The sequence below is a fragment of the Mytilus trossulus genome, chromosome 4 (assembly GCF_036588685.1).
Source record: "Mytilus trossulus isolate FHL-02 chromosome 4, PNRI_Mtr1.1.1.hap1, whole genome shotgun sequence".
Classification (NCBI taxonomy): Eukaryota; Metazoa; Mollusca; class Bivalvia; order Mytilida; family Mytilidae; genus Mytilus; species Mytilus trossulus.
This window is the reverse complement of record NC_086376.1, coordinates 22,405,326-22,477,414: the sequence shown is the minus strand read 5'-3', so window position 1 is coordinate 22,477,414 and position 72,089 is coordinate 22,405,326. Positions and strand designations below refer to the sequence as shown.

General features: G+C 32.0%; 4 protein-coding genes across 7 annotated transcripts; 3 read left to right on the top strand and 1 right to left on the bottom strand.

Annotated features, from left to right (window-relative positions):
- The first annotated feature begins 16,666 nt into the window (after nt 1-16,666).
- LOC134716495 (forkhead box protein I1-like) lies at nt 16,667-18,118 on the top strand. The gene is made up of 2 exons (XM_063579501.1): nt 16,667-16,822; nt 17,165-18,118. The coding sequence occupies exons 1-2, from the start codon at nt 16,667-16,669 to the stop codon at nt 17,852-17,854; spliced, it is 846 nt and encodes a 281-aa protein (XP_063435571.1). The 3' UTR covers nt 17,855-18,118.
- A 15,171-nt stretch (nt 18,119-33,289) lies between these two features.
- On the top strand, nt 33,290-34,445 carry LOC134716494 (forkhead box protein I1-like). The gene is made up of 2 exons (XM_063579500.1): nt 33,290-33,445; nt 33,774-34,445. The coding sequence occupies exons 1-2, from the start codon at nt 33,290-33,292 to the stop codon at nt 34,443-34,445; spliced, it is 828 nt and encodes a 275-aa protein (XP_063435570.1).
- Nucleotides 34,446-39,342: 4,897 nt separating this feature from the next.
- On the bottom strand, nt 39,343-41,948 carry LOC134714894 (large ribosomal subunit protein mL54-like). Its single transcript, XM_063576589.1, has 2 exons — nt 41,770-41,948; nt 39,343-39,742 (listed from the first exon to the last, which is right to left on the bottom strand). Exons 1-2 carry the CDS (start codon nt 41,876-41,878, stop codon nt 39,441-39,443), a joined length of 411 nt encoding a protein of 136 aa, XP_063432659.1. The 5' UTR covers nt 41,879-41,948; the 3' UTR covers nt 39,343-39,440.
- LOC134714893 (ATPase family gene 2 protein homolog B-like) lies at nt 41,518-67,093 on the top strand. Of its 4 annotated transcripts, XM_063576588.1 has the most exons (10): nt 42,097-42,257; nt 45,775-46,011; nt 46,763-46,950; nt 49,345-49,530; nt 50,354-50,503; nt 56,406-56,615; nt 60,306-60,527; nt 60,906-61,043; nt 61,923-62,045; nt 65,640-67,093. In XM_063576588.1, the coding sequence occupies exons 2-10, from the start codon at nt 45,918-45,920 to the stop codon at nt 65,781-65,783; spliced, it is 1,455 nt and encodes a 484-aa protein (XP_063432658.1). In that variant the 5' UTR covers nt 42,097-42,257; nt 45,775-45,917; the 3' UTR covers nt 65,784-67,093. The 4 variants fall into 4 exon arrangements, with proteins under 4 accessions (XP_063432657.1, XP_063432655.1, XP_063432658.1 ...); XM_063576587.1 differs by lacking the exon at nt 42,097-42,257 and adding an exon at nt 41,518-41,632 and having other exon boundaries at nt 45,775-46,950; XM_063576585.1 differs by having other exon boundaries at nt 42,096-42,257; nt 45,775-46,950.
- Nucleotides 67,094-72,089: the final 4,996 nt, after the last annotated feature.

Below are 72,089 nucleotides of genomic sequence, written 5' to 3'. Positions count from 1 at the left end.
ATTTCCTTGATAGAGGATTAATATCCAACTGAAGCTATTAAACAAAAGTTGCAAATGGTGGAGTCGAAATTATTCATATGTTAATTTTACGGACCCCATCACGAGTTGGTTGACTGTTATGGAATATTCGTTTCACAGATGACATTGGATATGTTTCTGATATCGTAATTGCAATCTCGTTCCCTTTTCACGAATCTGACTTGCAGAATAAGACTATAAACCGGTTTTGAAATAACATGAGCAACACGACGGGTGTCACAAGTGGAGCAGGATCTGGTTACCCTTCCGTAGCACCTTAGATCACCCTTAGCCTTTGGTGGGGTTTGTGTTGCTTAGTCTTTAGTTTTCTATGTTGTGTCTTTTTGTCATTTTCCTTTTTAGCCATGGCGTTGTAAGTCCTAATTTATCCCGTCATACTTTGTTCCACACAATTATTTTATTTATCATTATTAATTTTACTGTTAAGTCTGTTTTTGTTATATCTACCTGATTCTGTATTTATGTATGACGTCATACTTTGAACGACAAAATTATTTCATACAAAAAAGAAGATGTGGTATTATTGCGCCATTTTACACCAGTGTGAGTTCGTGGTGTAGTGGTATAGAGCGATGGCTACAGTGCTGAAGGTCCCGAGTTCGATTCTCACTCGGGGTGCTAAAAATATCAGTACATCAGAAGGGTAATTTTCACCCTCTCCCACACATCTCTGGTACCCAGACCGGAGTTTAAACTAGAATGGGTACTTTTGGGGCCTCGGTTGGTCAAAGTTGACCCCTACTTTGACCTTGAGATCAATCTTCTGATATCTCTCTAGTTTGTCTGTTTCCACCGAGTGACCCGGTGGTTCTCTCCGAGTACTTCGGCTTCCTCCACCATAATAACAGACTTCCCGGTGTCCTAGCACTTCCTTTGTGTTGGGTGGGGATTGAATTGTCCTTGTAAAAATAATTGTCGCAGAAACATACGTTAGTGACACATCTCCATTAATCCCGACAGGGAGTGTATATGGATGCTACTGTACCCTCGCAGCATTCGTGGGGTTCTTCGGATATCGGAGGCATTTACACGTACATACATACATACTGAAAACCTTCCATCCTTTATGGGTGGATTTTACATAGATAAATAAAATCGTATAATATAAGCAAAATGAGGATGATAAATTTGATTAATGCTTTTTTGTTCTTCTTCGTTACATTTGTTATTTTTATAGTGATTAAGATGATAACACAATGATGACTGTTGTACCCCTAATTTTGACATTTTTGCCTATTGTGTCTATTTGTTTTGTTCACACATCGTTGTCAATATGATGGAATTGTATGCGACTGTCATACAAGTGAGCGGTTTAGCTAGATTTCAAACCAGGTTCAATCCACCATTTTCTACATTTGATAATACCTGTACCAAATCAGGAATATGACAGTTGTTATCCATTCTTTTGATGCGTTTGAACTTTTGAACTTGCCATTTGATTTGGGACTTTCCTTTTTGAATTTCTTCAAAGTTCAGTATTTTTGTGTTTTTACTTTTCAGATGAATACTTAACAGGATATCATTACATTTGTGTTAGGTTTATAACTGAGTGAACGTATCCAAACCCCTACTATGGCCCCCTGATCAACAAGTTAGCAGCACAATCGTTGAACAAAAAGAATAAAAGTGAAGTATAATTTGATTATTTTCTTGTCAAAACACAAGGTAATGAAATGCCGGTTTTATTATTTTATCTTAAAATACCCACGTGTTAGTTGATTTCGTAAACAGAATTATTTGCAGGCTTGTCGAGATTACCGCAGGATTACGACGTTCCTAAGTTTGTAGATCTTTGTACATTACCATTGGCGACTTCAGTGACGTCGCCGTTTTCTCTTGGAGTTGTTATTAAAAGTTATTGCTGAACAGACGTCTTTGTTATATTAGCGAAAATATACTACTTTTAACCTCCACATTTATGGTGCCGTGACCAGGATTTAAGCAAGCTCAAATCGATAAGATCCGGGAACAGAAGTGCTGTTACAAAACTTATTCGGAAAATAGATGCAGTGAAGCAAGATACAGATTTCGATCGAGAAGAATTGACAGCAATATTTGAAAACCTTCTTCAGAAGCAAAATATACTGAACAACTTGAACGATCAGATATTCAACCTAGCGGAAGCAGAAGATATTGAAAGTGAAATTCTAGATTCAGATGAGTATTGTATTACGTTAGAAACCAAAATCAGACACATAAGAAATTTTGTTCAAGATACTCATACCACATCAAAGACACGTCAGAGTGAAACTTCATCCCAGATATTAAATGTTGATTCTCAACCGTTCGTCTCAGCAAACCTGACAGAAAACTCATGCACGCAGTCGTCAAAAAATCCGTTCTCTCAAGCTAGCAACTCAGTGAGTACTAATTTAAATCCGTATACATCCGCAAGCAGTCAGAATCACTACTTACCCAAACTATCACTTCCGATATTCACAGGGAATATATTAGAGTGGCAAACTTTCTGGGATTCGTTTGAATGCGCCATACATTTAAACCCTTTATTGACCGATGTCCAGAAATTTAATTACCTTGAAGCCCAATTACAGATTGAAGCTTTACGCATCATAGCTGGTTTTGCGCTCACTAATGCAAACTATGCGGACGCCATTATTTTATTGAAGGAAAGATTCGGACAAACACACAAAATCACGCAAGCATACATTCAAGCATTATTAGAAATTCCATCACCACGAAACCATCTTATCAGTTTGAGACAATTCTATGATCAAATGGAAACTTACGTCAGAGGGCCCCTGATCAACCAATAAGTTAGCAGCACAATCGTTGAACAAAAAGGATAAAGTGAAGTATAATTTCATTATTTTCTTGTCAAAACACAAGGTAATGAAATGCCGGTTTTATTATTTTATCTTAAAATACTTACGTGTTAGTTGATTTCGTAAACAGAATTATTTGCAGGCTGTTGGTGTTTATATATCTGTATATCAAATGTCAATACATTAAAATTATAATGGACAATAAAATCTAAAACAACACTGTAATTATTTTCCCTGAGGAATTCCGAATTTTGATTTGTAGGATAACTTTGTGGGAAATAGTGCATGTAAATTTTTTAAACTAATCTCGATATAAATCATTAGTGTATCGAGTTGTAAATTTAGCGTGTTGATGTTTTTGACATATTCTTGTTCTGTATACAAACAAAATGTGTAATTTCTTTACAAAGTTTTTAAATAGTGACGACAAAATAAAATGCATTGCTCTGATACTAATATGTTACATAATTCACATGCTTGGTTGTATATACTAAATATTTTTACGGTGAGATGGGGTGTGATGGCAAAACGAGAAAAGACAACTATCCAACAGATACAAAAGAACGGGGTTGTAAACAACAACAGGTCATTGCATGATTTTTAACTACGTTTCAAACACATACCATGTAGCTAGTTGCAAATGGCGTAGAAATAATGAAAATACTCAAGATTTAAAAAAGGAAACAAATGTTGAAAACACTAGGAAATGTTACGGGATTAAACGAGTTCCAATATTCGTAAAAGGTATCAATTTTCTCAATACAAAACTAATTAAATGTTAATATCAGATAAAGAAACACATGCAATTTGTCCTACAAAATCACATATAAAATGATCATGAATGATACAATGTATGTAAGATTTTGTAATGACGCACGGTATGAACATCAACGAAAAGTAGTATATTTTGCAGTTTATCTCTAAATGATTTCTGGAAAGTTGGCTGCTTAATAATTGTAGATGTATTTTTGGTGAAAGAGGTTAATTTCAGGTACGATAATGTTATTTATGATTGCTTAATTATTTGTGGATTACTTGCTGCTAAATTGTTGAATAAGTTTTATTAAGTGAAAGATTGAATTATCAGATACTTAAAGATAACTTGATTTGTAGCTGCTAAATGATTTGTGGGTTACTATTTTGTACAAGATATATGGATTGTTGCGTGCATTATGGTTGGTGTGTAGATATATTATAATGATTACCAGTAGCAAATTGCTGGTACTAAATATTTACTGGGTTGTTAAGTTGCTGAGTGATTTGTAGGTTGTTGGTTACCACAATGAAGTAAAATCACAAAAATACCGAACTCCGAGGAAAGATCAAAATTAAAAGTCCCTTATCAATTGACAAAATAGAGGCTGATACACATGGAACGATTGGATAACAATTTGCATTTTCTCATGAATAAAATGGGGGATTAAAACTGGTTTTATAGCTACCTAAACCTCTCACTTGTATGACAGTCGCATAAAATTCCATTATACTGACAAGTTTGTTTGAAAAAAAAACAAGCATTATAGGTAAAAATGTAATATAGTGATGAACAGTCAACAGTCTGTTATAATCTTAATCACTACTAAAACGAAGAAACACAAAAAGGCAATTAGACAAGAGCACATAAGCAACAATGAAAAACAAAAAAAACAATTTTTTACCATTGCACAATTACAGAATGATGGGATGTACAAGTACCGAACCACGTTAAATCGATATTTCAACAAAAACACCATAAACAGTCAAATCAATATTCAAAAAGGCAATTAAAGAATACTATAAAACGATGATAAAGAATTGATGAATTCATAGTTCCAAAATGTGTTATACCAAGGAGTGGAGTTCGGAAAATATGTTACGAATTCAATCAAAATAATCCTTTCGGTGTGCGTCTCAAACAGACTCAGACAATCAAAGTATAACTCCAACATACACGAGTGATTTATCATCTGAAAACCAGGTGGAAATATTTCAACCGACTAAAAAAGGGCGAAGACGAGCCACTGGCACCTCAAAACAAGATTGCATCGAGCAGATGGAGCTCGTCAACCTTCGAGGATGGCAATCTGAGAGAAGGAAACTATGAAGACGGTGGTGTTAGATCGCACAGCGCACTTTAACGGACTACCACACCAAGCACAAAAATGCATGGTTGCCGACAGAATAAGCGACTTGACGGTTTCTTATTTATAAGTGGATGGTTAATTGCTTTATGATCAGATATTTGTAGTGTATAAATATACAATTAAGAAATAATACTAAAACCAACTTTCGTAATATTTATTAACCATTCTATGCTCAAATGCTATGACCTTGATCTTTAAGTTTCAGTAGGTAACTGTGATATAATTTGTTTTTTTAAGTTTGTTCTTTCTTGAACATAATGTTCTGAAAATAATAACATGTTATTGAATCTTCAAACGTGTGAAATACAGACGGTTATTGCGACAAACACATATACTCGTTTCCTGTTACAACGATGATATATATAGTATGTTCCTCCTACAAAATTGCTATTTAAAGCTTGTTCCTGCTTAAGCATGCTATATATAGTTCTTTTCCCGCTACAAACAGATATTTTTAGTTTGCTTCCCGCGATAAACATGCTATATATAGTTTGTATATGTTCTAAACAGGTGTTTTATAGTTTGTTTCAACTACAAACTTTATAAAATTAATTCTCAAAGTTAGTCAAAATTTTTGAATCTTGGTAAATATACAATGTTTTTTATACATGGGTCAACACATTCATTCTCTTTTTCAAGCAGTTTTTTGAACTATTACTTTTTTCAACTAAGTCTAATTTAATTTGGAACTTTTTGTAATTGATATGACCATGTGGATACACAAACGGGTACATCCGTAAAAGATTAGTGTATCCAATTGTATATCGTTGTTTCTCAAATATTGTTGTTTTGTATAGAGAGAAAACGGTTTTTTTAAGTTTCAAAATGGTAACCGAAAACTGATAAGATATCTCTGATACAGTTATGTTGCATAATTTTCATTCTGCGTTGCATATACTTAATACGCTTCTTTTAAGATGGGTATGATTACAAAATGAGAAGAAAAAAAACTGTCTGTCAAAATAAAGGAACGAGGTAGTAACAAACTACAGGTCACTGCATGATTTTCAAGAACGTACGAAAAACATATCACATTGCTAGTCTTTTGTGGCCTATAGATAATGAAAATATCAAAGATTTGAAAAAGGAAACAAATAATGATCACACTCGGAATGAATGTCAAAGGTACCAGGATTATAATTTAGTACGGCAGACGAACGTTTCATCTTCATAAGACTCATCAGTGACGCTCATATCAAAATATTTATAAAGCCAAATAAGTACAAAGTTTGAGAGCATTGAGGTCAAAATAAAATGCCAAAACGTTGTGCCAAATAACTGTGGAAGTGTAACCATGCAACGGGATTACAAGAGTTTCAAAATTCGTAGAAGGTATCGGCTGTATCAATGTCAAAACTCATCAGATATTTATAACAGATAAAAGAAACACGTGGAACTTGTTCTACGAAAGTGACATATCTAACGGTCATTAATGATATATAACATTTTTGTAAGGATTTACGGTATAAACATGAACGCAGACTAGCATTTTTTTTAGTTTATTTCTTAATGATTTGTGGACATGTGGTTACAAAATAGTTAATGGTTTGAATTTGATGAAAGATAATAATACCGGATATTTAACGATAAGTTGATTTGTAATTGCTAAAATAATTGTGAATTAATTGATGCTAAATAGTTCAAGTATAGCTGTTTAGTTAAAGATTATATAATAGGGTACATAACGATAAGTTGATTTATGGTTGCTAAATGATTTGTTGATAACGTGTTGCTAATAAATTGATGGATTGTTGCGTGCATAAAGATTGTTAAATTGATAACGTAGAATGACTACTTGTAGTATATAGATTGCTGGTATCTAAATGATTGGTGAATCATTGGGTGCTACATGATTTGTTGGTTTTATAGCTAGGTAAAATAGGATAAATAATTAATGAATTCATGGTTCAAAACAATTATTAAGCCAAGGGGTGAAGGTTAGAAAAAGGTTCCCAATTCAATGAAATAGTCCTTTCGGCATGCGTCTCAAACAGCCTATCACAACCAAAGTATAACATGAACGAGTGGTTAATCATCTGCAAACCAGGTAAAACTGTTTAAATTGACTCAAAAGGGACAGAGGCGAGCCACTAGCACCACAAAACAAGATATAGATATAGGAAGATGTGGTATGAGTACCAATGGGAAATCTTTCCATCAAAGTTTCAATTTTTATGAGCAAAATACATTATAGGTCAAAGTACGGTCTTCAACAGGGAGACTTGACTTACATGCACCGCCCGGTATGCTAAAGAGGAGCCTAAAACTAGTAAGGTACAACCATTCAAATTTATCTATATAACTGAGAAACACTAATGATTGACTCTAACAAACGACAACTACTGAACATCAGGTTCCTAACTTATACAGATGTAAGAAAAGGCAGTTGGCTTACACGTTTTAATAGGTACCAACCTTTTTTCTTACCTAAACAATAGTGTAATATCACAACTTAGAAATACACACAATAAGATATCAACCGACGTGGCATAACTCAATCAAAAGAAATATTTTGATCTATGACACAATGTAAATACAGCCTCGAACAGATTAGAGTCGTCTACCTCTAAGATTAGCCAATCTAAGAGAAGGAACGCAATGACTCAAAACTTATGCTGCCTTGATGCGACAATAGTATGCAAGAAAAATGCTAAAGGTGACAACCTTGAAGAAAATCAAGATTCTGAATCTGTAACAACCACCATGTACTTCCAGAATCACACTATCTGTTCCGTACAGATGAGGTAACCTCGACAGAAAACCTAGAGTACTGCAAACGGTGGTTTTAGGTCAAAGAGCACACTCTAACAGACTACAACATCACGCACAAACAGCTATTCATACACAACTTCCTAGTTGCCGAAAGAATTGGCGGATTGAAAGTTCCGCGGTATAAGGTATAACTTTCCTTATACCAAAAGGCTTCAGGTGACAACATCAGAGAAACTTGAAATTGTGAATCTGCAAAATTCATTCTGTACTTCCAGAATATGACCATTTGCTCAAAAGTTAAGTGTAAAGTAAATCTGACAAAAACACATAGAGTGTGAAGACGGTTGTGTTGGGCCATACAGTGCACTCACTCAAATCACAACATCTCGCACACATAGTCATTACTATCTTAATTCTTGATTGCCAAAACAATTCGTGGATAGAGAGTGTCTGATTTTTTGTTTACTTGTGTTATATTCATTAACCATTCCATGTTAGAATGCAATGACCTTGGTCTTTAAAACTGTAATAGGTAATGTGATATGATCTAATTTAAAATCGTGGTATTTAAAATTTGTTTATTCTTTTTTATATACTAGTAATGTTCAGACAATAACAACATGTTATTGAATACCTGAATGTGTGAAATACAGTATGTCACTGCTACAAGCACATATACTCGTTTACAGTTACTACCATGATATATATAGTTCATTCCTCTTTCAAAACTGCTATTAATAGTTTGTTCTTGCTACAAACATGCTTTATATAGATCGCTTCCGGCTACAAACATGTTATTTTTAGTTTGCCTCCCGCTATAAACATGCTTTATATAGAACGCTTCCCGCTACAAACTTGCTTTATATAGATCGCTTGCCGCTACAAACATGTTTATTTTTAGTTTGCCTCCCACTACAAACATTCTAGATTATAGTTTGCGTATGTTGCAAACGAGTAATTTATAGTTTATTTGATTACATACTTTATTCAGCATAACCGATGAGAAACTAATTGTCGAAATACGCATCTGGTGTATACCGCTGATGATATTATTACCACTGGTGTACCTGTTCACATCGCTATAGCCAGTACTTCGGTATTGCCTTGGAAATGTGGATTTTCGTGTTATAAGCCTTTGTTGTTACAAAATGTCTGAAATAATTTAAAATCAAGGAATGCATTTCCCGTATGCAAAACTCTGATTCCTTACCCGGCTTTGGCTATACTTTTTGTCCTTTTTTGTTTATATCTTTTCGTCCTTTTGATATGCTTTTGATTTTTCAAATATTTTGGCCTGAAGCATCACTGAAGAGACATTGACTGTGTAAATGCGCGCCTGGTGCATAAAAATTTGTACTGTTAATGTTATTACTACCACTCGGTCGATGCGTCTCCTGGTCGGTTGATAGTCGCCAAGAGTATCACCATCTCAGTATCCCGTACGTCGGTACTAGTTACTGGGATCAGGATTTTGTGTTATAAATTTCCTGTTGCAAAATTTCTGAAATTTTTGAAATTAAGGAATGTGTCTCCCTCATGCAAAGCTAATTAAAGCTAATACAAAATAGGATTTATCCCTTCCCAAGACAAGATACTTGTATCTTCATTGGCCATTCTTTTAAGTGAAATAAAGCAATACTAACTCTTTCAATTTGTCTTATAATTTGGAATGTGGAATACTTGTATAAAGTGAAGAAAAGTCAAATGTTTTAATACTATTACAAGATGAAAGAGAGTTAGATTGTATGTACTCTAAAAGATCTTTGAAATTTTTTAGTATCCACATCTGATTCACGCCACCTCTAGAATAGGCAGTTTCAGACTGATTTTGACATCCTTCTTTAATTCCTAATAAAATAGATGTTAATAATTTAAAAAGAGGTTTCGTGGAGCACTTGGAAGACACAGCAATATACCTTTGTTTGTAAGGACACTTATGCAGTTCAGGTATCCATTACAGTGATGGAAGATCCAGTCCATCATCTTTGGTTGAAATTCTAAAGTTTCCAAGTGAATTGTCAATACCCAATTCGTTTATCAAGCAGTTTTACACTCAAAAAATTAAAACGATGTTGTTTGGGGCTTTATCTGCAGGGACAACAACATATTTGTCATGAAGTTAGGATCAAGTGTTTAGCAACAACGTCTTTAAAGATTATCGTAGCATGGGCATTAATAAATCCATTCAGTTTCTTAATTCTGATTTGTATCAACGACCTCACTGCAAACAAGAATCAAACAACCCGACCATAGAGCGATGACAAGCGAAGGCCATCAATGGGTCCAACGACCACTAATGGGTAACCATGGAATAACTATAAGAAACATGTTAAATGATATCTTGTAAAACATGTCCAGTTCTATCCGACGATCTTCGAATTCGCAAACAATATTTTGTAAATGTTAAATGTCTCTACGTATTCGTGGATAGATAAGTCACGCTGCAAGCGATGATCTTTTGGTTTCAGAAGGAGAATAGATCCATCTGCCTCTATTTGCTGAGCATAACTTTGATTTTCATAAACAGGAAATAGCACATAAACTAAATTAATGTACTTGCCTTCTTTTATATTTTGTTGCTGGGTTTGTGACACTGTTTGTATGTGCGCGAACATACCAGCAGACACTTTCTCGGAAGCACTTTATCCCATTAACAATGTTGAGGTCACCGGTAGGATACGAAGGGGAAACCTAAATTCTAAAGTCGAAGACAACTGACGATAAAACTGAGATAAGGAATATATATTGATAGATAGGTAGTAAAACAGTATAATTAATGGAATAGAAGGGACAAGGTTATAGAAATTCACTTTACCTTCTTGTCGCAACATATGATAAAGGAATACCATTTTTGATTTTGCTTATTGCCTAAATCAATAGGACACTTTCAACTCACGTTTTAAATGATTCATCGAGTAAAATTATTTGCTGAATGTTTGTTATGCTTTATTTAATGAAATGTTGCTATCAATTGGTGGATTGATGGTTGATTAACGATGCGTTGAGTATTCATACTTAACGATTGGTTTGATTGTTTGATTTTAAATTGTTGGATTGTTTGTTGCTAATCTAACCGGTGGAATGGCGTGCACTTTAGTAATTACGGAATATATGTTTTTAAATGATTGGTGGATTGATGGTTGTGGAAACATTGGCCAATTGTTGGTTTCTGACTAATTTTCTTTTATCCTGAGTGATGAATTGTATATAATTGTAATATAGATATGTACAATTAGGAAATGGAATTTTAATTATCTCTATATATCCAAACTAAGTTTTTTGTACCTTGATCTTAATAAGTTGAAGTTGGTTACCGGAATTATACTTGTTGACACATATTGTTATTCATTATACCCTTTAAAGAAATGTTTATGATTATGGACTTTACGTTTTGTATTTTCCTTGAAGTTCAGTACCTTTGTTACATAACGTTTTTAGATAATAACAACATGTTGTTGAATCCCCAAATGTGACAAAAACAGTTCCTGCTACAAACAAATTATAATCATCATTTCCTGATGAAAAACACTATAAATAGTTTCGTCCTGTTACACACATGCTAAATTTAATATGTTCCTGCTATAAACATACTATATTTAGGGTTGCTTTTTATTTTGCGCAAACAAGATATATATGGCTTTTTAAATCTAATATTCTAAATATAGTTTTTTTGCAAAACTAGCTTAATTTAGTTTGTTCCTACAATAGTGTTTGATGTAATAAAATTGAAATTGAAAATTGGGAATATGTCAAAGAGCAAACAACCCGACCAACGAACAAGTAACAAGCGAAGGCCACCAATGGGTACCCATGGTGTTACTATAAGAAACATGTTAAACTAATAAATATAAGAAGATGTGGTATGAATGCCAATGAGACAACTTTACATCCGAGTCACAATTTGTAAAAGTTAAGATCAGAAGACAAAGAACCGTTTTCGTTTACGTATTTTTTTCTGTTACACATATGGTCAAAATGTCATTTTAAGAAAATATGGTAAGGTTGCAATGCAACAACATAACATGGATCAATAGCGGCTGATTGTGGTTTAGAAAAAGGTGTTGTAGGATTGCGCTTTTGTTGGAAATTGTTGTTTTTGTCCTGTGAGGTATCAGATAAGTAACACATTGCAGTGCTATGCAATGAACTTCCACATACGCCACATGCATTGATAGCTCTTCCTAAACAAACCGAAGAATACAGTTTCTCATCTCTAATTGACCAGTCAACGGTCAAACCTTTTGTTGATTTAATTGCAGCAACTTACTAGGCGAAGTCCGTATGATATTCATAGAAAATGTTACCTTTAACCTACGTCGCCATTTCTATGATATCTTGTAAAAACATGTCAAGTTCTACTCGACGATCTCCGAATTCGCAAACAATATTTTTGTAAATGTTAAATACCTCTTTGTATTCGTTGATAGATAAGTCACGCTGCAGGCGATGATCTTTTGGTTTCAGAAGGAGAATAGATCCATCTGTCTCTATTTGCTGAGTATCACTTTTTTTCAATTACAGGAATTAGAAAAGCAACTAAATTAATGTACTTGCCTTATTTTATACTTTGTCGCTGGTTCTGTGACACTGTTTGTATGTGCGGGAACATACCAGCAGACACTTTCGCGGAAGCACTATATCCCTGTGTTTCGATTAATTGAGATGACGATTGAATTTGAGTATCAGTATGCGGTATATATCACTCCCGGTAGCATTATTTTGAAGATCCACTATTGTTTTAAGAATTTCTCCTTTACTTTTAACTGTTTCGGTCAACGATTTAACATTGGCCGATAGTTCACGAATAGTGTTCTTTGATATGATATCAATGACTACTGTGTCATTAGTTGTTTGCATGTTAACAGCAGGCATAGCTTGTCGATTAGCGTTTAACAAAGCTTGTAATTGTTTTGACTAAATGATGCGGGAGCATTAACTCCAATCACAATAAAAATCATTTGAATCGACAACGGTAGCTGATTTTCGTTTTTAAGAAACCATTTTCAATAATTACAAATAAAATGATTACATAAAATAAACATTTGCATCTTATCTGTATTAAAATTACAACTGCAACTTAACTAAATTTCTATGTACCCTAGACAAGTAAGGGAAGAGTTACTTAAGATTTACATGCCTTTTATCAAACAAGATAGACTATCCACATTGCGGTCAGACAATTCCCAGACTTCCATAAATAAGTCAAGAATAATTAATAAAGTAAACAAATGGAATTTGCAAGGAAGGAAACACTTACATAAACTTTAATTAATGAACATTTTATACACAATAACAAAATGTGCTACTATTCATTACTGAGGATGAGGGTAACTTCAACATAGGATGGTTCAGTTGGTCGGTTCTTGTCCGGCATTGAAATTCCTCTTAATTGCATGTCTGAAACTTACAAAGACTAGCACTTACAACTACATACAGTACAAAACTAGACTTCATGAGTAAGTTAAAGGACTCTATTAAAATATATTTAATGTAATTTTATGAAAGTTGTCTCTAAATTTAGCTCTATCACAAGCTTGTTTTTTGTAGTTGTATATTAAAGTTCTGTTAAATTCTACTGACAAACTTGTCATTTTTTTGTTATAGATATAGAGAAAAGGCGACAAGATGGTAGATACCACAGGGATATTAAAAATTATTTCGTTTGGGCAAAGTAACAACGAGACTGTTTTGATATACACACCAATACGTAAGTAACACAAAGTAAAAGAACACGGGTTTTTTTTATTTTTATTCTAAAAACAGTGAGACGTTCAACATAAAACAATGTTCTAATAAAAAGTAAAATCACAAAAATAATGAACTCAGAGGAAAATCAATTTGGAAAGTCCATAATCACATGGCAAAATCAAAAAACAAAACGCATCAAAAACGAATGGACAAGAACTGTCATATTCCTGACTTGGTACAGGCATTTTCAAATGTAGAAAATGGTGGATTAAACCTGGTTCTATAGCGCTAACCCTCTCACTTTAATAACTCTAATATGTACGCCTTATGTTATTCATTTAGCAGCAGAATTCCTGTTGGAATTTTAATTAATGTTTAACTGTATATAAAAGCAAACAGATGTATTGTTTTATCGACAATTTGTATATTTGTCAATTGATATGACTGCCTAGTATTTGTTTAGATCGCAAACAGGACTTGATACTCGAATAAAAAAAGGCAATGACAGCACATATCAGTACATGAACGGCGGGTGTTTTTGTGCATCCATATCAATTCATCTTACAACCGAATAATTATCTCAATTGTTTGTATGCGAGTAATTAATGCAGTTTATTTGTCCAGTTTCTTTATCACAATAAACAATGATAAAAGAGAAACCTTTTATAAATAATTTTGGGCATACCTCTATGCGTTTAGTTATGTGTTGGCCTAGTAATTTGGGCCCAGTTATGAATTGAAGGGAAAAAAAAAGATCTCGTCATTTAAAAAAGGTTGGTAATTTTGATATTATAAAAAGAGAGCTCAGGAAGACGACATCCTTGTTGAAAATATTTGTTAAAATTAATGTTTGTTTTATTAGAAAATGATGCAAACAAAATGTGAAATTAAAATAGAAGAGCATTATTTTGCACGTTTAGCCCTGAACAGTTACTGACAAATCCGTCCGGTTCTAAAGATGCATGCAACGCGACAGTGTCCTTCAGTATTCTCTAGTATCTGCACATTTTTACATCCTGTACTACCAAACAGACGATTGAAGCATGGGTTAATCCTATGCCTTCCAGAAGGAAGAAGTTAAGTTGAAATTTCCAAAGCAAACCTCGAGATTCAAACTTTCAAAAGCAACAATGTCGTTCACTAGCTGTAACACTAGGATCCGTTTTTAAACCATTGTAAACATTTTTCTAGTTTATAGTCATGAAACTGGACTTCGTTAGCTACTTTGAGTTCAAAACTTGTTGCATGTTAAAATTTTGTTTTACTTGAGTTATGCTCATGCAATGCATACTGTTACAATCTCTCAATATATAAGTGTGTTTAGTCTTCCCTTACATAATGACTTTAGCACGTTTATTTAATTACGAGGCCGTCGTTACATTCTTTTTATTCGAAATAAAGTATATGTTGTTGCTAAAACCGGAAATGAATGCTGTGTTGTATACTGTAAACATGATACGTATAAAACATTGTAGAAAAGAGGCGAAAGAGGAACAGTCAAACTCATAGATCAAAATCAATATAAACTGACAACGCAATGGCTAACAAAGATATATAGATTGCCCTTGCTATTTTAAGTTTGTTCCTACTATAAAAACCAACTATGTATAGCTTACTTCTATTGCAAGCATGTTATATATAGTTTCTTCTCGCTACAAACATATTATGTCATGTATGTATAGGTTGCTATATATAGTTAGCTCCTCTTTCAAACGTGTTACTAATAGTTTTTTGTCATTAAAAACATTGCAAAATTGATCTTTAAAGAAAGTCAAGGCCTCTGAATCCTGAAAATATTTCATGACATTAGTTGCTTCTTTTACCAACAAGTTAGATATGGCGTTTTTCTAATTTTTTATGTCATATGTTTTGTTTCTACAACAAGGATTCTCATTTAACATTACTATAACTCCATAGTTTCGTAGTTAACACAAAAATCTAAGTTTTGTATTAGAACTCATTCCTATGGTTCAGTTAAGTAATGATCAAGCATACCTACGAAAAAATTTGTGTCGGAGGCAATACTACGGAATAACTTACAGACAGACAATACTGTTGAAAGCTTGTTAAACATGTTTTATCAGAAAATGATACAAAAAAAATGAAGTTAAAAGAAAAGAGCATATTTTTCATGTTTCTCAAATCAAAGGTTTCTGTTTTAAACATCAAGTTTGCAAAATTAAATCCTGAACAGTTTCTTACAAACTCCTCCAAAGAGTTTTTATAGGAATTTGAATGGTGCAAAAAACGCGACAGTATCATTCAGTGTCTGCAAAAATCTACATCTCGTACAACCAAACAGGCAATTTAAGCATTGGTTAACCCTTCCAGATATTGCCAGATGGAGGAAGTTTGGTGACATATCTATAAGCAAGGCAAACTTGAAGTTCAAACATTTAAAAGCAACAAGTCGTTAAAATACTATAAAACAAGCTTCCTTATTCAAACTTACAAAAGTGTATAGTCACGATACAGCCCCAAATCTGAAAACTGTCATGATCTTCATCTTATAGACTGTGGAATGTTACTGTTGCTGCACTTAATTTTTGTTCACACCATGCATACTATTTCAATGTTCCGATCTCTAGATATTAAAGTTTGTTTTTAAACTAAAATTATGTTATACTAGTATATAGTTTGTCCTTGCTTCAAACATTCTATTTAAGTTTGTTTCTGCTAAAAACAAGCTATTTATGGCTTTCTCCTACAATAACTATGTTAAATATAGTTTCTTCCCACTACAAACAACTATATATTATTAATGCTCTTAGGAGGCATTAACAAGGTAATGAGTGTTAGGGATGAGCCGCTTGAATATGTCACTATTTCATGCTCCATGAAATATCAAAACTAACATAAAAAACATTTATCATGTAGATTGGTTATCACATATGTATTTGAAACTAATCATTGAGTTTGCTCTTTCTTTACACGTACTAATAATGTTTATTATTACTTTTCAAATGAAACCATCATAAGCCAGTGCATTGCAGTGACATATTCAAAATATTTTTTATATTTTGTTAAAATAAGATGCATGCAATTGCTAGCTTTCTTTAATTCTGCTTTTAAAGTTTTGATATTCAACTGATCTGCTCAAATATTTTTGGAATAAAAAAAAAAATGACATTTAAAAATATTGACCTTTAACGTACAAATGATGCTATTAAAATCAAATCACGTGATTAGGAACTGTGAAAAAGAACAGTTTGTGGCTTACACTGTCAACAAATGTATCAGCTATATAAACTGATTCGCAAAATGTTTATATTATCCTTTATTCTTCTCTCACTAACATTAAGTCTTAGTATTCTAGAAACCATGATCAATTCACAGATCACTATCGATTATACTGTAGCGGGTATTGAAGCAGTAGAAGGAGAATCTGTTTCGAGCGATGATGATAGAGTCGAAACACCTTCTAAATGGACAAATGAACGTAAAAGTATTTGCATTAACGGCGAATCTATTGCAAAGGTATGTTTAATTATCTGTACGAGCATGGACAAACTCCATGGACAAAAAAAACACATCTTAACTTCCTATATCTATGGACAAAATTGAAGACTGTTTTATAAATATTGACATGATATGAAGTAAAAACAATCGTAACACGTAATAAAGGTTGAACTTTGTTTATGCTAAACACCAAGCTCGTTAATTATTGACTCGTATCAACTGTGCTGATAACTTGTACAAATGAAAATATGTACAAAATAACATCCTGTACAGAGCTTATTTAATATTATATATATACATCTGAATATGTTTGTACTTATTTTCTTTGTAATGCTTATGTTCTGTTTTGTTTTGTTTCAGAAACGATTATGTTCTAATGATTCAAAAAAGAAGCCACCACACTCTTATATCGCTATGATTTCCATGGCAATATTGAGTAAACCGGACAAGAAAATCTTACTCAACGATATATATCAATATATAATGGAACATTTTCCGTTCTACAATAACGAAGAAAAGGCATGGAAAAACAGCATACGGCATAATCTTTCACTGAACGAGTGCTTCTGGAAACATAGCAGGTCTAATAGCGGAAAGGGCAACTATTGGTCTATCCATCCATCATGCATCGAAGAGTTTGCAAAAGGAGATTTCAGGCGTCGAAAAGCACGGCGGAGAGCACGGACGAATTCTGTAAAATCTGTCAATGGTTTTTCTTATGAAAATGACTTCCGATACAATTTTGGATATGTACCTATGACATCCTCGTTAATTGGGTTCAACTCAATGAACGGAACACCGATGCATCCAACCCTTCACAGTCCCTTCAACATTTTTCAGTCTCCAGTATCTGAATTCGGAACGAATGCAAACCCTTGTACTGCCATCATTCAGTCTCTTGGAACCAACTCACTATTTCAAGTTACACCATCAACGCCATTCGTACGATCTTTAAATGCACAATCTGCGCTTAATATGAAGTCATCGTTCAGCTCAAATACGAATCCAGTATTTTTCCCATCCTGTCAAATACAAAGAGGGTTTTTCTGATTGGTGAAAAAGAACATATCCCTCATTTCCCATGGTGTGGGTTTAATTTACTTCCTTTACAGAAGGAAAAACTTCAGTATAGTGATATCAGAGGTTAGTGAAGATGCCGAACAGTTTTGTTTACGCGTACAGGTCAGAGATACACAATTGTTTTAAGCAAATAAATGCAAATAGTTTTGATAAAGCTACACTATAGATTGTCTCAATTGTAATTCAAAGATTGGACTAACATGACATATTTATGTATAGGGTAATTGCATTTTGAAATCGATGGGTATTCTGAGTTTTCCTCAGGAAATTAAGACAGACAAATGTTGGACGTTGGATGTGCATTGATTGGTATTTGAGTTTAAGATATATGAATTTTTTTTAAAGCTTTTAGTAGCTGCGAGTACACTAAGATATGCTCTTTGTGTTTTCTTGTTTTATTTAGTGTTTTATGCGCTTTATATCGATCGTGTAAGGTATGCCTTTTTACATGACTATCATTGTTTGTTCTTATGTTGTGGTGTTTGCGAATGTCCATGGTTAGTATTTTACGCCGTTTGACATGGTGAACCCAGCAATATTCAGTAACATATTTATGTAAAGAGTTATTGCGTTTGAAATCAATGGCAATTGCAAGTATTCCTCAGGAAATTAAAACAAATGCTGGACGTTTGTTGGATTTCGGGTGGTATTTGAAGCTTAGATACTAGTACCTGATTTTTTGGTTAAGCTTGTAGTAGCTGTGAGAACATGAAGATAGTTTTTTGTGTTTATCTTATTTCATTTAGTTGTTTGTGTGCTTAATATCGATTTCTTTAGTTACGCCTTTTCAAATAATTTGTTATTATGTTGTTGTGTTTTACCAGTGCGGGTGACTGCCCATGGTTAGTTTTTGTCTGTTGCAAGCATTTTTACTATGTAAAAATCTTTTTTAAGTGTTGTCAAATCTAAACATTGATATATTAAGTTGTTAATGTTAATTTTATTGACTTTAAAATATTTTAGAATAATATTTGTGAACATGCATTCGTACGTTTCAGTCAAAAACATCATTTTATATCATGTTAATGAATCATTGTTTGTGCTACAGAAGTAGTTTATACCATTTTTTGAAAATTGTAAATTATGTTTCTATCCAAATGGAAATATCATATTTGCTCAAACAAAATGTATTAAACATATTACAGAAAATCATGGTGTAATTCTAACCCATAATCAACATGCAGTTTAGTTTACACTTGTATTGAAGATAGCTCGCCATCATTAATTTTATCATGTTAATCGGAGACAGAAACCTTATTGGTGGAAATTGTAACACAGTACACATTGACAGTTTTTGCATGCGTTAATGTCTTGTGACCGTTTACAAAATTTAAGTTTACCATAACATACATTTGCAGAATACACTGGTTTGTAGTTATTGTTTTGAGGTTAAGACAATGTTATGAAAGATGTCAGTCTGAACAAACAAACAAAATGCGAATGGCAAAAAGGGTTTGGGTAGTACAATCAAACAACATTGAAAAAGAGAATGAAACCTTCAATCGCATGTCCAAAACTCTCTAAAATTTAATTCACCAAAAAGATTATAAAAAAACAATAGAACTAATTTCCATAAGTAAAGGTATAATTAAAACAAAAATGTATGCACCCTTTTTATTTGTACAATCCATAATACTGTGAAAGTACTTTAATTCGTGGGTATCAATTTTCGTGGTTTTAGCAATATTTACATGTTCGTGGGTTTTTAAATTCGTGGATTTTAGTTTTCTAAAAAAATTTTAGAAAAATTAAAGCCTTTAGAAACGAAAGTTACAAATAGTCTGAATTGAAGGAAATTGTAAAGTAAACATTGATCCTGGAAATCGTAATGACAACACTAATTAACCCAAGATAAAGTGATCATCAGATTAAGGACCATCAAAGGTGTTAATTAGGCCATACACATGTCACCGGTTTATTCCTTGAATGCCAACATCCTTTGTTCTACCGACAATTTACCTGTAAAATTATGTTGGCGTTCAAGGAATAGGTGCAAGTAGTTATCACAACAAAAGTGCATGCTTATCAAAACAATCATACTAATTAAACAAATAGGTAAATACAGGTAGCTAAATCTAGTTCATGTTTGTTAAGTTGTAAACAATCATATTTTGCTGCTCCTGCTTGAACAAATATGGATTCTCTTAAAATGAAACTTTCAAAAGTGTTGCATCACAAAGTCAGGACTGTAAGGATTCCAGTTTGCACAAATTTTACAATAGACACTTTGGACTTTGAAGGGGTTTTTTTCTTCAATAGTTCTATAGTTGTGTTCTGTAATATCCTTAGAAGTAAACTATTTTTTTAATTTCATTAATTGTACAACTGAAATCTTCATATTGTTTATGTTTTATAAAAATAATAAAATATTTAGATTTATATGGAACTAAACAAATCTCTTATATCATTTATTTAGTTTGAAATAATTGTATTAAACTAAAATTTCTTTAAATTTTTAATATTTCTTATGTTAATATTAACATATTCATTCCAAACATATTTTTTTTATTAAAAGTAATGAAACATTTTAATTTCCTTTATTTTTTTAAATTCATAATAATTTTACCCCTAAAATCTTCTATTTTTCCTTATGAGAAAGTGATCAAATGTTGCATTTCTATAAAGTTCATTAATTATTTTTAACAGTTAAATACTTATAAAAACACCTATTGTTATTATATAAACATCTATTGAAATATTTTTGTTGGCATTCAAGGAATAGGTACCATATAGAATGTTGGCATTCGAGGAAGACACCTAAAGAAATCAGTATCATAAACAAATGCTGTAAGCGTATCTATAATTGTCAAATAATTCTTATTTTAGAATCAGGCCCAGCATGAAATTATTATTTCCCATATGTACGAGAACTATGAGGATATTATAAAATGAACACTTTATCATACTTGCATATCAATACCGGAAATCTGACTTTCATGGAAAAAAACTTTTTTTATGAAAAGAAAATGAAAAGATTAAAAGTTGTACAGTTTAGGTTATCAAAGATTAAATGGTTATAATCCTGCATGCAGTTGTAGTTCTGCCATTAAAGTATTCTGAAATTCGAGGTTATTCAATATATTCTCTAGATCATATCAGTAGTCACCTTGATGGGGATCTTTCCATGTCTTGATTTGGACAATGGTTGTTTTATTTCGTTGGACACTTAAATTCGTGGATTAAGTCATCCACGAAAACCACGAAAATTGGTACCCCACGAATAAAAGTACTTTCACAGTAGCTGATTTTGATGAAATGTATGTTGCAGCTGTGATACTTCCGCAGTCATGTGTTTTTATCGTATTTTCATTTGTGATATACAATAATTGACGATATATCGTCTTGTATATGACGATGAAAACGAGTTAACGTAGAGTTTTATCTATGATGTCATTAAAAGTTCGGAATGTTCACTCAAAATTAAAAGTTAATGGTGTTACCCGTAATATTTAACTTGGAAAAGTTGTAGGATTTGCAGTATAAATAGAATAACCAAATATTTCTCGAAATATTCATTTTATATTTGTACTCAGCACAAATCAGGATATCATAAGACTTAGTGAATCGGTCAAAATAAAATTTATGAAATTAAAATCATAATTTCATTTTCGATAATTTCAGTGAAAATGAATCTGAAGAGCATGATAAATAAATAATAATAAAATAAAATACTTAAATAATACAAACACATTACTCCGATTTTAAAGTATTGTAAAATTGCTGTAAGCAGTATTCAATTGTAATGGAAGTAGTGTCATTTGACACTGTTATACAGGAATAGGTAACATAATCAAAATACCCAACTTCAAGGAAAATTTGAAACGGAATGTTCATGAACAAATGGCAGAATCAAAAGCTTAACACACGAAAAACAGATGTCATTTTCCAACTCGGTACCGCCATTTCATGTAGACATTGGTGGATTAACTATGAAAAAAGAATATTTGGTATGATTGGCAATAAGACAACTCTTTAACATATCCCTAATGATGTATTTTTATGGCTAGCTAAATATCTCACTTATCGCCTGTTTTGGGTTTTAAAAATAGTTTAAAAAAAATAATCTTTAGAGTCTTTGGTTGAAGCAAAGACATATAATACAATTCGTTGGCTGTTGAATCCACTAGACTTGCGAATCTCTTGTATCATATGTCTCTGGTTGAAGTCAGGTTGGTTATTTTGATATTATAAATAGATAGCTTTGGAAGAAGACATCAATGTTGAAAACATTTGTTAAAATGAATGTTTGTTTTATTAGAAAATGATACAAACAAAATGTGGAATTTATGTTCCCTATTCCTGTATTACAGTTTGGATTAGAAGAGCATTATTTTGCACGTTTAGCCCTGAACAGTTACTAACAAATCCGTCCGGTTCATTAAACGCGACAGTGTCCTTCAGTATTTTCTAGTATCTGCACATCTTTTACATCCTGTTCTACCAAACAGACTATTAAGGCATGAATTAATCCTAGGCCTTCCAGAAGGAAGAAGTAAAGTTGACATTTCTAAAGCAAACCTCGGGATTCAAACTTTTAACGGCAACAATGTCGTAAACTAGCTGTAACACTACGATCCGTTTTAAAACCATTCTAAAGATTTTTGTAGTGTATAGTCATGAAACTGGTCCTCGTGAGCTGATACATTGAACACAAATGAATAACTTTGATTTCAAAACTTGTTGCATGTTAACGTTTAATGTTGTTTACTTGAGTTATGCTCATGCAATGCATACTGTTATAATCTCTAGATATTATATGTTATTCAGGTCTCAGACAGGGTACATACTGTGACATTCCCGGATTAGAGTTTATATCCCCTGAGTCGAAGGCGAAGGGGATATAAGCCCTTAGCCGGGAATGTCACAGTATATACTCTGACTGAGACCTGAATTACACATATATTACGGATTACCCCTGACATAATGTTATTTTCCAGTGCAGGTATTTGTTGACAACACATACTAAGTATATAAGCTAAAACCTAACCTGATATGTTCGGCATACGTTAAGAGTTTTCCAATTTGCTGTGAACATAATTTTATCGTGTATGTAATAATTTATAATGGCACTTTTAACATTAAATTTAAGTATTAAAAGTGTTAATTGAGTAATTTTGTATCACAAATATATTATTGACTGAAGCACGTCATTATTTTCCCTCTGTGAGCCTCTGACCGTCCGATAGCTCTTGACTACGTCACATAGTAATCGGTGTTGTGATGACATTTTTGAGGTTCCAATTGGGGATAAAAACGTCGCATATACCTCGTCAGTTTCCTGAATCTATACTGACATCTGTGTGGTTACCCAATCACAAACCTCGACACATTGTAATCAGTAATATATAAGTGTGTTTATTCTTCCCTTCCATATTGACTTTATCATATTTAGTTAATTACAAGGCTGTAGTTGCATTCTTTTTTTATCTCGAAATAAAGTATGTTGCTGCTAAAAAGGGAAATGAATGATGTGTTGTATACTGTAAACATGGTATGCTTATAGAACATTGCAGAAGAGGGGCGAAAGTTACCAGAGGAACAGTCAAACTCATAGATCGAATATAAACAGACAACGCAATGGCTAAAAAAGATATTTAGATTGCCCTTGCTATTTAAAGTTTGTTCCTACTATAAAAACCAACTATTTATAGCTTACTTCTATTGCAAGCATGTTATATATAGTTTCTTTCCGCTACAAACATGCATATTATGGATATGTTGCTTAAACTGCGAAAATGTTATATTTAGTTCCCTCCCACTACCCATATACTATATATAGTTTCTTCCCGTTAAAAATTTACTATATATAGCAACTGTTGTCGCTTACTGCAAAAATTCTACATATAGTTAGTTCCTCTTTCAAACGTGTTACTAATAGTTTGTTGTCATTAAAAACATTGCAAAATTGATCTTTAAAGAAAGTCAAGGCCTCTGAATCCTAAAAATATTTCATGACATTAGTTGCTTCTTTTACCAACAAGTTAGATATAGCTTTTTTCTAATTTTTTATGTCATACGTTTTGTTTCTGCAACAATGATTCTCATTTAACATTACTATAAATCAATAGTTTCGTAGTTAACACAAAAATCTAAGTTTTGTATTAGAACTCATTCCTATGGTTCAGTTTAGTAACGATCAAGCATAGCAACGAAAAAAATATGTGTCGGAGCAATACTACGGAATAACTTATAGACAGACAACACTGTTGAACGCTTATTAAACATGTTTTATCAGTAACTGATACAGAAAAATAAAGTTGTAAGAAAAGAGCATGTTTTTCATGTTTCTCAAATCAGAGGTTTCTGTTTTAAACTTCAAGTTTGCAAAATTAATTCCTGAATAGTTTCTTACAAACTCGTCCGAAGAGTTTTTTTTATAGGAATTTGAATGGTGCAATAAACGCGACAGTATCATCCAGTGTCTGCACAAATCTACATCTCGTACGACCAAACAGGCAATTTACGCATTGGTTAACCCTTCCAAATATTGCCAGATGGAGGAAGTTTGGTGACATATTTATAAACAAGACAAACTTGAAGTTCAAACATTCAAAAGCAACCATGTCGTTAAAATACTATAAAACAAGCTTCCTTGTTCAAACTTCCAAAAGTGTATAGCCCCAAATTTGAAAACTATCATGACCTTGATTTTATAAACTGTGGAATGTTACTGTTGCTGCACTAGATTTATGCTCACACCATGCATACTATTTCAATGTTCCAATATCTAGATATTAAAGTTTGTTTTTAAACTAAAATTATGTTATATATAGTTTGTCCTTGCTTCAAACATTCTATTTTAGTTTGTTCCTGCTAAAACAAGCTATTTATGGCTTTCTCCTACAATAACTATGTTATATATAGTTTCTTCCCGCTACAAACAAACTATATATTATTAATGCTCTTAGGAGGTATTAACAATGTAATGAGTGTTAGGGATGAGCCGCTTGAATATGTCACTATTTCATGCTCCATGAAATATCTAAACTAACATATAAAACATATAATCATGAAGATTGGTTATCACATATGTATTTGAAACTAATCATTGAGTTTGCTCTTTCTTTACACGTACTAATAATGTTTATTATTACTTTTCAAAGGAAACCATAAGCCAGTGTATTGCAGTGATATATTCAAAATATTTTTCATATTTTGTTAAAATAAGATGCATGCAATTGCCAGCTTTCCTTAAATCTGCTTTTAAAGTTTTGATATTCAACTGATCTGCTCAATTATTTTTGGAATAAAAAAAAATGACATTTAAAAATATTGACCTTTTACGTAACAATGATGCTATTAAAATCAAATCACGTGATTAAGAACTGTGAAAAAGAACAGTGTGTTGCTTACACTGTCAACAAATGTATCAGCTATATAAACTGATTCGCAAAATGTTTATGTTATCCTTTATTCTTCTCTCACTAACATTAAGTCTTAGAACTCTAGAAACCATGATCAATTCACAGTTCACTATCGATTATACTGTAGCGGGTATTGAAACAGTAGAAGGAGAATCTGTTTCGAGCGATGATGATAGAGTCGAGACACCTTCTAAATGGACAAATGAACGTAAAAGTATTTGCATTAACGGTTAATCTATCGCAAAGGTATGTTGAATTATCTGTACGAGCATGGACAAACTCCATGGACAAAAAAAACACATCTTAACTTCCTATATCTATGGACAAAATTGAAGACTGTTTTATAAATATTGACATGATATGAAGTAAAAACAATCGTAACACGTAATAAAGGTTGAACTTTGTGTATGCTAAACACCAAGCTCGTTAATTATTGACTCGTATCACCTGTGCTGATAACTTGTACAAATGAAAATATGTACAAAATAACATACTGTACAGAGCTTGAATATTATTATATATATCTAAATATGTTTGTACTTATTGGCTTTGTGATGCTTATGTTCTGTTTTGTTTTGTTTCAGAAACGAGTATGTTCTAATGATTCAAAAAAGAAGCCACCACACTCTTATATCGCTATGATTTCCATGGCAATATTGAGTAAACCGGACAAGAAAATCTTACTCAATGATATATATCAATATATAATGGAACATTTTCCGTTCTACAATAACGAAGAAAAGGCATGGAAAAACAGCATACGGCATAATCTTTCACTGAACGAGTGCTTCGGGAAACATAGCAGGTCTAATAGCGGAAAAGGCAACTATTGGTCTATTCATCCATCATGCATCGAAGAGTTTGCAAAAGGAGATTTCAGGCGTCGACAGGCACGGCGGAGAGCACGGACGAATTCTGTAAAATCTGTTAACGGTTTTTCTTATGAAAATGACTTACGATACAATTTTGGATATGTACCTATGACATCCTCGTTAATTGGGTTCAACTCAATGAACGCAACACCGATGCATCCAACCCTTCACAGTCCATTTAACATTTTTCAGTCTCCAGTACCTGAATTCGGAACGACTGCAAACCCTTTGTACGCCCACCATTCAGTCTCTTGGAACCAACTCACTATTTCAAGTTACACCATCAACACCATTCGTAAGATCTTTCAATGCACAATCTGCGCTTATTATGAAGTCATCGTTCAGCTCAAATACGAATCCAGTATTTTTCCCATCCTGTCAGATACAAAGAGGGTTTTCTGATTGGTGAAAAAGAACATATCCCACATTTCCCATGGTGTGGGTTTAATTTACTTCTTAAAGAAGGAAAAACTTCAGTATAGTGATATCAGAGGTTAGTGAAGATGCTGAACAGTTTTGTTTAAGCGTACAGGTCAGAGTTACACAATTGTTTTAAGCAATTAAATACAAATAGTTTTGGTAAAGCTACACCGTAGATTGGCTCAATTGTAATTCAAAGATTGGACTAACATGACATATTTATTTGCAATATTTATTTGCATTTTGAAATCGATGGGTATTTTAAGTTTTCCTCAAGAAATTTAGACAGACAAATGTTGGACGTTGGATGTGCATTGATTGGTATTTGAGTTTAAGATATATGATTTTTTAAAGCTTTTAGTAGCTGTGAGAACATGAAGATAGTTTGTTATGTTTATCTTATTTCATTAAGTTGTTTGTGTGCTTAATATCGATTTATTTAGTTCCGCCTTTTCAAATAGTTTGTTATTATGTTGTTGTGTTTTACCAGTGATGGTGACTGCCCATGGCTAGTTTTTGTCTGTCGCAAGCATTTTTACTATGTAAAAAATCTTTTTTAAGTGTTGTCAAATCTAAACATTGAAATATAAAAGTTGTTAATGTTGATTTTGTTGACTTTAAAATATTTCAGAATAATATTTGTGAACATGCATTTGTACGTTTCAGTCAAAAACATCACTTTATATCATGTTAATGAATCATAATTTGTGCTATAGAAGTAGTTTATACCATTATTTGAAAATTGTAATTTATGTTTCTCTCCAAATGGAAATATCATATTTGCACAAACAGAATGTATTAAACATATTAAAGAAAATCATGGTGTGATTCTAACCCATAATCAGCAGGTTGATTTACACTTGTATTCAAGATAGCTCGCCATCATTAATTTAATCTTGTTAATCGGAGACAGAAACTTTATTGGTGGTAATTGTTACACAGTACACATTGACAGTTTCTGCAAAGTTAACGTCTTGTGACCGTTTACACAATTTAAAACAATGCTCATCAATTTCAGTTTACCATAACATACATTTGCAGAACACACTGGTTTGCAGTTATTGTTTTGAGGTCAAGACAATGTAATGAAAGATGGCAGTCTGAACACACAAACAAAATGCGAATTGCAAAAAGAGTTGGAGTAGTACAGTCAAACAACATTGAAAAGCATGGAAGTAGTGTCATTTGAAACTCTTGTACAGGAATGGGTAACATATATAATCAAAATACCGAACTCAAAGGAAAATTCGAAACAAAATGTTAATGAACAAATGGCAGAATCAAAAGCTAAACACACGAAAAACAGTTGTCATTTTCCAACTCGGTACCGCCATTTCATGTAGACATTGGTGTATTAACTATGAAAAAAGAATATTTGGTATGATTGCCAATGAGACAACTCTTTAACAATAACCCAAATGATGTGTTTTTATGGCTAGCTAAATATCTCACTTATCGCATGTCTTGGGTTTTTAAAAATAGTATGCTTTTATGTCTAGCTAAATATCTCACCTATCGCATGTCTTGGGTTTTTACAAATAGTATGTTTTTATGGCTAGCTAAATATCTCACTTATCGCATGTCTTGGGTTTTTACAAATAGTATGTTTTTATGGCTAGCTAAATATCTCACTTATCGCATGTCTTGGGTTTTTAAAAATAGTATCATTAGAGTCTTTGGTTGAAGCAATTGCATATAATACAATTCGTTGGCTGTTGACTCTACTAGACTTGCGAATCTCATGTATGCATATTTCTCTGGTTGAAGTCAGATGGAAAGACAGGTAACATTATAATCCTTCAGTACATGTGATTCTCTCAGTTTCTGATGGTTAACTTGTTTTCTCTATTCCTAATCGATTTTAATATGAAGTATGAACATCTTTATAAAAGCTAATCTCGCCTGAATGTACGCTGCACTTTTTTCAGTGACAGCTGTTGTTGAATGATACGATAGAGGATAATGGTAGCCTCTTCTTAATTAGCTGAAGTATGGTGTCTGTGTAACACTATTAAAGCACAATTTTGAAAAAGAAGGGACACAGCTGGTTACTATAGGATGACAAAAATGTTGTTGATCACAAAATACAGCATCTTGATATCAGTTTTAAAAAAAATTTAGTTGATAAATATTTGCGCATTTTCTTTATTACAATGTATGAAACGTTAGTTATATTAAGTGGTATTATCTAATATAAAAATTATTATATTTGATGAATAATATACATGTAATATGAATCTTACAACTAATTACTTCCTTGAGTGACTAGTTGAATGTAACAGGGGACATCAGGAGGAGCTTGAACACCTGAAGATAACAAGCTAATATTTGAAATGAAGATTTAATTATGTTAAAATTTATGTGAATTATGTAACTATTTAACTAAAAGGTTTAGGTGACCTATAGCTGTTAATTGCTGTGTCTGTGATATCTTGTGGAAAGTTGTCTCATTGGCAATCATAACACATCTTCTATTTATTTATACTTTAGAGGACGTGTTTTTCAACAATCTATCGTCATTCCCAGGGGAACCAATTGTGTCCTTCTTCTTGCTGACTTGTTTCTATATTCGTATGAGCATATAGGAATTTATTATGAGATAAAAAAAAACAAGCAATATCCTTTAACTTAACTTCCCCTAAACAGATAATCTTCTCTCAATAAATGATTCAAAAATGACTATGTTGAACGCATCTATTACATCGAACTAGAGGTAATAAAAGGATGCAACAGAAACAGTTAAGTCTGCCTCATATTTTGACTTGCATTTACAAAAATTGACAATGAGGGTCGGTTGAAAACAAAATGTTGCGACAAAAGAGATAATTTTAGCTTCCCATTTGTGAACTTTTCATTTCTATTTAGCAACATTCCAGCAGCACATGCATACAATATTCCCGGGCTAGCTTCAATTTTCTATCATGATTTCCTTGATATTGGGTTGCTGCTCACGTGGAAGCTATTAAACCAGGAGGTCCAAATTGTGAAGTTGAAATCATCCCATTGTAAATTTTACGGACGCCATCACGAGTTGGTTGACCGTTATAGAATATGTATTCCACAGGTGATATTGGATATTTTCCTTATGTCGTAATTACGACCCGTTTCGTTTTAACGAATGTGACCTACCGAATTAAACTGTTTACTGGTTTTGTAATAACATGAGCAACACTACAGGTGCCACATGTGGAGCAGGATCATTTCACCCCTCCAGAGCACCTGAAATCCCCCCACCCCCCAGTTCTTGGTGAGGTTCGTGTTGCTTAGTTTTTAGTTTTCTATAATGATTTCAAAACTTGTTTCATGTTAATATAAAAAAGAAGATGTGGTATGATTGCCAATGAGAAAACTATCCACAAAAGACCAAAATGACACAAACATTAACAATTATAGGTCACCGTACGGCCTTCAACAATGAGCAAAGCCCATACCGCATATAGTAAGCTATAAAAGGCCCCGATAAGACAATGTAAAGTAATTCAAACGAGAAAACTAACGGCCTTATTTATGTAAATCGAATGAACGAAAATGTTGTTTTACTTGAGTTATGCTCATGCAATGCATACTGTTACAATTTCTCAATACATAAGTGTGCTTATTCTTCCCTTCCATAATGACTTAAGCATGTTTAGGTAATTACAAGGCTGTCGTTGCATTCTTTTTTTTTAAATAATGTATGATGCTGCTAAAAACGGAAATGAATGATGTGTTGTCTACTGTAAACATGGTATGTATAGAACATTGTAGATGAGGGGCAAAAGATACCAGAAGAACAGTCAAACTCATAGATTGAATATAAAGACAACGCAATAGCTAACAAAGATATATAGATTGCCCTTGCTATTTAAAGTTTGTTCCTACTATAAAAACCAACTAATTAATAGCTTACTTCTATTGCAAGCATGTTAAATATACCAGTTCCTTCTTTACAAAGTGCATCAAGTATTTAGTAAGGCTACCATTGGTCGGTTTGTGGGTCGAGGGGAATGAGGCGAAGGAAGGAAGGAGAAGAACTGCATGTCTCCACCCTTTCTACCATTATTTTAAAATGATACAATTAAAGAAAACAAGCTTAAATCTATTTTTCCATATGAAGGCTCATCATAGACCATGATGACTTCAAGATTTCAGGTAGTAATAATAGATTAAAGAACAAGAAACAAAACTTGAAGCTTAAGCTGTTTGTCCTTCTTTTCAACGTCTTTGAGTTAAAATTTGATGTAAAAATGACAACAAAATTATGTGCGTAATTAATATGTTGCGTACCTGAATATGTTTTTGTGTTTTTTATTTCAAATTATTTTTGTTGTAACGTCGCTGTCATGTTCCGTTATACAAATCCTTTGACTCTTGAGTCAAGATGAAAATATATTGAATTTGTATCATGTACAGTGGCAAATACTTCAAATGCATTCAAGATGAGAACAAAATATCAATAGATTCAAAAGGTATTTGAGGGATTAGTCTGGTAGAAGTAGAGGAGTTTCAACAGCCAACGGCTATAATATATAGGGACAGTGCATGTGTATAAGGAATATAGACATATCTTATCTCCCTTGCATCAGCAAACAGACCACATATGGACCCGCACAAGAGTTGTTGCAAAGGTTCTTAACGTGCAGTTAGAGTAAAACTCTTTCTACCCGAGACCCCTGACTCGTCCCTATTGTGACCGGACATGGCTGCGTATTGATAAGTCCTGCGCAGCCAATTATACATGCACTTCAAAATATGGACTAAAAATATGAGCAATCTCATTATATGTTATTAATTACAATCTATGGTAAGATAATAGCATGTTGGTATCTTCTTCTGAAAACGGTAGAGCTTAATTTACCTGAATATTTTCCAGACTATTTCCAAAGAGTCTTCATCATTAACAAAATAATAAAGTTTGATAGCTTCTAATGTATACTTTGAAGGGCTAACCACAACATAATGACATTTCTTAAAAAGATAACACACCTAATTATGGGTCATAGCAGCTACTCGGGTAATTTGTTAAAGGTATTCACATGTACCACAATAATAAAGCAGAATAGCATACTTTACCAAAACTAATTAAAAGGAAACTGGGAATTGCCAAAGAGACAACAATCGGACCAAATAGCAGAAAAGAGACGTATAATGTATACTAGTACTTGTAATTTGAACTGGACTCCACACTGAACTCCGAGAGGAAAAGTTCTTTTAGTTTTTCAGCTACATAACAATTAAAGTTATTATATTGATCTGTCTTTCAATGCAAATTTTGAATATCCTTTTATAATATTTTGCCGCGGATATTGTTTTAAAACTGTTACCAACAATGCAATATGTACTTTGTTTGGTAAATATCAAAAGTTAAGTATTAATTTAGACTCTAAAATATTTCGGATTTGTTACCTGCAAGCAAAATAAACTCGTTGAATAAAAGGATGTTATCTTTTTTTTTTTTTATTTCAATTGAAATAATTCAATGCATGACCATTTTGTATTTGAATAAATCTGTCTGGTGGTAGATGAAAACGTCAAGTATCCTCCAAGGGAGTATAACCAACAAAGAAATTAGTCATCATCTGTAGATTGTTTTTTTTTTATATGAATCGATGTGTGGTATTGATTTAACTTGGTTCAATGTTCAGTGGCAAGTATTTCATGTATGCGCAGGTACTGAGATAGAAACGCAAATTATTCATCCACGTATGGTCTTAAAAAATAAACAATTGCGAGATGAATGACAATAAGGCTTTAAACGTATTAGTGTGAACTTGCTGTCAGTAACTGCAAATACTCGCAAATATTTACCTACTATAGTGTCTTTTTGTTGTTGGGATGTACCAGGTTACGTCCGCTCTGTTTATTTTCTGTTATGGTAATTACAGTTTCTAGTTTTGGACCTGTTTAGTTTGTCTTTGTAAAGTCTACGCAAATCAAAGTTAAACTTTCGTCTTTAATCGACAGAAGTTGGGATGACTTTTAAGGAGATAAATAAGTGGCGCTCCATGCGTAACTGATTTAGTTAAAAACACAACCCCATTTGTAAATAAGTTGATTTTAATCGGATTAAAATTTATTCAATTCAGTGCTAATGCTTTATGTTTGTCTGTGTTAAATCCAATCAGGGCCCTAATTAGCCTCTTTTAAAAGTGAGGCAAAATATATTAGACGAGCGAAGTGAAAATAAAAAGTTGGCAAGGGGTTTGTCGGTCGCTCAAGGCCTACTGAAGCTGTGTAAAATGAAGCAAACTCATGCATTCCGAGCGTTTTCCAGACTCTTTCTTTCTCTGAAACGCAATTATTTTTTACTATATTTATGATGTAGGTTGTTGGTTATCACATATGTATTTGAAACTAATCATTGAGTTTGCTCTTTCTTTACACGTACTAATCATGTGTATTATTAGTTTTTTTTCAAATGAAACCATCATACGCCAGTGCATTGCAATAATATATTCAAAATATGTTTTATATTTTGTTACAATAAGATGCATCGATTGCCAGCTTTCCTTAATTCTACTTTTAAAGTTTTGATATTCAAATCATCTGCTCAATTATTTTGAAATAAAAAAATGCCATTTAAAAATATTGACCTTTTACGTACAAATGATGCTATTAAAATCAAATCACGTGATTAGGAACTGTGAAAAGGAACAGTTTGTGGCTTACACTATCAACAAATGTCTCAGCTATATAAACTCATTTGCAAAATGTTTATGTTATTCTTTATTCTTCTCTCACTAACATTAAGTCTTAGAATTCTAGAAACCATGATCAATTCACAGTTCACCGTCGATTATACTGTAGCGGGTATTAAAACAGTAGAAGGAGAGTATATTTCGAGCGATGATGATAGAGTCGAGACACCTTCTAAATGGACAGATGAACGTAAAAGTATTTGCATTGACGGTGAATCTATTGCAAAGGTATGTTGAATTATCTGTACGAGCATGGACGAACTCCATGGAAAAACCACATCTATTTATATCTATGGACAAAATTGAAGACTGTTTTATAATTATTGTCATGATATGCAGTAAAAAAAATAGTAACACGTAATTTGAAATTTGTGTATGCTAAACACCAAGCTCGGTAATTATAATTGTCTCGTAACACCTGTACTGATAACTTGTAGAAATGAAAATATGTACAAAATAACATTCTGAACAGAGCTTATATAATATTATATATATCTAAATATGTTTGTTACTTATTTTCTTTGTGATGCTTATGTTCTGTTTTGTTTTGTTTCAGAAACGATTATGTTCTAATGATTCAAAAAAGAAGCCACCACACTCTTATATCGCTATGATTTCCATGGCAATATTGAGTAAACCGGACAAGAAAATCTTACTCAACGATATATATCAATATATAATGGAACATTTTCCATTCTACAATAACGAAGAAAAGGCATGGAAAAACAGCATACGGCATAATCTTTCACTGAACGAGTGCTTCTGGAAACATAGCAGGTCTAATAGCGGAAAGGGCAACTATTGGTCTATCCATCCATCATGCATCGAAGAGTTTAAAAAGGGAGATTTCAGGCGTCGACAAGCACGGCGGAGGGCACGGACCAATTCTGTCAAATCTGTCAACGGTTTTTCTTATGAAAATGACTTCCGATACAATTTTGGATATGTACCTATGACATCCTCGTTAATTGGGTTCAACTCAATGAACGCAACACCGATGCATCCAACCCTTCACAGTCCATTCAACATTTTTCAGTCTCCAGTATCTGAATTCGGAACGACTGCAAACCCCTGTCCCGCCACCATTCAGTCTCTTGGAACCAACTCACTATTTCAAGTTACACCATCAACGCCATTCGTACAATCTGCGCTTAATATGAAGTCATCGTTCAGCTCAAATACAGATCCATTTTTTAACCATCTGTCAGATACAAAGAGGGTTTTCTGATTGGTGAAAAAAGAACATATCCCACATTTCCCATGGTGTGGGTTTAATTTACTTCCTTTACAGAAGGAAAAACGTCAGTATAGTGATATCAGAGGTTAGTAAAGATGCTGAACAGTTTTGTTTACGCGTACTGCAGGTCAGAGGTACACAATTTTTTTTAACTAATTCAACGCAAATAGTTTTTGTGAAGCTACACTGTAGATTGGCTCAATTGTAATTCAAAGATTGGACTTACATGACATATTTATGTACAGGGTAATATTGCATTTGAAATCGATGGGTATTTTAAGTTTTCCTCAGGAAATAAAGACAGACAAAAGTTGGATGTTGGATGTGCACTGATTGGTATTTGAGTTTAAGATATGTGATTTTTTTAAAGCTTTTATAGTAGCTGTGAGTTCACTAAGATATGCTCTTTGTGTTTTCTTGTTTTATTTAGTTGTTTATGCACTTCATATCGATCGCCTGTTTAACTGACTATCATTGTTTGCTCTTATGTTGTGGTGCCAATGCCCATGGTTAGTATTTTGCGCCGTTTGACATGATGAATCCAGCAATATTCAGTAGCATATTTATGTAAAGAGTAATTGCGTTTGAAATCAATGTCGATTAAAAGTATTCCTCAGGAAATAAAGACAAATGTTGGATGTTGGTCGGGTTTTGAATGGTATTTGAGGCTTAGATAATAGTACATGATTTTGTTAAGCTTTCAGTAGCTGTGAGAACATGAATATAGTTTATGTTTATCTTATTTCATTTAGTTGTTTGTGTGCTTAATATCGATGTCTTCAGTTACGCCTTTTCAAATATTTTGTTATAATTTTGTTATATTATACAAGTGACTGTGACTGCCCATGGCTAGTTTTTGTCTGTCGCAAGCCAGAAGCTTGTCATTTGGTGGCTTTCGTTTGTTGTTTTCTTATATTATTTTTTGCAAAAATCAGGCTGAAGTTTCCTCGTTTGAGCTTTTTGGCATTTGTCTTTTCAATACCTTTTGTAGTTTGTTGTGTGGTATGGGTTTTGCTATTTGTTAAAGATCGTACGATGACTTGTAGCTATATCTGATATGGTCTCTGATGGACATTTTTTTCATTAGTTATCATAATCATTTTATTTATAAACTTGCATACATATAAACTATGTAAAAAATCTTTTTTGAGTGTTGTAAAATCTAAACATTGAAATCTTAAGTTGTTAATGTTATTTTGTTGACTTTAAAATATTTCAGAATAATATTTGTGAACATGCGTTTGTACGTTTCAGTCAAAAACATCACTTTATATCATGTTAATGAATCATTGTTTGTGCTACAGAAGTAGTTAATACCATTTTTTGAAAATTGTAATTTATGTTTATCTTGAAATGGAAACATCATATTTGCACAAACAAAATGTATTAAACATATTAAAGAAAATCATGGTTTGATTCTAACCCATAATCAGCAGGTTGATTTACACTTGTATTCAAGATATCTCGCCATCATTAATTTAATCTTGTTAATCGGAGACAGAAACTTTATTGGTGGTAATTGTTACACAGTACACATAGACAGTTTCTGCATCCGTTAACGTCTTGAGACCGTTTATACAATTTAAGTTTACCATAACATACATTTGCAGAATACACTGGTTTGCAATTATTGTTTTGAGGTTAAGACAATGTAATGAAAGATGTCAGTCTGAACAAACAAACAAAATGCGAATTGCAGAAAAGGTTGGGGTAGTACAGTCAAACAACATTGAAAAGCATGGAAGAAGTGTCATTTGAAACTCTTGTACAGGAATAGGTAACATATATAATCATACCGAACTCCAAGGAAAATTCGAAACAAAATGTTAATGAACAAATGGCAGAATCAAAAGCTAAGCACACGAAAAACAGCTATCATTTTCCAACTCGGTACCGCCATTTCATGAAGACATTGGTGGATTAACTATAAAAAAAAAAAAAAAAGAAGATTTGATATGATTGCCAATGAGACAACTCTTTAACAATAGCCCAAATGATGTGTTTTTATGGCTAGCTAAATATCTCACTTATCGCCTGTCTTGGGTTTTTAAAAAAAAGTATCATTAGAGTCTTTGGTTGAAGCAAAGACATATAATACAATTCGTTGGCTGTTGACACTACAAGACTTGCGAATCTCTTGTATCATATGTCTTTGGTTGAAGTCAGATGGAAAGACAGGTAACATAATAATCCTTAAGTTCATGTAATTCTCTCAGTTTCTGATTGTTAACTTGTTTTCTCTATTCTAATCGATTTTAATATGAGGTTTGAACATCGTTATAAAAGCTACTCTCGCTTTTTTTTTAGTGACAGCTCTTGTTGATTGTTACGATGGAGGATAATGGTAGCTTCTTCTTGATTAGCTGAAGTATGGAGTCTGTCTCATACTATTAAAGCACAATTTTGAAAAAGAAGTGGCACAGTTGGTTACTATAGGATGACAAAAATAGCAAAAATGTTAATGATCACAAAATACAGCATCTTGATATCATATATAATATTCACTACAGTTGAAAATTGCTCATTTTTTTTTATTACAATGTATGAAACGTTAGTCATATTAAAAGTGGTATTATTTAATATATATTTGATGTATTATAAATGTACATGTAATATGAATCTTACAACTAATTATTTCCCTGAGTGACTAGTTGAATGTACAGGGGTCATCAGGAGGAGCTTAGACTCCTGGAGATAACAAGCGACTATTTGAAATGAAGATGTAATCATATAAAAAATTATGTTAATTATGTTACTATTTAACTAAAAAGTTAAGGTGACCTATAGCTGTTAATTGCTGTGTCATGTGATCTCTTGTGGAAAGTTGTCTCATTGGTAATCATACCACATCTTCCATTTATTTATACTTTAGAGGAGGTCTTTTTCAACAATCTATCGGCATTCCCAAGGGAACTAATTGTGTCCCTCTTCTTGCTAACTTAATTCTATATTCGTATGAGGCATACAGGAATAATTATGAATAGAAAAAAAAGCAAGCAATATCCTTTAACTTTACTTCCAGGTTAAAAGATGTGTTCTTTCAATAAATGATTCAAAATGACTATGTTGAACGCATCTATTACATCGAACAAGAGATAATAAAAGGATGCAACAGATACAGTTAAGTCTGCCTCATATTTTGACTTGCATTTAGAAAAATTGACAATTAGGGTCGATTGAAAACAAAATTTTTCGACAAAAGAGATGATTTTAGCTTCCCAATTGTGAACTTTCCATTTCTATTTAGCAACATTCGAGCAGCACTTGCATACGATATTCCCGGGCTAGCTTCTATTTCCTATCATGATTTCCTTGATATTGGGTTGCTGCTCACGTGGAAGCTATTAAACCAAGAGGTCTAAATTGTGAAGTTGAAATTATCCCATTGTAAATTTTACGGACGCCATCACGAATTGGTTGACTGTAATAGAATAGCCATTCCACAGATGATATTGGATATTTTCTTTATGTCGTAACTACAACCCCATCCATTTTAACGAATGTGACCTACTGAATTAGACTTTTTACTGGTTTTGTAATAACATGAGCAACACTACAGGTGCCACATGTGGAGCAGGATAGCCTTACCCTTCCAGAGCACCTGAACCACTGGTGAGGTTCGTGTTGCTTAGTTTTTAGTTTTTTATGTTGTGTCTTGTGTTCTATTATTTGTCTTTTTCTTTTATGCCATGGTGTTGCCAGTTTATTTTCGATCTAAATATGTTTGAATGTCTCTCTGATATCATTTGACACTCTTTTAAAAGAAAAATCGATTTTTATTAGAATGTGGAATACTCAATTATTATAAATAGTGTACTATCATTGACTATTGCACTAGGGAAAGACTTAGATTATATGTGTTTTGATTTTTTTTATATTATTCACATCCTACACACAATACCCTTTCAGCATACAGTTTGAAGTAACTATTTAGCTGAGTTTTGACTAGATTAAATGGTGACATATCTTTCTGTTGAAATTTACCCTATGAACAGGTATCTTAAAATTCTGACGCAGCATGTCTATCAAACTGGTTCATATTATATCACATAATTATGTTGTCGTCATATGAATGTAATATTTGCCACTGGATGATAAACACCGCTATCTACAAATGTATATCTTCTTTTCATGTTGAAGACAGTACTATGACCCTTAATGGTTTACTTTTACAAATTGTGATTTGGATAGAGAGATGTCTCATTGCCAATTATACCACATCTTATATCTGAGACTAATCTCTGCTACATTTGTATAATCCTTCATTGAATAATCACATCTACTGGTGTTATTCTGTCTTGAAGATCAAGTTTATTTTTTTTAAATGTGGCCAGGTTGATTACAAAAGAATACTACAGGAACTTGGTCATGGCGTTCAAGGACTTTAGGTTAAGACTTGAAGTTATAAAAACTTAAATCCCACAAGGCTGTATTGTGTGAAACATGTTAGACCTGTTGGTGACCTTCTGAGTTGTTTGCTTTAAGTTCGGGTTGTTGTCTCTTTGGCACATTCCACATTTCAATTCTCAATTTTATTTTGTAATAAAACATTTAGTTGAGGTCTCATTATGTGTGGAAAAGGTACAAAATGTATAAGAGACATTTTCAGTAGACAGAGCTTAAAAATGGAAAAGGTGTTTCAAATTCAGCTGATCATGCTGATTAGACAAATACTTCAGTCTTAATTCTTTATACCCTGTACGATGACATCATGAAGTATATTTTGTTTTCTAACAGTGTGTTACATGTTTAATTTGTAGGTAAGATTTTGATTCATTCTGATAATTGAACTCTACATGTATTGTGATTACTAGATGTAAAATAGTTAGGATAAACATGCCTTTGGTAATTATATAAGCATGCATAAGTGTTTGCATGAAATAAATGCTTCAAACTTTATAATTTTTATTCATATGTTTTAAATCTATATATGAGCAAAGTAAAAAGTGACTTCTAGATGTAATATTTAATATCAATTGTTTATCTTCACCAGATTCGTTTTTGTCTTCTCTGTCCTGCATACTTAATTTCTTTATTTTGTCTTCTCATATTTATTCTTCTTAATCGCCTCCAATAATACATGTCATCTTTACTTAATTCACTTAGATCTATTGGCTTTCGATCTATATGTAATGAAAACAACCATTCTGGATATTCACTGTCTGGTTTAATAGGAGGGTCTTCTCCTTCTTTGAAATAATTAGCCCCACAAACAAAGTTACATAATTTATAAGGATCAGTTTCAACCTCTAAAAATGTTTTCTTCTGTGTTGCTGACATCATCTTTCCTGAAATAGGCAAAAGCAAATATAAATAAATAGTTTCATGATAAAAGATAAGGCTGGACATATCTGTTGAAAATCTTTAAAGATAGCGTACAAGCTTAAGGAACACATAACAATGCATAAATATACAGTGTCTTGACACAGTTGTTTATATCAGTTACTCTTTGCAATCAAACAGGAAATTTCTAAGTTTTAATAAAGGTTGAAAAGGAACAAGCATGATCCTTTTACTTTATGTTTTACTATACTTACAAAAATGTACTAGATATAAAGTAAATTAACAAAACAAAACAAAAATGAGAAAAATTCAATAAGGAAAGTGCATAATAATCATAATAATTAATCGAATGGCAAAATCAAAAGCTCAAACACATCAAACAGGAGTGGATAACAACTGTCATATTCCTTACTTGGTACAGGCATCTTATGTAGAAAATGGTGGACCAAACCTAAGTTTTATAGCTAGCCACATAGTTGAGTATGCCTCTCATATTTTGACTTGCATCTAAGAATTGACAATGAGGGCAGCTTGCAAACGAAACTTTTTAACAAAAGATATAATTTCAGCTGTCCAATTGAAAACCTTTTATTTCTACATAGCAACAGTCCAACAGCACTTGCATATTGAGTATATGTATTTATATCTACTAGCGTTGAATAGTTGATATATATATTCCAGACCTTGCATTTCCCATCACAAAGAAACTATGATTAACCATTGAAAATTTCACAGTTAAACACTTTCATGACTTTCATGTTAGTCAACCATTATCATAAAATAGATTTGAATAGACATGTTCTTTTTTTTTGTAACCACAATCTCATCCTCTTTTCTTAGAGAGTGACATGCTGAATTACTTATAGAGTATGTATACATATACATACATGTAACAACAAAGTTTGGAAATTTAACGGTTGTTTAGAACTTTTTGTAACCAATAAAAGCTAGCATATCATAGAAAAACAAGACAGTCATGTGAGTAATCTATGTTTTTAATTTTATAACAAAAATCTCTGTTTTAAAGAGAAAAAAATTTGTGGTTTCCTAAATGCACAATGATGCAACAAATTTTCATTTTTCTGTTAAATGCAATGAATGAAAAATAATAATTTGCTTTTCACAAAATTTCTTCTTGATACACATAATACATGTACAGTGGGTCTCATTGGGGTCTAAGCGTGACGCGGGATTGTTGATTTTTTGTAAGGTGGACACATGAAAGCCAAATTATTGTGTCTTGAAAACGGGAAATGAGGTCTAGCAGGACCCGGGGAAATGAAAATTGCTTACGTACATCTATTGTGTAAGCGGGATACGGGAATCTGACAAAACAGTAAGCAGGATCCAGGATCTGAACCCCCCAATGAGACCCCCTGTACAAAATGGTCCATACTACATTGTATTCTGACATTATCTTTGCTGTTTTGATACTTTTGCAGTTTGAATATTTTGTAATTCACATGTCATACATTTTGTAAACCATAAACATGTGATAAAGAGTTCTGGCACAGTTGCCTGAAGATTTCATAATTATAGTGAAAAAATGGGGGAAATAAAATATTTTGAGTAGTATTATATAGAATATTTTTTTCGCTATAATTATGAAATCTTCAGGCGACTGTGGTTCTGGGTGATTTCAAAACTTTATGCCTTGCTGGACCTGTTCTGTGTGACATTTCTCCAAGGAACTATAGAAAAACAATGAAACAAGCAAACACAGAGAGACATAGTTTCAACATACAGTGTATATATTGACCTTGACTTTATAGGATCAGGGAACTCAACAGGATAAGATGGTGAAATAAAACTGTAGCTAGCTAGTACATGTATATTAAAGACCTCAATCTCTTGTATGACAGATGCATATTATTCCATCATATTGACAACAATGTGTAAGCAAAGCAAACAGATACAATTACAGCTTAAGAAATTTATGTAAGAAAATTGAGCTGTCAACATTGTGACTTTTGACAGTTTTGTGTTTTACTTTTGCTCTAAAGGAAAATATGAAAAAAATATGATAGTTCACCTTTTAGTTTTCCTGCAGCATAGCCTGCTTTACAAAGTATATCTGGAGGTTTTATCAAATTTTGAGTCAGGAATTTCAAATTCGGCACGAAAAGTCGGAGCACTGACATTGTTTACAATTCACACGGTGACGAATGAAAGAAGTCCTACTTTTAAGGAAATATCAAGGCGTATTTTTTATTGATTTTATTTCAGAGTTTTCTTTTATTCATTAAGACACCATTTAAACAAATAATTAAATTATTAAAAGAATTTGTATTGTTTATTAAGGAAAACAAACAAATACAAAGATTATTTGCAGAGGATCTAACTTTCTCTTCTACAAAAATTGTCTCAACACCGTCAACCTCATTCTCGAACTGTCATGTCTGCGCCCATGATGAACAGCAAGAATAATAATTTTTTCCAAGATATGTTAATGTTAAACATGTATGGCAACAGTTAATGTTTGAATTGTTATCTGCGTTTTATATGTATATGGAGGGGAAGGTAAAAATTTCACAGATATGAACACGTGAAAAGATTTTACATAAAAAAAAGAAAACAAGTAGCTTTTTTAAAAAAGCTTTTATTGGTCGATCAGTAGCTTTTAAAAAAGCTTGTAATTGCACAAACGATTTATGTCGAGAACTTTGGCTAGTTAATAGATGACGTCGACATTAACGCGTCATAAACCCCATATGAAACTTACTAACCCCATAGGGTCTCATAAGGGGTCACCACGGGACTGTTTAACCAAACACAACGTGATAATTCATCTGTGGTTTGATAATATATAATATGAGGCAAGCATTACCTGTCATGCATCTAAGACTAAACAATCAATCCATACACATCCAAAGGATTAAGCATAAAGATGTCATAAACAGTCAGAGAAAAACATGACCTTGTGCAATGCCAAGTTACAGGTATCGACAGATTGTAGATCCATGAATGTGTATAGATATATAACAAACTAGTAATATTAAGTTTGCTTTTAATTTACTTGTTTTTAAAATTCCAATAGGGAACATACTTTATATAATTGTTTAAATAAACCAATTTTTCAAGATGTTTCAGCCATTAGCCTTCTTCAGTTCTTTATTTTCCCTCTCAACTACATGGGTGACAAAACATTTGTATTTCTTTTTCAATTATTGATAAAATGTTATCTAAATGTCCTTGGAAACGTCATGACATCATAATACTTTAACGTCACAATAACATGACGTCACAATACTTTTGCATGAATTAAAGTTAAATTTTATAAGTTTTGATCAATAAAGTCATTCCTTTTTAACGTTAACTCCAAATGGTCTAATTGTATTAAGTTTTTGCATCCATTGTGCCTCAATATATCTCCTGTAATTTGCGGATTTATCATAAATCTGTTGCAGAACCTGAACTGTGATGTCCTCTTTGCAATGATCCTCTTGGTTAAAGTGTTTTGCCACAGCTGTATCTCTATCATGTCTGATAAAAAGTAAAAACACAAAAATACTGAACTCCGAGGAAAATTCAAAAAGGAAAATCCAAAATCAAAAGGCAAAATCAAAAGTCCAAACACATCAAACAAATGATATCTGCAAGATGCTCTTTTATTCTTTCGCTGAGTGATCTTTCTGTTTCTCCAACATAAACATAGTGGTTACATTTTTCACAGTGAAGTCCATAAATAAGATTAACTAGTTGACATCCATGAATGTTCTTTTTGAGGTTGAATGTTTTATCTCCAAGTATAATTTTTTCTTCATTTCTTTCAATATCGTAAATTTCACATTCTTCTTTACATGCTTTGTTGTTGCTGTAGTTGGTACTTTTTTTGGTGATCTTATTTAGTTTTCCATGTACAATTATGTCTGCTAAGTTTCTATCTCTTCTATAAGCTTAGTGGTTCTGGAAATATTTCTTTCATCAAGTTACAGTTATCATGGTTATGTAAAATATTAATTCTTTTTTTCACAATGTCATGAATATCAGGTAGCAAATCCTTCAAGGTCACAACAAGAGGTATGCGTTCTAATGTTTTTTTAATTTTATTTTTACTCTGTAATAGCTCTTTTCTATTTAAGTTGTCTGCTCTTTTTAGTTGGTTTTCAATAAATTTTCCATTGTAGCCTCTTTTTTTCGCAGTTGTAATTTCAGTTCTTGTCTATGTTTTTGGTAGTCATCTTCATTTTCACAAATTCTTCTTAATCGTAATGCTAAACCATACGGAATTGCCCTTTTACATTTTTTGGATGGCATGATTTGCTCTGAACATATATATGTTTATCAGTTGACTTTGTATATAGGTCTGTCGCTAATATACCATTTTTTATTTTCACAAGTGTAACTGAGAATTCAATTTGATTGCTGTTACAAGTGCCTAAGTTCCACCTTTATTTTGTCATTTATTGAGTTTGCAAAGTCCATAAGTTCTTTGAGTTTTTGTTCTCCATGAGTCCAAATTCCAAAACCATCATCAATGAAGCGTTTATAAAACAATGGTTTGTATTTGAATTTTTCCAGTGCTTTGTCCCATTGTCGCATATAAGTACATGCAACATTTTTTCCTAGTTTTGACCCTATAGCCACACCTTCATTTTACAGGAAATCTCTGTCAATTAATCTGAAGTTATTCCCCTCTAAAACTAATTTTATCATTTGTAGGATATCTTTGGTTGGTATTTCTTTTTTTTTTCTGGTGTCAAGAGCTTTTTTACATGCTTTTATTCCTTCTTCTCTAGGAATAGATGGGTATAATTTTACTACATCAAAACAAAACAATATGCTGTTTTTTGGTATTGGCTGTTTTACTTTTGAAAGATTCTAATAATTAATATTTATACCAATAAAAGCAATATTCAATGATTTTACATATACATGTATTACAGTGTTGAATTGGTAACTTAAAGGAGCGATAAGTTTACAAGAATCATTTCTAAATTTTTGGGCAGGGTTAACAATATTTCCATAAAAATGAGGATGTGCTATCCCGTTTGAAATAAGTTTTCTACAGGGAAAACCAAACTTCAAAACCAAATCTGTATATCTATGGAAAAGTTTAGTTAAGGTTTTAAGTAATTTATGGTAACGATATCCCTGGTTTGATAATTTACCAGTAATACATAGATTGTGTTCTTTAAAATGTGTGGAGTTTCCCATTTAAATCAGAAATATCTAAATCCAGAAAAGGACAGTTACAACCTTATAATTTAATTTTGGATGTAACCCGTCTTCTGATTGGCTGATGTATTTTGTTATAAGCACATAGACATAATTCAGTCATGTGACCGTGATGTTATCAACGTTTTTTCAAGGTTTTCTATGGTTTAAAATGGAATTCAGAATTAAATTATAAGGAATGACTGTAATATTTTTTCTGTCTATTCGAAATATCATAAAAAATGTGGTGCACACTGTTAAAAAACCCGCTACACACGTTATTTGGTGTGCATCAATTTTTTTTTATGTTATTTCTTCATAGACAGAAAAAATATTACAGTCATTCCTTAAATAATTTTAATTTATTAAAAGTAAGTTCCTGGGGGTAAATTTCAGCAGTATATTGAGAAAATTCTTGATTATTTAACAAAAAAATATCATCAAGATAACGGTAAGTGTTGTTGAATTTATCAATTAAATGCAATTTCGATGGGTCTTTACTAAGTGTAGTCATAAACTGTGCAGAAAAAAGTCTGCTATTAAATAATCCAACAGCATGAGTTTGCTAAATATATTTATATTGATATTTTTATTTACATCGCATACATGTATATGGTCATCAGATGACTTTAGAGGTCAACTTGATAATTAATTAGATGACGTCTAGACTCAAATACACAGAAACGAAGCTACATTTTTTTATGCCTGTGCCCTGTTAATTGTTTATTTAAGACATGATATATTAATGTATTAGTTTGGATAAATGTTTTACATTGATATCAGGTTATAAATCAAAATACAAGAATTTGATTTAAATCGGTGAACATGAATTTGACAGTTAGTGCCCCTTTAAACCTTCTATTATTTTATATATTTACAGATGAATCATTGAGACATCATCAAGTGAAGGAGAAAATAAAGTGAGTTCTTTCAGCAATAGTGACCTTTACCCTGATAAACAATTAGTTCCTGTCAGATCATTGGTACGATGGATGTACGTGTGAGTGAGGACCAGTCCCAGAAATGTTGGATCCACCCTGCTACGCTGTCTCAATTGAATGGGGAACTGACTTTCTATTTTATGATCTCTACTTCAGATTCAGAATACATCTGTCAGGTTTGGCCAAATGATCAGATCAGTACTAATTGTCTCTGTTTCTCAAACGCTGTATTTAAAAACAAGAGCATACATGATTCTAGAAGCGTAAATAACTCTGGAGATGCAATATATATGAAAACTACTATTTCAAAAAGTCTCAAATTAACGTTAATTGTAGAAGACCATCAGATAATTAAATTATTAAAGCATGACCTAAAAATTCATCCAAGTAAGGTGGAAAGTATGTGCAAGAATTTACTTTATAAGATCTGCGTGGCTAAAGATTTTACTGTTTCAGTAGGCCGAACGCAATTAGGGAAGTTATATGGGATTTATAATATTTTAATTAATTCTTGTGATGATGAAAACTACGATGGTTTTATAACTAATCAGCAAACAAAGATATCAATAGATAGCATTGTTAGTAAAGAAAGATTTCTACAAAATTTAAAACCACCCAACATTGGTGGATTGGAGAAAGAAGCTCAGGAACTATGTGACATTTTATCTCTTCCATTTCAATGGAAATCTCTTATATCTTGTGAATTTAAGAAAGTATTACCAAAGGGTATATTGTTACGTGGTCCTCCAGGGACGGGAAAAACTTCTTTAGTCAAACATGTTGGATGTGAATGTAATGCCTATATCATAACAGTTAACAGTCCAGAAGTTTTTGGTGCTAGACCTGGAGAAACGGAAGAAAATTTAAATAAAATATTAGAGAAGGCTCTGATCTTTAGTGAGGAAGGTCAAACTATTTTGTTTTTAGATGAGGTAGATACCTTGTGTCCAGACAGGAGACATATGGACGATCAGAAGGAAATAAACTTGACTAAACTATTGGTGGACTTCTTTGACAAGATTACTGATAATGAGAATATTATGGTGATAGGTGCTACAAACCGTCCAGTGTGTGTAGATAATGTACTGAGGAGGCCAGGCAGATTTGATAAGGAGGTACGTAAGTAAATCAATCCAATCCATATCTATCACATTCATTGTAGGGGTACATGTGGTGACATTATCTGTATGATATGTATAAAAGAAATGTGGTATTGTCTATTAGATAACTATTTACAAGAGTCCAAATGATTTACATGTACATGATTTAGATTTAAGCAACTTGATGTGTGAATAATAGGTCAGTAAAGAAATGCTGTTAAGCCTTTTACAATGAGCAAAACAGATACTTTACAGACAGCTATAAATGATCTTGACATGACAAAATGTGGAACAATTCAAAGTAATAAAAACAACGGCCAGATTATAAATGTATTATAACTCAATTATACATTGTGTGTACCTCTGCCTCCTTTCATGTTATATTTTTTATTTTTATGCCCCACCTATGATAGTAGAGGGGCAGGGCATTATGTTTTCTGGTCTGTTCGTCCATTTGTCCGTCCATTCATTTGTTCCTTTTGCTTTAGCTTTTAAGTTTTTGGTCAAGGTAGTTTTTTGATGAAGTTGAAATCCAATCAACTTGAAACTTAGTATACATGTTCCCTATGATATGATCTTTTTTAATTTTAATGCCAAATTAGAGTTTTTACATTAATTTCACTGTCCACTGAACATAGAAAATGATAGTGCGAGTGGGGCATCCATGTACTTGGGACACATTCTATTTATTCATGTTTCAATGATTAGTTGAATATTGACTCAAACAATAAAAAAATCTTTATTGGTCCCACACGTGTATATGTAATACTTAAAATGACTAACCCCACAACTCATTAAAAAGTGTGACAATTTTTTTTGGGTGATATTACTGACAGGGAATGACATTCTAGATTTAATCATTCTTTCAATATTCTGTAAAGGTTATAGCCTTCATATATTAACACCTTTTAGATAGTAATGTCACAATAAGAAGCATGTGTATTGTTAACTCATAAACATATGACTAACAAATGAATAAAGATATCATAAATGATAACAAAATAAAAACAAACCAAAGTTTATCATGTAGTACTTATTGTACTGTAAAGCATGGTATAGATTGAGATGATATGCCTTACAACAGCCTTAACAGTATGATCATGACTTGTAGATTGGTTGATTATACAATTACTGTGTGATATGGTTTATTGGTCGCTTATTCAGAATGTGAACAATTGTGCCTGATGTTCATATGATGAAATCATAATCTTTCAGTCAGTTTAATTGAAGTCTGGAGCTGGCATGTCAGTTAACTGCTAGTTGTCTGTTGTTATTTATGTATTATTGTCATTTTGTTTATTTTCTTTGGTTACATCTTCTGACATCAGACTCGAACTTCTCTTGAACTGAATTTTAATGTGCATATTGTTATGCGTTTACTTTTGTTAGAGGTATAGGGGGAGGGTTGAGATCTCACAAACATGTTTTGCCCCGCCACATTTTTGCGCCTGTCCCAAGTCAGGAGCCTCTGGCCTTTGTTAGTCTTGTATTATTTTAATTTTAGTTTTTTGTGTACAATTTGGAAATTACATGTAGTATGGCGTTCATTATCACTGAACTAGTATATATTTGTTTAGGGGCCAGCTGAAGGACGCCTCCGGGTGCGGGAATTTCTCGCTACATTGAAGACCTGTTGGTGACCTTCTGCTGTTGTTTTTTTATTTGGTCAGGTTGTTGTCTCTTTGACATATTCCCCATTTCCATTCTCAATTTTAAGTTCAATGATAAACAAAGAAATTGGACTGTTAGAACATACATTGTCTATAAGCTACATGTACATTGTAGGGCTATAGGGGGCATTTTTTAGAACCTGTAAATTATGTCAGAAACCAAAATAAAAACACTCTCAAACAGACACTTAAATGACAATCCCTGTCTACGAAGGGCATTTATAGTAGTATGTTTCAATCCTATTCACAAGGCTATATAGGACATAAATAAAGGCAACAGTAGTATACCGCTGTTCAAAACTCATAAATCCATGGACAAAAAACAAAATCGGGGTAACAAACCAAAACCGAGCGAAACGCATTAAATATAAGAGGAGAACAACGACACAACACCGAAACGCAACACACACAGAAACAGACCAATCATCAGACAAAACACCACGAGAATAACAAATGTAACATGAAAACCAAATACATGAATTTGGGATAGACAACTACCGTGCCACGTCTTATCTCAATATCTCAAAAATAAGAGAAAACACAAACGACTCAACGTTAAAAACATAAAAACACTTTTTGTATGAAATTTTTATTGTGCTCAAATTACAAGCAAGATTAGGAATGCTAAATTATCAAGTTTAAATTTATGGTTTTTTTTTCATTTTGAAAATAAAACTGTTGTTACAAATTGCTAATGTTGAGTACACCAAATCAAAGAATTCTGGTTTTTAATTTTCAGATTATGATAAATGTACCCAATGAAAGTCAAAGGTTAGATATACTGAGGAAAATTACTAGTTCCTTACCATTATCAGGGGATGTTGATCTGGAGAGGTTAGCCTTCATAACCAATGGCTATGTTGGGGCAGACTTAGTATCAGTAGCCAGAGAGGCAGTGTTACTTGTCATATTGGGAGGCAACCAGGTATTAAAGGGTAAAAAGTACTAGGTTCTTCAAGTGTACAATATGACACTACAAAAGTCATATATATATATATATACAAAATCAGCTGGACACAACAACAGTCATATTCCAAAACCCACTTGTAAATACAGCAGTCATATACAAAATTAGATTGAAACTTGAATAGTCATGATAGTCATATATACAAAACAAACTTGAAACTATAAGTCTATGCAAAAACAGTTTGAAACTTTTAAAAAATAGTCATACTCATAAACAAAACTTACTTGAAACTAGCAGTCATTTGCATACCAGCCGGATGCTTCAACAGTCATACACATAAAAAAGAAGATGTGGTATGATGACCAATGAGACAACTATCCACAAAAGACCAAAATGACACAGACATTAACAACTATAGGTCACTGTACGGCCTTCAACAATGTATATAAATCAGCTTTGCTGTTCAATAGTCATACACAATTAGCTTGTTACTACAACAGTCATATTCAAACCAGCATGTCATTTTAATGGACATATATATATTCAAAACTAGTGAATCATAGATATAAAGGAAGTCTTTTACTGAAACAGTATATAAACCAGCCAAATACAAAATGAGCATGAGAGTGTGTCCATACAAAAGTCATACATTTCAAACCAGCATGCTGCATGCCACTCAAACTGTATTTCTGCTCATTGATCCAGTGTTAAACACTGATATACAATCTTTCTCAATTACGTAAAAATAGACTAGTCCCTTTAGCTTATTGTCTTTTATATAAAATTTTAATAAATTCATTGCCTTTACATAATCAATTTTTGGAATATTTCTTTTCTCCAGGGAAGAAAGTTAAAGATGGAACATTTTGAACAATCAGTAAGAAAAGTCATGCCTTCCATCAGAAAAGGCACGGTTGGACTGGTAGAAATGTCTCCTGTAGAATGGTCTCAGATAGGTGGGCTCTCTGAGGTGAAAGGTCAAATACAACAGGTAATCGGATTGAAAGATTGGTTTTGTTGCTTGTTGCAGAACTGCTATAATGGTTTTTACATGTTGGCATATGATTTTGCTTGTTCTGTTAAAAAAATTAATTATAAGCAATATTTTTTTTGGTATTAAAATCCATAAAGATGTCAATGCAAATTCATTTTTAAAATCATTTAATGATAGATATTAGAACATTAAACTTGAAATGTTCTATTCATGAACTAATTTCAAACTTTATTTTCAAGAATTCACTTCCAACAATGCATTGGTATATTACTAAAGGTTATCTATTATAAACTTCAAAATTCTGGTTAGACAAAAACAATAATTTTGGTACAACTCAATTCTTCAAGCTATATTTAAGAATATTTTCTGCAAACTGTTAAACTATGAGTAGTTGGATGGCAAAACAATAACCTCCCAAGATCTTTGTTTTTGAAAACAGCTTGCAAAACAATTCTATGTCCAGAAATTAGAAATGGACCAATAAACAAAGTTTGTGGTCATTGACAACATTTGTTTTCATCTGAAGTATTGACAGTTGTATATTCTTAAAGGTTAAGTACATAGTAAGTTTGTTAGATGTAAACCATGGTCAATTAACAATCTAAATATATTTATTTGTATATATAGAGTATTTATTTTTGGAAGGAAAAAGTTAAATATGGAAACATTTTGTGACAAAAATAAAATTATATATTAACAACCCTGTGAAAAGCTGAAAGTTGAACAAACCCACTTTTCTACATTAAAAATGCCTGTACCAAGTCAGGAATAAGACAGTTGTTGTCTATTTGTTCATGTTGTTTGAAGTGTTTTATCCATCAGAGTTCAGTATTTTTGTGATTTTATTTTTCACTTCCTACAACTCCTTTTATAGGAAATGTCAAAATGTGAAACAATTCAAACTAGAAAACAAGTCTTTTATTGCAAAATTATCATCAGTTTTTATGCTTGAAGCTAGCTTTATGTCATTTGAAAACTTTTTTGTTTAAGGAAGCTGGCTTGTCATGTTTTAAATTTTTTGTCAGATTTTCAGAATCCTCTGGTTTTATCCATTTGAATGCCTTGAAAAAAGTCGCCCAGTGACCCCCATTTTTCTTTTTGTAAATCTTTTACATGTATAGTGAGAAGCCATCTGTTTAAGTCTTATACAATTTTAATTACTTTTTAACAGTTTTTGAGAACGTCAACTTGTCAATGATAAAGCTATGAAAAGTCAAGAGAGAATATTTTCCCGCCAAAATTTCAATAGCTTTTATCTCGAAAATATGGACAGTGACCTATATATTTTTTTGCTCTTTGGATTCCTTTATTAACCCCCTATCAATATAAACTAGTGTTTTTAAAAGTTAATTACTTTGAAACTGAGAAGCTAACTCCCTTAATATATGCCAATTTCATGAATTTATGGTTCTGGCCAATATTTTACAGTTCACTTTACATTGCAATATGATATTGGAGAGGAGCATTTTGTTTTATTAATTATGGACAAATAATCTGTTTTATAATCATGATAAATGTAATAAAGAACAGGCCTTGAAGGCATAAAACTTTGCTCAGTGCTCTGAGCACAAAAATCATGCTCGAAACATGAAATCCAGCAATTTGATTAGTTGATTTTCAATCTGAGTACAAAAATCATGCTCGAAAGCTTTATGACTGTGAGGCCTGGATTGAAAATGATGAGAATAAGTTCAATTGTCTAGATCTGATTAAAGAGAGGTTGTTTTAACCATAATTATATATATTTATTAATAGTTTGGGAAATGTGATACATATTATGAGATAGAGTGAAAATAAATAATAAGATTTTATTATTTTATTATTTTTTTTCACACTTTTCTTTCAGTTGTATTTTTATTTCATTTCAAGCTATAAAATATTTGGTATTTGATCATAAACATATTAGTGTTTGTATGTTGTATAAATTGTTAACAGGCTCTTCACATATTTGAAATGTTTTTTTATTTAGCAAATTACATTCATTTTAGACAAAATGGTATCTTAGTAAATAGAACTTTGAAATGATGGTTGTAAAAAAAAAGGCATTGCAAATGTTGGCTTTAAACAAAATTTTATAACTAATATATTTTTAATGATTTCTGCTATATAAATACACAAATATAAGGGAGGAAAAATAGCAGTAATTGTGTGAATAATGATAGCTCTGTAAGGACGTTGTTTCTACTGCCTTGACTTTGACTAAACTGACAATCCACAATGTATATGTATAAAAAAGAAGATGTGGTATGATATTCAATGAGACAACTATCAACAAGAGACCAAATGACACAGAAATTAACAGTTATAGATCATCGTACGGCCTTCAACAATTTGCATACCGCATGTCAGCTATAACAGGCCTTTATATGTGCATGTCTAAAGTCAGGAGCCTGTCATTCAGTGATGTTGTTGGTTACTGTTTGTCATTCTGTGAATTCATTTATTCTCAAAGTTTGAGGGGAACTTTAATTTTTTGTTGATATTTCATTTCCTGAATTCGTCAAAGTCTGTATAAAACCCCTTAACAATGTTACTTTATTCTTTTTTGAGGTCTAACTATACCTATGAAATCCTAGAAAATTGAAACCCCCTGTACATTAGTAAATCAAGTATTTGTTTTATACTTTATTGTTTTCCTTGCTCAAATTTGTTCACATTTTGGCATATAGTAGAAATTTGTAGGAATTAAGTTTGTTAAACTTTCAAGTTTCTGACAGTTGTTAATTATTTTTATTTTTGTGTCTGCATGTTTCCATATTTAACTTTCTGCTTCCAAAAATAAATATTCTATATATACAAATAAATATATTTAGATTGTTAATTGACCATGGTTTTAACATGGCCTTAACATTTAATATGGCCTTAACATTTAAAATCTTAACCTTTAAGAATATACAATTGTCAATACTTAACATGAAAACAAGTTTTGTCATTGATCACAAAGTTTGTTTACATTCCTTATTCCTGGACATAAAATTGTTTTGCAAGAGCTGTTTTTAAAAACAAAGATCTTGGGAGGTTCTTTGTTTTGCCATCAAGATACCCTTATTTTGACAGTTTGCAGAAAATAAACATAAAAATAGATTTTTTTCAGCTGGAAGTCCTAAGTTATACCGAAATTATTGTTTTTATCTAACCAGAATTCCAGCGTATAATAGATGAAATTTAATAATATACCAATGCATTGTTGGAAGTCAATACTTGAAAATAAATGTCAAAATAGCTTAAACAATTCATCTGGTAGTTCTGTGTTGTATCAAGATGATTGTTTTTGTCTTACCAGAATTTTGAAGCTTATTATAGATAACCTTTAGTAATATACCAATGCATTGTTGGAAGTGAATTCTTGAAAATAAAGTTTGAATGTAGTCCATGAATGGAACATTTCAAGTTACGGTGGATGTATTTATATTAGTGGGTAACAATGAATACAAATAAGATTTGGTTGAACATTTTAAAACATCTTGCTTTTATGTACCAATGAAATCAATGAAAATTGGTACTCAGTGAATAATAATCAATCCATAAAACTGTTGGATACAAATTTTCGTAGATCTGGTGGATACAGGTTAACTATGAATTTAAATGTCCAAAGAATTAAAGACAATCTAAAGGAATGTATGCAGACTTTGCCAAAATCACAAAATTAAATATCTATGAAAACTGGATTCATTATTATTCGTTGGATACCATTTTTTTTGGATTTCATGACAACAGGTGAACCACGAAATTAAATGTTTAAAGAACACCAAATTTTCTATAGGCTTGTATGCAGATTTTGGGAAAACCACGAAATTAAATATCCATGAAAATTGGTACCCACGAAAATAAATGAATTCACAGTATGCAAGTTTTCAGCAAACTACAAAAATTGATACCCATGAAAAAAAATGTATCCATATTAATTAATAAATGAGGAAAAAATGTTCATTTTATGTAGTTTTCGTGTTATATTTCCTTTGTAAATATCTTCATTTATGTATGCAGACAAATAGCAATAAAATAAAGCAGGTTTGAAATATAGGCAAGATACCAAACTTGAATACAGACAAAGCCCTGTCAAAATTAAAAAAATCAATCATCAACACAGAACACTAACACAACATAAATAACTAAAGACTGAGCAACATAAACCCCCTTAAAAACCAGGGTTGATTTTAGGTCTTCTGGAAGGGTAGTCAGATCCCAATCAATGTGCACTGCAATGCTGTATTACCAGTTTGTTTTCTAATTAGAAATGTTCTAAAAAATGAATATGAAACAAGAAAAAGCCAGAAATTTTATGAATCTAGTATCCATTTATCACATGATAACTCATCAAATGTGAAATCCTTTTTTTTATTTTTTATAATCTACCATAGCCATGGTTAGAAAAATTCATGCATGATAAATTTGAAATTTTCACTAAATAGGTACTGATATAATAACGATACTGGTTAAAAAATAAAAAAATAACCTTTTAAAAAATAACCAATAAATCATCAAATGCAATTTTAATTAACAAACAAATTGTCAACAATTTATTTTTTGCAACTTTGTAAATTTTTATTTAAAAGTTTTCAAATTAAAATACATGTTTGTAGAGTTGACAATTTTCAAATAGATTTTATTGCACTTTGAGAGGATTAATAGGGAAAGATTTATTTGAAGACTTTGCTTTTAAAATAATTAAATACCATACCTGCCAACTGTCACTATTTGCGGGGGATTTCCCCCATGGAGACTTCCAAATTAAAATTTTGAAAGAGCAATTTTGTTCACAATTTAAACAAAACAATTAATTTTTCAATGAATTGAGGCATATAAAAGTATGGAGAAGCCAAAAAACAACATTAAAATGTATTTGCAGGTCCCCCTTGAAGTTTTTTGGACTATGACAGCCATCTTGCATGCAAAACCCCCATGGGCATTTTGAAAAGTTGGCAGGTATGAAATACACCTGCATGTATTGTAATTCCTATAAGTAAATGAAAATAACATAATAAGTTTAGTGCATCCAAAGTACTTTTATGAGATTACCTTTATCAGGGCTGTAAAAACCGAAAACTTTGAAAGTCATTTAAGAATTTTTCAATTAAAGACAATTCATTGCTTATATTAAATCTTCATTACTATGAAGCAAATGTTCATCCCTTTCAATACTCCAAAAGAAAGTTTTAAATAACTACTTTGAATAAAAACAATTGTAATACATGTATAAAAATTAACATATATGGGTAAATCGACAGTGCCTTTATTTGTAATTAATTGAGTACACAAAAACTATTTCAACTTTAACCTAATCAGTTAATATTATTATCAGTAACTTTATTTTATTCATACAATGCACATGTATCTAGAAATGCCATTGAATACCAAGATTTCCTAAGAAGATTTTTATGCATTTCCAAGAAGTATTCTTCCAATATTAAAATCACAACTGCTACCATAGTTTGTAAAGGGTGGTAAAGGGTTATTTTTCGTGCAACGTGATCGTTGTTTTTTACTTCACGTTCAACATGTTTTTATTAAACATTCAGTTGTGCAAGACAGGTTCTTCCTTTAACGTGTTCTGCTTATTTTATTTTGCGTGTATCATGATTTTCAGATGCTTATTTTGCGTGCTCGGGATAAAATTTAAACACTTTGTAGAGATTGTCAAGAAATACTTTTGTAAAAGCCGTAAACCAATTATATCATAAATGTGTATCCTAAATTGGAAAATCGAGTTAATATACAAGAAGACAGTGACTCAGTCACAAAAGGTTCACATCAAACTATATATTTTTCGTGCAACCTTCATGACAGAAAATATGTCATGTTCAATGTGAAATTATGTCTTATTTCATGTTCCTCCCCACCTTCCTGGTACCTTTGATAACTATTACCACCCTCTTTGTAATATTCATTTTCATTTCAGGCAGTAGAATGGCCAATCAAACACCCAGAAGCTTTCCAAAGAATGGGATTACCATGTCCTAAGGGTGTTTTATTGTATGGACCCCCTGGATGTTGTAAGACCACATTAGTAAGAGCGGCAGCTACTTCAGTCAATGCCACATTTATATCACTGAGTGGTGCCCATTTATACTCACCATATGTTGGGGATTCTGAACGGTTGATAAATGAGGTATGTATTACTGAGTGGTGCCCAGTTATACTCACCATATGTGGGGGATTCTGAACGCTTGATAAATGAGGTAAGTATCTAGTGGCACACCAGACTAATTAAATTGTTTGGTAACAGACAAATTTCATGATAGTATATTCCTACTCTAATAGTTAGGGCTTTATCATGTTATTCATGTACATATACCAGTATATTGAATTCACCTTGTCACTTGTTAATTGTATACATTTCCCTCACAATTATACCAGGTACTGCTTGAAAGAATCACTTAATTTTGATCAGCAGTTTGTCAGTGATGATTTGTATTGTGTGGGCATTTTTAATATCTGTCTGACACAACTTCCTGTATATTGATTATTTGAATTTTTTAATATGTCAAATGAACTTAACATTTTTCGTCACACTTTCTCAAGTAGTACATCAACAAAGAGACGTCATACTTTGTCAGTAGCTTGACAGTGATGAGTTGACATGTTTGAGCATTATTGTTTAGATCTGTCAAACACCTACTACCTGTCTGCTGAAACATTTGTATTTTTCAACATGTTGAAATAATTTTTAAAAACATCACACCTTTCTCAAGTTCTGCTAAACAGGAAGACTAGGGGAGAGTTTCTCGCTACATTGAAGACCCATCAGTGGCCTTCGGCTCACCCCTGTTGTCTGCTCTATGGTCAGGTTGTTGTGGCTTTGACACATTCTTCATTTCCATTCTCAATTTTATTAAGACTTGTTCTCACAGTGGCAAGTTGTAATGCGTGATGCTTTGTTGGATCCTGTTTGCCTACACTTTAAATATTTAAATATGTTGATTTTTTTTGTGGCACTTTATTCCAGTACTGCTGAATAGAATGACTTAATATCTAGTCAGCAGTGTATCAGTGAAAAGTTGTAATGTGTGATCAATTTCCCAATCTGTCAGACACTACTTATATCAGATACTTTGAATTTTAAGTTAGGTATGCTAAATAAACTGAAAATAGCAAAAGTTAACAGCAATATTTCCTTGATTTCAAGATCTATAAAATATACCATATGTTACTCAAATAACCATTTGAAAACTTAATTATGTAGAAATGATGTATGTTTGTCTGATTATTTTTACTGTCTATATTTATTGTAATGTTTAAAATAATTTCTTTATGTCTGGAATCTCCAGTTGTCAATGTCCAAAGGGGAATAACTCATGAAATATTTGTTTATCTGGTCCGAGACCACAATTGTCGTCCCTTGATTTTCGTTGTTCACGAATATAGTCCCTAGTGTTAACAGTGGGTTACTTGCCAATAATTTTTATACCCCTTCCAAATTTATTTCCCCATGTTTAATGCCTCAAATTGTAAGTAGGGGGATGAAATTACACTGTAAAAAAATTTGGGTCCAGAATTTTACAGGAAAGTAGTGATTCGGTCCAGCTGAAAAAGGTTAAAAATTAGCACTTCGGAAGCTGTCAAAAGATTTCAAGACACCCTAAACACAAAAATGTCCATATTTTGAGTTTGAGGCGATGAAGTTTTCTATAATTTTGATATAATTTGTCCCAAAAGTAGTACAACACACTGTAAAAATTTCATTGAGAAAGCGCAGGTGGGATTTTTTTAATTTTCATTTATGTTCTAAAAGAAATGCACTACGAATTAATTGTGTTCTCGGACCTAAGAGGTGAAGTCTGTAAAAATAGAATCTGTGATTTGGCAACTTCCCTAAATGATTTGGTGGTGTCAATTTGTCAAATAGCATGAAACTAAAGGATTTAAACTTTTATTTTATAGAATTTCTGCAAAAATGACCAATTTTGGCATTTTATGGTCAAAATAGGCATTTTAAGGCTTTTTCAATATTGATGCATACATGGCATCCTGACTTTCTATCTGACAGGTTTTCATGTGTCAATACTTGTGTTTCTATGCCTTTATCTAGTTCTTTTACTTGTTTATGAACTCAGAATCTACAGAAAAGAAGATTATCTCAGACAATATGTACAAAATGTGTTGTATAAATGACCCTTGTCTAACGCCCTGTTTGGATGAAGTCAAAAGTGGGGTTCTTGGTACATAAAATTTGAAGTCTACAATTAAGACCTCACTAAATTTGTATCCAAAGCACTTTACAATGTCTATTGTACCTGTTCCATCTCACATAATATCTTTTTTTTTCTTCTGTAGGATAGCAAGTGGTTTAAATATAAGCTTGTTGAGACAAAAAATGCATTCAAGTATTTCATTAATAAGGCAAAAATCTTTGTATCAGACCATACTCTCTGTAAGAAAAGTTAATTGCAAGAGCCTTTTTGTGCTCAGATTTGTTGTATCATGTCACATGAGTATAGAAATGATAAAAAAGACACATTTTTTTATTTCTGATAGCCTCAATATGCATTTTTAAATGTAAATATGTGGCACGGCCTAAATTGACCCTTATTTTTTTCCAGTCTTACTTGGCTTAAGACCCTTTTAAACTAATATGATATGTTATTTGTGACTTTTCTTTCCATTTAAAGTACATTCAATACATATGTAAGGATTATTTATAACCAAAAAGCTTCACAAATTTAAAATTGCTGGAAAATATTACATCTTCATGTAAGGCCCCCTTTCATTGAAAAACCTCAATTTTTAGGCCCAGGCTGATATAAATTTCACTTTTGAATAATTATGCTAAGTCTGATAAATCAAATGAGTACTCTATTGCTTTAAGTACATAATAAATGATATATTAGGGCATTTAAAAAGTATTTTTTTGCAATATTTTAATTTTCAAAGCCCATAATGTTGATAGTTGAAATTATTCAATTTTAACGTCAAAATTTAACACGCGAAGATGAGTAGTGAATTTAGCATATTGTCTATAATATATATCCTATTGTTATGAAACTTTGCAAGCAGTGTTATAATTAATTAAGCTTTGGTCATACCAATTTTTTTTAGGATTTGTCAACTCTTTCTATCCTATTAGGTCCGAGACCACAATTGTCGTCCCTTGATTTTCGTTGTTCACGAATATAGTCCCTAGTGTTAACAGTGGGTTACTTGCCAATAATTTTTATACCCCTTCCAAATTTATTTCCCCATGTTTAATGCCTCAAATTGTAAGTAGGGGGATGAAATTACACTGTAAAAAAATTTGGGTCCAGAATTTTACAGGAAAGTAGTGATTCGGTCCAGCTGAAAAAGGTTAAAAATTAGCACTTCGGAAGCTGTCAAAAGATTTCAAGACACCCTAAACACAAAAATGTCCATATTTTGAGTTTGAGGCGATGAAGTTTTCTATAATTTTGATATAATTTGTCCCAAAAGTAGTACAACACACTGTAAAAATTTCATTGAGAAAGCGCAGGTGGGATTTTTTTAATTTTCATTTATGTTCTAAAAGAAATGCACTACGAATTAATTGTGTTCTCGGACCATCTTGTTGATGGCAAATAGTAACATAGAATTGTATGATAGAAACATTCAGATCTATAAATGCTGATACTTTATAAAATGTTCAATGAACTTAACCTTTTGGCAAATTATGCTCAGAAATGTCAGAACAGAATTACTACATATTTGGTCAGAAGTTAAACAACAATGAGTTGTAAAGTGTGTGCATTTGTTTTATCTTTCCGACATATTCTTTTATCAAATATTTTCAATTGCTAGAGAGGGGATATGCTTTCAAGACAATACATACATTCTTGTTTGTTGTCAGGTTTTTCAGAAAGCCAGAGCAGCAGCTCCATCTATCATATTTTTAGATGAAATTGATTCTATTGTTGGGAAAAGATCTGAGAGTTCTTCAAACAGGGGAGTACAAGAAAGAGTTCTCTCCTCTTTACTGAATGAAATGGATGGTATAGGGATCAAACTGGACGATAAACTTCATACATCAGACAAAGTTAAAGAGGGGGATATGACTAGCAGTGAATCAACAGTGAGTATCTACAATACTAAATGAGATCTTCACATATATGCAGTCATCATTTAATTGCATTTTGTTGTCTTGTATTTCAATAAATTAGTTTCACTGATTGTACTTGCTATAAATTAGTATTATCTCTACTAACATGTAGATATAGAAGACCAGACAAATAATTATACCCGGTACATTAAGTTTTCAAAAATAATCATTTACCGTAATTCTTCAGTGTTACAATAGATATATGTTCATGTTCCTGCCAGTATTTTAGAGCACATTAGCGTCTGTTTTGTCAATTTATACATTTCTATAAAACTTCTAAAGTTTTCAAACTAAACTTCTCCAACATTGTCCTAAAATCTGTTTTATTCACTTATTTGATTAATATTACAGAAAGGAAAATCGTACAAAGCAGAAAACAGGAATGTACTGTTGGTAGCAGCTACCAATCGTCCTGATCTGTTGGATGATGCACTGGTTCGTCCTGGGAGAATTGACAGAATGCTTTATGTACCTCCACCTGATGAAGAGGTAATTACATGGTTTGGTTATATATATCTACATTGTCTTGATGATTCTTTAGTTCTTTGTCACTTTATTTGTCTACACTGAATAATGAAGAACAATATTTTGTATCTGATTAATTAGATATAGGAAGATGTGATATGAGTGCCAATGAAACAACTCTCTATCCAAGTCACAATTTGTAAAAGTAAACCATTGTAGGTCAACTTACAGTCTTTCAACACAGAGCCTTGATTGTTCATATCTTACATAGCACATATTGGGCAAGGTTATACATTAATTAATATATCTTTATCTAGTAGAAAGGAAATAGAAGCATTCCAAAATGTTCATCAATTAAAATATGTACAGATATTAATTATATTGCTTACCAGTAAATATTATTGTGTAACAACACAACAAACTAAAAATCTATTCGTTAGGGGAGATCATATATCTCAGCATACATTTTATTATAGCTTTTTTTCAGAATTTGTATAAATATACTTCTGTTAGGTTATATCATATCTGATTTTCCAACCTATTGGTTGAACTTTATAATCATAGTTGATTCATCAAATACACCTCTTTTGAGATATTAAGATTGAGACATTAAATAGTCACAATGTTTTGTGTAGTTTACTTACGGGTTCCAGGTAAAATGCACAAGTCTCAATTCATAGAGACTCTTAAAAATTCTATTTTTGTAAAAATACTTTGAAAGCTCTCAAAAATAGATAGAATCAAAGACTGAAAAAGGGTGCATCCATCCTATGCAAAATATCTTTTTCTTGACAATGAGATGATAAAAGGGAGATAATCTTGTTTTGATTATTGTCTTACTCATACTTTATTATTTCAATGACATTAAATTCAGCTAAAATTTGTTTTCTGTTTTATTATTAGGCTCGATTTGAGATATTAAAAGTTTACACAAAGAGAATGCCACTGAAAAATGTGAACTTAGAAGAATTATCAAAGAACACAAATTTGTTCTCAGGTGCTGACTTACAAAACTTATGTAGAGAGGTATGTATTGAAATTTAAGGTGAACATGTCAGTCTTTCAGCTATCATATGACCTTGACCTCATTTTATTTTTTTATGAGAATCACCAAGTGTTAGTTCTGGGTTTTTTTTTAAGCAATACCCTCACTTTCCTCATTATCTAGTTTAAGGAATTATTGTTATTTGTACTTATCAGTCTGGCAGGGTTTATCTCACCTTTTTTTTTTAACTTATTTACATGGATAATTTTGAAATAAGGACAAGTTTATGTGGTGGGTCTCATTGGGGTCAAAGCGTGACGCGGGATTGCCAATTTTTTGTAAGTGTGACACGTGAAAATTGGAAATGAGGTCTTGCAGGACCCGGGAAATGACAAAAAAAAAGAGAATTGCTTACGTACATAGTGTAAGCGGGATACAGGAATCTGACAAAACAGTAAGCAAGATCCGGGATCAGAACCCCCCAATGAGACCCCCTATGTGAAACTTGCAATATGATAATGTCTTTCACAAAAGATCAAGATCAATCATGATTGTAAAACAGAAGAGACATTTAAGCATGTGCCAGGGTTGGCAAAGTATTACCCGCCCGGGAATTCCTGGGTCCGGGTTTTCCCGGGCTGGGCAATACTCCCAAAAATTGGTAATAGTGGGCAATACTGGGCAATATGATTTTCTATGCTTATTTTAACACTAAATAGTAAAGAATTGGTACAGTTTCATAGTTTTTAACAGCTAAATATGTACTTTTTATACAGATAACCATGGACAGTCATTTCTAGAAGATTGAAATATCAATTTCATTCTCTTCTCTATTAATTCTATATGTAGACAGAACAGAAGATTTGTACATTTAAAGATACCTTTTTAATTACAAAACATTGTTTTAATAATCCAAACTTTGAAACATGCATTTTATTGGGTTTACTCCTGGTTTGCCCACTTTTTTATTCTACCAATTATCTATTAGTAAAGAAAACAAAAAAGACAAAAGGTTTAATGAGCATACAATTGTATAGTCTGTTCCAACTTAGGTATGGTCAGGTATATAGTTAGTAAGTGTTTTCTGCATATTCAGGTTGTTTTTTTTGTATAGAAAAAGATATTAAAAAAATCAAATATTTTTTCTCATTATTTTAATATAAATTCATTCAACTTCGATACATGTACACATCAAACAACAAAATAGTTTCTGAATGATTTTCATGATAAAAATTTATTAATAAAAGATCTCTTTTATTACAAACAAAATTTAATAAATTAATCAATTTTATAAATGCATTGCATAAGGAAATATGTAAAATGAGGGTAAATACAATCTTTTATATTTACACCAAAAGTCACAAAACATGATATTTACAAATCTTCACTTCATTGTCCAGTTCAAATGGAGAAGATGGGATCGATCATCGGCTGCGTCACAGTAATCTACCACGTTTATTAGTAATTGTTGGAGTCTTTCTTTCAATAGTTTGAGTCTGGTTCTTATACTCTGTATCGCCATTTTTTTGTGGGCGGGCTCCTCCTGTTGCAGCTTGGATAATATTGCATTCTGTTAGTGCCTGTGTCTTTTTCAGTAGCTCAATGATCTCATGGCCATGTTTGAGTCTCTTTTTAAGTTTGTTGTGCCATCCTTCCAAGTGATTTGTGGTGGTGGTCCTTCTGTGTAATAGTGATTCCATAGAAAACGGTAGCTTTCAATCCTGAACTCTGTCATGTATTCTGTAAATGAAGTTGTAGCCAGTATGTTTTCAGTTTCTCAAATGTCTTCTTTAGTTTTTAGCCAAACTTCCCCAACAAGGTGGGGTGGAACAAGAGGTAGTACTGCGGCCCCTCGTTGCAGTTGAGTTATGTCTTCATTTTCTTTATAATAGGACTGTAGTCCATATTTCTGTGACTATTGCCAAATACACTGGGTGAAGTGGAAGTAGCAGCCTTTCAACTGTTTGTGTTGCGTTGTTGGTTGCTGTTTCATTGTCAGTTAATAGCCTTTTTGGTTGAAGTTTTAACTTGTGTTGATAGCAATCATGATTATTAATCGAAAAATATTTTATTGTTATTTTTTTTTTTTAAGAAAATGCTAGCTTGGATGCAGATTACTGTGTAAATTGTGTTATATTTATAGCTTGGCTATTGAACAGTTGCATTTATATTCTAGTTGTTAGAATAAATTGGATATTTTCAGAACAGTGTATTTTATTAAAATTTAAAAAAAAAATAAGTTAAATAAAGTTAAAGATATTCAATGGGATTTATTCTAATAAATCTTTAGTTTCATTCTTTTACTTTTTACCTTTTTTTCAGAATGTACCCATAATTAAAACTACTTGTTGGTAAATTGGAAAAATAGTTCATTTCAAGTGCACATTTTCCCTATCTTTTGTATGAATAAAAATACATTTTCCTGCCAAAAATATATTAAATTTAGAAACATTTGCACACTTTACTTGATTTAATAACAGAATATAATGTTCTTTTGAACATTTACAGGTAAAATAAAAGGTAAAAAATATGACTATAATTCAGAAATAAACTATAATTGTTAAAACAACAATTCCCTCTATGTTTACATATACATGTAATTAAAAGTGGGCAAACCAGGATGACACCATTTTATTGCAGTGTTTAAGTGACTTGTTAATTTTATTTGTTATACATTCATATTGCTAAGTAAACACCCTAAGGGGTCATGCCAATAAAACTTATAGAACTATAAGGGCTGATTATTGTTACATAAACAAATCTGTGTTCTAATCTGAATAATTACTAATTAATTAGTGACATTATTTAAATGTAATTTTTCTTACAAGTAATTGATAATTCTTAAATTAGGAGTTATATTTATTTGAGAAAAAAAATGTTTTGCTATTTACAGTTTGCCAATCTAGACCATTGCTAGACAAACAAAATATCTTATTAAATGTATTACATTTGTGTTTATCACTGAATCCTCTATAAAATTGAGACAAGTATTTAATATTACCAAGTATTGGCCTGTATTACCCACTAAAACCCAGTAAACCCGGGTTTTCCCAGTATTCCCCACTGGGCTGGGCAATACTCATAAAACCTGGGTTTTTGCCAACCCTGGCATGGTCACTCTTTTTGAAAATGACATAAATTAAAAAGCCCTATAAAATCAATGTTTATCAGCAGTTGACTGATAAAAACCTACCACATACAAAACAAATATAATGATGATGATGATAAATGTCTGACTTACATTTAGCAGAAAGTTAAATGCATATTCAGGACGAGGAAATGTTAATGGTATATAAGAATATTTACCTTTGCTTTTTACTGGACTGACACACTTAGGAGAATGTGATAGTTCCCTAGATAAAATTCTGCAGGAAGACATGTCATCCTATAGCAAGACATATTATTTTCACTCTGAGCTTATTAGTCTTTGCTTCTACTCCTTAATGTGGCTTGCCTAGAGGAGAGGCAGCAAGTACCAATTTTGCAGTCTTTGGTTTTGACCTGTCTAGAATTTAAACCCTTAACCTTCAGCACTGGAGACAAAAACTTTACCATGAGAAAAATTAATATGATGTATGGGTTAATTATTTAAGATTTTATCTTTGCTTTACTCACTTTAATTGTTTTTACTGTAGGCTGCTCTACATGCACTGACTGATAGTCTGGAATCCACCTGCGTAACAATGGAACATTTTAGACATGCTTTACTTACAGTGGAACCATCTCTAACAGAATCCATGGTAGAACAATATACAAATATGCTAAAGAGAGGATCTTAGCAGAAACATGTGTCTCTGTAGTATTTTGATATATATTTAGCTATTGGTGAATGACAATAAAATTCTTTGATAGGATACAGATAGACAGTCAGGGGACTTACTTAAACAAGTGATTTTCTAAATCACTGATTCAAGTAACATTATTTCCATAAAGGTTGGAAGTTAGAGTTGTCTTTCTTTAATAATCACCTATTTAAGTAGTACAAATTAATCACTAGAAGAAGTGATTTAATATTAGTGTAGCTTTAAATATAGAATACTAATGATCCAGGGACTAATTATGTTTCTAAACTTATCAGAACCAACATCTGTGTTGTCTAGGATGACCAGGTCATTTCAGGTGATGACCTTGTACTGAATCTAGGATAATGACATAAAAATCACTTGTTTAAGTATCAGACCTCAATTTCCTCCCCAAAAATCACTTCTTTAAGTACCATTCTTTTAATAACACCCACTAATTTCAACACCCCCGAACAGTGAAATTTTTATCGCGAACAGTAGAATTTTATTACATAATATGAAAGATGAAACCTTGAACTTCACAGGAAAAACACTCCCACTGCTGTGAAAAATCTTTGAAGAAAGTATCAGTTCATTATGTAAAGCCATTATTATAGCATTTTTTCAACTAAAATAGAATTTTCAAGTAAATGATAGCATCAAAGGCATAAACCTTGCTACTTAAAAGAAGCAAAAAGTTCATATTTTTTTAATTTTACTAATTAAAAGATGTTATTTAAACCTATGTGTTTAAAATTTTGAAAAAACTACAAAATCCCAATTTGTGACAAAACCTCGAATTTGCTACTCAAATAAGTGATTTAAAAATCACTTATTTCAGTAAGTCCCCTGACTGATAGAACATTATGGAAGTCAGTGGTTACAGATTTTGTCAGACAATATAAAAGAATGGTAAAAAATATTTGGACATGATGGAAATACTGAGGAAGATTGAAGTCTGTAGGTATTTTGTAGGAATCAATAAGTGAATGAATAAAAATCCTCAGAACACTAAAATTTGCACATGTGATATAGATTAGAACTTTGGACTACTGAAATCTGCACATAACATTGAAATTCAGTAAATTTACTGTAATCTACATATATGACAGAGACACTGGGGAAATCAAAAATCCAGGCTTATGATAGAGATAAATTTACTCAGATAATGTGGAACACTGAAATCAACACTTATGACAGAGATAGTTGAAGGATGACCTCCACACATCATAGAGATATTGTGGATGACAGAAATCTACACAATCGATAGAGAAACTGTGGACAAATAAAAGCGAAGTAAAATTTTAGTTTCTCTTTTTCTGTGGTCATTTCTACTGGTATTTACAAATTTTCGAAATTTTGATAAACCAAATGTTTTAATTAAACTTTAAATACCTGATTTATCAGTTGGGATCGTTCATTACCTAAAAACAGTTATACTTTTTACCTTTGTTGACCACACTTTATTACTTTGTGTATAAAGAATCTAAATTTCCACAAAAGAGAAGCAAAATATATCTAATTGACATTCAAACTCACAAGTCAATAATAAACTGACAAAGCCATGGCTAACAATAGTACACAAAACACAACATAGAAAACCTAAAGACTGGGCAACACAAACCTAATCAAAAACTGGGTGTGTTATCAGCTGCTCAGGAAGGATAAGCAGATCATATACAACATGTGGCACCTGTCATGTTGCTCATGTTAAAATTGAACAGGAAATAAGTCTTATTTGTTAAGTCACTTTCAGAGAAAATGAGGATGGGATTGTAGATATGACAAACAGATATTCCATAATGGACAACCATCTTGTGATGGTGTTTGTAATGATGGCATGATTTCAACTTCACCACTTTGAACTCATGGCCTTATAGCTTCCTTGTGAGAAGTTACCCTCTATCAAGAATCCATGAAAAGAAATAAAAGCTTTTGAATATGGTATCAACTGTGAAGTAAATACTCTGTATGCAGGCACTGCTGGAATGTTGCTACATAGAAATGGAAAGTTCCCAATTCAGATGCTAAATTCATCTTTTTAAATGTTAAGTTTTGTTTTCAACTCATCATCTTTCTTGATTTGACGCTGACTTTCCTGTATCTGTTGTATCCTTTATCTCAAGTGCAATTGGATAGATTCTAACATATAGTCACTAAATTTAGAAGTAACATCATCTAACATGTCTAATATATGATAAAAAAGGGGGTCATTGAATTGTCAGAGAAAACCTGCCAAATAACTTAGAGTTCAGTCAGGTATGTAAAATTCTTAGTTAAAAAGGGTTTCTAAGAAATTAATAGTGATCATTTGGCTTTGTCCTGAAATATAAAAGGTTTTTCTAAATAAAATATTATTAGGCCCAAAAATACATTTCAACAAATCAATTTTGTTGCTAATGCAATAAAGATTCATTCATTCATTCATTCATTCACTCATTCAAATTAATATTTACTAGAAGACATGAAATTTGTCTGATTGTAAGCAGTACTGCAAAAGTTTAAGGACCTGATGTGTTTACAGCAATGATAATGTAATTATTTTGTATGGACAGATAATATTGGATAACAAGTAAAAAATTCATATCAATCTCCCAGTCTGTAATGAAGCTGTCATTTTAAATGCTAGAAGTTGTGGAAATGTGATTTCTTACAAACAAAAAACACATTATTCACTTAAAACCTTGTTTTTCAAATTATCTTCAATTCTGGATAATGCACAGATCCAACAATACCAAGTGTTTACCCTTTGCATTCAATGAGTAACTTTGACATTTAACTGGCTTAATCTGCAAAAGAGAAAACAATAATTTGCTGATTTATTGAATAACAAGGAATGATTTGTTAACTTTTTAAAACAGAGATAAACATGTATGAAGTTAATTGACTAATCTAAGACTTGGTTTTGAAGTTGCAAATAATATTTTATCTAGCCCTGCACAGTGTCCCTAGGTTACCTCATGTTTTTTTGAAGGCCATGTTTTTAATGCAATATATAGTGTAGTCTGATAATTTCTTGAAAAGTAGTACAGTACTTTGGATTTAAGATTTCTATTCATGACTATTACAGTTCAGATAATATATGACTTAAAGAATTGTAATATAGGAGTATATAAATTCATCATAGATACAAGGACTAAATTTTATTTATACGCCAGACGCGTGTTCGTCTACAAAAGCCTCATCAGTCGGACACTCAAATCCAAAAAAGTAATAAAAAAAAATATGAATGCATAGAAAATATACTTTAAAACTTTATTAATGGAATACAATTGAGAATGGAAATGGGGAATGTGTCAAAGAGACAACAACCTGACCATAGAAAAAACAACAACAGAAGGTCACGAACAGGTCTTCAATGTAGCGAGAAATTTCCGCACCCGGAGGCGTCCTTCAGATGGCTCCAAAACTTTGACTTTGACTTTTTAATATTTAATAAAATTTTGAACTGGCAGAATGAGACAAAGCACAATTCTACTATTTTTTTTAAATATACATGTTTTCTACATGAACACCACTCTAATTTAAATATAATCTGATATTTTTTATGGACTCAATATTTCCTACGCATGGTAAAATATGCAGTATTTCCCCTTTTTTGTTTTAATAACATTCTAAATTGGAGTGCTGTGGTATGCCACTTTTAGTGCATCAGAACACACGTCTATTGATAGTCTAAAATAATTTCTACTATTTTTTTTACACAATAAACAACTTACCTTTATAATTTGATGATTTTCTTATTAGTCATTCAGAGTTCTAGGACGTCATTTGTCAAAAACTAGGATTAATTGATTGGTTATTGGTTTGCTTACTTTCCAGTGGTAAATAACTAGGAAACAAAACTTCAATAAAAATAGGGAATTTATCTATATTTAAACTAAAATTAAAATCTTTTAATGTCCTACAACAATACTCAAGTATACTTTCTCAAATCTGTATGGAATTTTTGCCATATAAGATTGTTTTCTCACTTTGCCTTTTATGGAAAAATGACAACAAAAGCAACATTTGTAAATAAGTAAACTGACAAATTGTTTAATGTCCAAAACAGTAAATACAAATTTGTTAATATATATTCAATAGGCAATTTAATAAGAATCGTCACCTTGATATCCTTTCATACTTATAAAAACAAGAGACCCTTAATATTTACATTGTTAGATTCATTTAGAATATTTGTTTAAAGATTAGATGCAAATATAATATACCTATTCAGGACTTACAAAAACAATAACAATAAATCATACGCTCAATATTAAACATATCATACAAGTGAATCCATATTTCGAACTCCACATCTCAAACGACCTGTTATAACATAAACAGCACAAAATTTTAAAATAAAAGTGATAGGGAAGAAGTATTAATAAATTAGAATGCTGATGAAGAGAATGGGAAGCTTGTTAGTCTTTCAGGCAGGCCTTTCAAAAAGTACTACAAGAGATCATCATCTTTCAGAGTGTGTTGGTTTTCTCCCTGCACAATGCGTCGGCTCTTTATAACCAATTTTACAGAGATTACTAGTAAAACCATGAATCGTCTTTGTCGATGTTGCTGACTCTGGACATTCTATTTGCTTTTCGTATATAGATAATAATTGAAATGTTTGATAGTTTTGTTTCAGGTTATTTTCTTTTTATACAAATCAATTGTTATCATAATTGAAAAGTATATATTTTTTTCCAATATTTGTGTATTAAAAAATACAGCTATTATTTAATTGGGAACTCATTGTAATCATCAACTGGCTTTGTGTTACATAAGATTTAAGCGTTATTCAAAACATATGCGTATTTATAGCAAGGATTTGCATATGTAGTGTTACTATTAAAGTCCTAGGTCAAAGACATAGGAGCGATATCTGTAGACATTGATACTAATTTATTCATTATTAATTAGTGGTTTTATAATTGACATTCCGACATGTTTTGCACTTCCTCGTTTTATGTTTTACCTCTAGCTGTGTTTACTATCATCTTGTTATTGATATTTCTTGAGGTCATTTTTCAGGAATTAAGTGCAATAGAGACAAAATGAAGAAAATTTCAATCTTTTAAAATCGACATTTATAATTGATTGTCCATGCAAGACTGGTTTTGGAAAGTATGGCTAGGTAAAACATTAAAGCAATACTGCATTACAATGTTGTTATTGTATTTTTAAAGTCCGATAGTCTAAATATTTACACTGACAGTTTGTTATTACGTGAGTACTGGCGAAATAAATTTTGGACAATTCTATCGTCATTGTAAAACTGCCTTTGGAAAATACTGTTTTTACTAAAATTGGGATTATTATCTATATTTCAGTAATTGCGATTGGAAATGGAGTTAGTGTCTTTTCATTCTGTTAGCTGTTTGTTCTTTGTATGGATATAATTATGCCATTTTCCACGGATTTTTATGCGCCACCTACGATTGTAGAGGGGCATTATGTTTTCTGGTCTGTGCATCTGTTCGTTTGTCCGTCCGTCTGTTCGTTCGTTCGTCCGTCTGTTACACTTCAGGTTAAAGTTTTTGGTCAAGGTAGTTTTTGATGAAGTCCAATCAACTTGAAACTTAGTATACATGTTCCCTTCAATAAGATCATTCTAATTTTAATGCCAAATTAGAGAATTTATTCCAATTTCACGGTCCAGTAAACATAGAAAATGATAGTGCGAGTGGGGCATCCGTGTACTGTGGACACATTCTTGTTATAAATATTCTAAATGTTGTGCTGTTTCACTGTTGTCCTTTGTAAAGTGGAAAATGTTTACGATTTAAGTATTTACGAGCTACACATTATATTTTACGGTTTTATTTATATTTATGTATGTTAAAAATAGCATATAATGTTACAAAGTAACATGAAGATTTTTAGCCCGCCTCATCGATTTAAGGATGTTCGCTGCGCAGTTTCAAAATAAATAACTTTTCATAAAACTAATATGTATTGATAGGGAATAAATTGAGGAATCCAAAAAGCCAAAAAAATATAGGTGTCAATGTGCTTGTTTTCGAGATATTAGCCATTAGAATTTTGGCGAGAAAATGTTCTCTCTTGATTTTTCATAGCTTTATCATTGACCAGTTAAAGTTTTCAAATACTTTTAAAAAATAAATAAATTTTTATAAGACTTTTACAAATGACTTATTATTATACATGTAAAAGATTTATAAAAAGAAAAATGGGGGTTCATGGGGAAAATATTTCAAGGCTTTCAAATGGACAAAACCAGAGGATTCCGAAAATCTGACAAAAAGTCCAAAACATGACAAGCAGACATCCTTAAACTAGTCCCATAATGTCTGAGATAAA

Bases quoted from the DNA above. Each gene is read 5' to 3' on its own strand.
- LOC134716495 (XM_063579501.1), top strand. From the start codon at position 16,667: ATGATCAATTCACAGATCACTATCGATTATACTGTAGCGGGTATTGAA. The intron at 16,823-17,164 runs GTATGTTTAATT...GTTTTGTTTCAG, and splicing joins ACGGCGAATCTATTGCAAAG to AAACGATTATGTTCTAATGA.
- LOC134716494 (XM_063579500.1), top strand. From the start codon at position 33,290: ATGATCAATTCACAGTTCACCGTCGATTATACTGTAGCGGGTATTAAA. The intron at 33,446-33,773 runs GTATGTTGAATT...GTTTTGTTTCAG, and splicing joins ACGGTGAATCTATTGCAAAG to AAACGATTATGTTCTAATGA.
- LOC134714894 (XM_063576589.1), bottom strand. From the start codon at position 41,878: ATGTCAGTGCTCCGACTTTTCGTGCCGAATTTGAAATTCCTGACTCAA. The intron at 39,743-41,769 runs GTGAACTATCAT...TGCCTATTTCAG, and splicing joins TGCTGCAGGAAAACTAAAAG to GAAAGATGATGTCAGCAACA.
- LOC134714893 (XM_063576587.1), top strand. From the start codon at position 45,883: ATGGATGTACGTGTGAGTGAGGACCAGTCCCAGAAATGTTGGATCCAC. The intron at 56,616-60,305 runs GTATGTATTACT...GTTTGTTGTCAG, and splicing joins CTGAACGGTTGATAAATGAG to GTTTTTCAGAAAGCCAGAGC. The intron at 60,528-60,905 runs GTGAGTATCTAC...TTAATATTACAG, and splicing joins TGACTAGCAGTGAATCAACA to AAAGGAAAATCGTACAAAGC.